Source organism: Artemia franciscana, chromosome 2, assembly GCF_032884065.1.
Source record: "Artemia franciscana chromosome 2, ASM3288406v1, whole genome shotgun sequence".
NCBI classification, from domain to species: Eukaryota; Metazoa; Arthropoda; class Branchiopoda; order Anostraca; family Artemiidae; genus Artemia; species Artemia franciscana.
This window is the reverse complement of record NC_088864.1, coordinates 4,895,328-4,967,416: the sequence shown is the minus strand read 5'-3', so window position 1 is coordinate 4,967,416 and position 72,089 is coordinate 4,895,328. Positions and strand designations below refer to the sequence as shown.

At 34.7% G+C, this 72,089-nt stretch overlaps 2 protein-coding genes across 2 annotated transcripts in view; one reads left to right on the top strand and one right to left on the bottom strand.

Annotated features, from left to right (window-relative positions):
• The window catches only part of LOC136036317 (uncharacterized), a 69,963-nt gene extending 54,752 nt beyond the window's left edge, over positions 1-15,211 (bottom strand). The window contains exons 1-2 of the mRNA XM_065718473.1: positions 15,058-15,211; positions 3,283-3,500 (exon numbers count right to left, since the gene is read on the bottom strand). Of these exons, the coding sequence (XP_065574545.1) occupies positions 3,283-3,500; positions 15,058-15,145 (306 nt within the window). The 5' untranslated portion in view covers positions 15,146-15,211. The remainder of the gene's footprint in view (positions 1-3,282; positions 3,501-15,057) is intronic.
• Positions 15,212-17,507: 2,296 nt separating this feature from the next.
• LOC136036307 (phosphatidylinositol glycan anchor biosynthesis class U protein-like) lies at positions 17,508-56,103 on the top strand. Its single transcript, XM_065718462.1, has 7 exons — positions 17,508-17,658; positions 29,050-29,243; positions 33,275-33,476; positions 34,943-35,198; positions 38,855-39,123; positions 45,678-45,820; positions 49,577-56,103. The coding sequence occupies exons 1-7, from the start codon at positions 17,550-17,552 to the stop codon at positions 49,685-49,687; spliced, it is 1,284 nt and encodes a 427-aa protein (XP_065574534.1). The 5' UTR covers positions 17,508-17,549; the 3' UTR covers positions 49,688-56,103.
• The last annotated feature ends 15,986 nt before the right edge of the window (positions 56,104-72,089 follow it).

Below are 72,089 nucleotides of genomic sequence, written 5' to 3'. Positions count from 1 at the left end.
TGTTTATCAAATATATTAGTTCATTCAACTTATTTTCTGAAAGTAATTTTACAATCCACCGAATTATTGAGATGTGCTATTATGTTGCTTCAGTTTGCATTTGACTGTATGTCAATATTTAGCTTCGTTAGGAGTAAAGGGAAATCCTTTTTTGCTTGGATAAGGTTGTGATTGGGTACGTACATGTTTGCCAATTCATTTATGGTTGTTGCTTTCTGCGGCTGTAGTAGGCTCATAGACTGAACTACATTCCAGATTAATATGAAGAGGCATATATTAGGTGTTAGCTCGTTTAGTTGTTGATCAGATTTGACACAAATTAGGGGACTAATTCCTGGTACTGCTCCTAATTCAGTACTGCTTGGGTGGGGTGACCAGGAAGGACTCTACTCACTGGATCAGGAGGCTAGTTGGCTCAACCATGGTGTTTCTCTTCAACAGGATTGTGAGCTGGGGTGTTTTGAGGCTTGAGTCTTATGGGGGGTGCTAGTTGCTTTGGATAGAACGGGGTCGTGTATATGGTGGATTCATACAGGGTTTAGTTTCTGACGATTTGGCTGCATTTGCTTCCAGAGCTGCAAATGGGTAAGGTATAGCTTTCTCTGTAGCTATTTAGAGCGTTACTGCTCGTTTTTTATATGTAGGGCATAATGTTTTATTGGAAGAATCATTGGGGCCTTTGCAGTTTATGCATGATGGCTGATCATTTTTGCAATCTAGTATTCCTTTGGAGAGTGAACTCTTACGTTTACTGCATGTTTGTAAGATTTCACTGCATTTGTTTGTTGGATGTCCCAGCATTAGACATTTTAGGCATTGGATTGGTTTTGGCTCGCAGAGCTTGTGTGGTTTCATTTGTCCAAAGAGGGAAATCTGGCCTGGGATTTTGCTATTTTTCCCTAAGTGAGAATCGGAAAGACTTGCTTGACTTTTGGCCAATAGCATCTGGTTTTCCCAGTTGGATGACTTCTGCAACCGAGATTGGGTTGCAAGTTATGTCAGGGGCCCCTCCCATTAGCTTCTGATTTGTTATTCCTAGAGAAATGTTATACACAACTATTTTAGCTTGGTAGGGGTTTGGGGTCCAGAGAGCAGACTTTATTGGGACGTTAAGAGGGATTTTTAAGTTAAGTAGTATCTCTGCTGATTTGGAATCTTGGAGAGCTATTAGCAAAGATGCATAATGGTTGATGTTTCATGAAAACATTGATTTTAACAATTTGAAAATTGCAACCCTTATTAGAGATATCTTTTTTATCTCAAGGGGGTTTCATGATATTTTTATGCATACTCCAAGGTTTGGGGAGGACGTGGTTGGTGCAAGGGGAAGGGAGTTGTTTTTGATTGGGGAGATCTTAGTTCCTTTTTTTAGAACTCCTTGAAAGGACCTCTTGAAAGTCATTTTAGTTTTCACCATGGATAGCCATGGACAGAGACATTTCTCCATTATTGTCTTATCCATTGAATTTGACTCATCATGTGAGCTTTGAGAGAGACTTGACCAGCCAAGATTGGGTGATTGTGGGACTTTTTTGGGAGTATTTGGGGTAGGGTCTGGGGGACTTTTTTGGGGGGATGTTCAATGCATTGCCAATTTGAACAAGCTTTAATGCTAAAAAAAGGAAATTATAATACCAGACCGTCAGCACTCTTGTGAAGGGATGTCTTCACCATCCACAAAAATCCACCACAGCGTGATCCAGAGAGTGGTTTGGTGCACGATTAGTTGGTTTTCCCTCTGACAACTCGAGATAAATATACACAAGAAATTTTTTTTTATAAATTTCTTGAGATATTGCTGTTGTGTATAATTTCACAAAAAAGAAACCATAAAAAGACAAGCCAGTTTTCTCCCCTGCGGTATAATATCTTCTCCTGCTTCTCATGTTCACGAAGTTGATAGATACCATGGGGAATCCATTTACCTATTATTCTTCCCTTAATTTTTTACAATGACTATAGGTGTCCCTATTTGAATTCAATTGCAAGCACGAAGAGTGAGATGCTAGCAATAACAAATTTTCTTCAGGATGTTTATTATTAAGTAATATAGTGTTCCTTCCACGTTACGGGATAAGAAACACTAGATTTTGAAGCATCTTTTTCTAAGGTTATTTATCATGAGAATCTGATCTTGTTTCTATTTTTGTACAATATTTCTATTTAAAAAATTTAATAGCAGCAAATTTTCCCCATCCCCCAAATTACGTGAAATCCCCCCTTTTTTTAAAATTAGCCCCACTGTATGCCATGATGATACTTTTTTTTCATTAGTGGTTTAAATAGGAAGATTACAGAAAAGGGCAGTGACTCCTCTTAAGGGCTGCATTTTTGCTATGAATTCTTTTTGACAAACCCAAACACAAAATGAGCATATCAACATTGGTAAAATAGAAAGTATGAAAATGAACAAAAAGAAGATTACCAAGCTTTTTTTATACACAAAAAAGCAGATTTCCTGTAATACTTGCTTACTCTCTTTTATAACTGGCTTATTAATATAACAATCTTTCCAATTTGCTTATTAATAGTTAATCAGGAACATACAAAGGCAAACAGAAAATTCGGTCCTTAGTCTCCAGAATATCATGACTTCTGTAACATTCCATGAAATATCTTATATTGTCCATGGGATTAATGTACTTTCTCTATTTGACTTTCTCTATTTTTTCCTACTTTTGTACTTTCGTACCTCTTTTGTACTTTCTCTATTTTTTCCTACTAAATGTTTGCCACTCTTCCAGATACTGTCTTTTGTACCTCATAGCTAAAGAAGTTTTTACACACATCAACTCTATGGTGTGGCCAAGAGTGATTAGGTATATGACAGTGGCGGTTTACCTTGGGCACAAAAATTTTCTGCATGCAAAATTTCAAATAAATAATCTAACGGTTAAAATCATTAAGTCATTTTTGAAATTTATTCTTATTAAAACACAGTAGAGGGTGCACTTAATTAATGAAAGTAATTATTAAATTATTAATAGTAGTAAAATAATAATAAATCAGAAAATAACTAAATAATAGTAATAACTGAATTAAATTAAGATAATGATGATTAAAATTATTAACGAAATAAAATTTTAAAAATTTATCATTACTTAGTATATCTGCTGATGACATGTATGTCATGACTGTATATGATGATTGCATTTGTGATCAAGATATCAAGTTGTTTTTTGTTTTTGTTTTTTTCACTGTCTAAAAAAAAGTATTTGTTCCTGTTTGAACTGTTATTTGTCGTCATAGAAAGGCAGTACGGTCTTCAAAAAAAGTGCTTACCTTCAATGCAAGTTTCTGCCTTTCTAACATTGCAATCATTTCTCTGATTCTTTTTGCCTCATCAGCAAGGATGTCCAATGGCTTTAACTTTCTAAGTCGGGTTCTCTTTTGCCTAACACGTTTGGGCTGTTGAATTTCTTCATCGACTACGATCTGTTGTCTTTTTTGTTTACTTGGTTTGAGTGGCTCTTGAGCCTGTTTATCACCTACATCCTTACCTAAACCAATGAAATAAACTTAACCCACACAGCAAACAAACAAATTACTAAATATTCGTTACAATAATGCGTAGAGTTTAAATAAAGTGTTAAGCAGCACACAACACAAAAAACAGATACAAACAAAGACAATGAACACAACAAATGCACTTTTAGTAGACAATGGCAAAAAACCACTGCATTCTTTTTTGTTTAATTTTTATATTGCTAATATAATAATATAACATTACTAATATAAACTACTCATTGAAGCATCAAACCCCATAAGACCGGCAAAGCTACGCACGCTCCTCCTTCGCCCCACTCTATTAAAAACTTTATTCTTTACTCCCTCTTGTTAAGTTTTAAATTACCTTGTATTGAAATTTATGGCATCTTAGTGTTCTCGCAAATTTTTCTGGGTATCATAATTGCTTTGAAACCATTGAAAAAAATACACTAAAGTAACGAAAAATTTAAAAATAGTCAGCACTAATAGTTCCATGGTAATGGTCTCATGAATTAACCAAGATAAAATCAAAATAAATTTTTACAGAGTTTGTTTCTTATCACCAAATTCGATATTTGGATAAGAGATCTAAGGGTAGACTAAAGTTGATGGCCATTCTGCCTAAAGGAGAGAAGAACAAAAGAAATAGAAAATAAAGTTTTGCTCAAGTCATTAGATCTTCTATCTCTTCCATCATAATGTGAAGTGTTCCAAGGCATGTGCAAACGTTGTTAAGTAGCAATATGAATAATAATTGTTAATTCCCTGAACATCAATATTGAATTTAACTTCCCTTGCAAATACCTCAACACAGAAGAACTAGGTATAAATATTCAGAGTAGTGGGAGGGTTTGGGATCTCCTCTCTGCTCTGAGCTCCTTCTTCTGTCCATATTCCCTGAACAGAAACCCTACCTGTCAAACCTTGTAATGGTATCAGGGCTAAATTTCCAGAAGTTTAGCTGATTACAACCATGACTGTCAACAGTGCTGCAAAATGATCTTCAGGAACGGTGTCCCTTGAGGATTTTTTTTTTTTTTTTTTTTGCTAAACAGCCTCATTCTAGCGAATCTGTTTATTACAAGTTGCCTCCCCATCGTAGAGCAATGTCTGTAGGCATTAATATACAATCAGTTGGAGGTAATTTCTCTAAGAATAATTAAAAGGACATTGATTCAGGTCAATAGGAGAAGCTTGGTTAGTATCAAAAATCACATTGTGGCCAAGACGGGCGCAGGCTTGCAGAATACCTTAAATTAACTTGAGGTCCCTAGGGACTTTTTCATGTCTGGTTGTGATTCAGCTTAAGCACTTTGTGTAAACTTGATAAGAAGTTATTAGTCCTTAACCTGCACTGATGGGACCCATTGCTTTTCTTGGGGTTATAAAAACTTCTATGATTAAAATGATACAAAAGTTGCAGGAAGAAAATTCATGAAGTTTCTTACCCTCCATTGGAAGACAATTGTTATTGCTATTCTGAGAAGGCCAAGCCCATCATATCCTTCTCTTTAAGCTTGTCTCTAAACCTCTAATGAAGCCCTCTTACTGCATCGTTTTAATATTCTTGACGAGAAGTGGTATACTCATTTTCAATCTGAGTTTTCATCTCCAGATTCCAATCTTCAAGGCCTATAAGACATTGTATGCTGATCATTGGATACCATTGTAGCTTGTTCAACAAAAATGCATTACACCATGTCAACTCAAGCAACGAATTCAAAAATTAGCACAGAAGTCGTCCATCACCACTGATTGCATTGAAGCCATGCATACAAAGAATAATTATTTTCTTAGGATTCCTCTATTGATGCAGATGAAGAAGAGAAAGATGCTTTTCTTGCAGTTGGAAGAAGAAGGTAATATTCTTCCAGTCCAATGTGCCTTCAACATTTTTTGTTGGAGACCTTACTCCAATTCCTAAAATTATAAAAGCTGAGCCTCCATGCACCTTTCTTGGAACTCATCGCAATTGCAACCTCTGTATATGCAATTTTTGCTTCTTTTTGGGGGGTTGAGCATAGGTAATTTGCCACACAACTCCACAACAATTTGGATTCTAAAAACGAACTGGCTGTTCTGACACACTTACTATGGAAGCAAATGCTATTGCTGAGTCAGGATAATCACGTGAAAACTAGTACTTGCTGGTCATGATGAAAGACATGCATTTGATTCACTTATTCACTCTGCAATTCTTCTTAGAACTGGCAAACAATGGCTTGAACCCAGATATCACTTACCATTCAAGGATATGTAATCAATCATCAACTTGAAGCTCTTTCCAGGCAAAGATATGCCTCTCATTCCTTGGAAAAAGCTAATTGTATATAAAATAAGATGTTCACCTAAGCAACATGGGTCTAAAGTAATAAGCAAAATATATAAATCAAACCCAAGGAAGTTCCATGATTTAGTTCAGAACATTATTGGCAAAAAAGTAACCAGAGTTGAAGTGAGAGATGTCAATGGTAAACCCCTGTTACCTAGTGAAATTAATGACTTTTTTGCATCAATTTTTTAAAATTCATCCGCAACTAAGAAAATTACCAACAAATGATTCAGTTTCAAGTATCCCTATACTAGAGATTTGTTCAGTTGCTAAAAAGTTGAAGGCACTTGATTCTCGTAAATCTAGTTATCCTAGTGAGATACCGATTAAATTGATTATTGAGTGTGCTGATCTTTTATCTACTCCTTTAACGGTAATTTTTAACCAATGATTTATTGATGGTGTTTTCCCATGTATTTTTAAACAGGCGTATGTTTTGCCTATCCCCAAATGCAAGACACCTAAAGAAATTAATGATATAAGGCCAATTTCAAAAACACCAGCTCTCTCAAAAGTATTTGAAGTTTTTTTTTTATTGTTTATCTGAGGACATAAATGATAACATTGATTCCCAACAATTTGGATTTAGATCCGTGCATAGTACTGTTCATTATTTGGTTGCATTGTTGGATAGTATCCTTAAGCACTTAGAAAATAATGGGGCCTATGTTGATGAATTATTTGCAGACATAGTTAAGGCTTTTGATAGTCTTGATCATAATGTAGTTGTGGAAGAAGCAAAGGCTATGGGTGCCTGTCCATTTGTTGTACGAATTCTCGCTAGTTTTCTTTTTGAAAGATCTCAGTGTGTCCAAATCCCTGATCGTGAGCCATCTGAATTTGTAAATATTTTTTGTGGTTCGCCACAAGGGACTAAATTAGGCCCGCTTTCTTTTCTTATTGTTTTTAACCGTATTTTAACAACAATTCGTGAGTGTTTTAAATTTGCTGATGATTCAACTGTTTTATCACTGCGACTAAGCCCTCCGACTACTGAACAGTCTGACTTGATCGAAATCTATCATGATCTAAAAATTGAATTAGGAAAGGTAAAACTGACGGTCAGTGAAACTAAGAGCTCTTATGTGACGTTTTCCTTCCTAAAGGGTAACAACCACTCTTCCCATAATTCCATACTGCCAACAAAGAAAACTTTTAAAATACTTGGGATACTTTTAGACGATGATTTAAGAGAGAAATCGCATGTTGACTATCTGACTAAAAATGGCGCCTCGCTTTTACATTTATTTTCCAACCTAAAAAGATTTGGTACACCAACTGAGGTTTTAAAGTCTGTATACTGCAGCTATGTTAGACCTTCTCTTGAGTATGCATGCCCTGCTTGGCATCCAAGATTGACAAAAGATCAAACAGATAGACTTGAGACGATACAGAAAAGAGCTATAAAAAATTATACTTGGACAAAACTACTCAAATTACGAGGATGCACTGAAACAACTCAGTTTGGACTCACTTGATAGTTGTAGACACGGCTTAACATATAGATTTGGACTAAATTGTTTGAATTCCCCAACTCATTGTCGTCTACTACCCAACCTTGAGAGCCCCCCAGCTGAAGGACCAGTTACTAGACTCCAACAAATAAAAAGAATTGTCCAAAGTTACTGACTTGCTCAGCCTATAGTACTGAGAGACATCATAAGTCATTTGTACCATATTTTACCTGTCATTTTAACAATATTGACATGACTAATATTTAATGTTTGATTAATATGTGTTTGATTAATATAATGTCTGTTTAAATTTTCCTGTGAGTGTTTTTGAAGGTATGAATTATTTTTGTCATAACATGCTAATGCTCTGGCTATTGTAGTGAATAAATATATTCTATTCTATTCTATACCTAATTTAAAGGGTAGCAAGGAAGATACAGCTTGGTTACCTGATATCTTTAACAGCCATGGCCTGGGGATTCATGATTAAAACCCTTCTTCCATCATATTGAACCCCATCAGTTTATTCTTAGCTTGTTGCACATCATATATTGAATCCCAGTCACACCTACAGATGAACGCTACTGTAGCCTAGTGCTCGTCTGATGAAAACCTTAGTCTCCTTCAAGATGAACACCACAAGGTTGTACTTCAGCTTAACTCAGAGAACATGTTCTATTCAACTGGGAATGCTTATCTCCCCAGCTAATAGAACTTGAAAGCTCAGTAGTTTAGCCTGCTGACCATATAGCACGTCTATATTAGGGGTTCCCATTAGGTCTTCTCTGACCATCTTACCTCCCTAACCTGAATACTCATTGACTTAACTGCCATCTACCAGCTAGCCCTTACAGAGCAGGAACATTGAGAAGGAATGCCTCACAAAATCAGGCCAATTAGAAATATGTCGTCTTGTCGTCTTCATGTTTGCAAGATATTTTACTATATCTACCAGTTTGATAAAGAAATAAACGAATAATTAAAAAAAAAAAATTGCAGACCCTTTGCTTCCGCTCTCTCAGGTTATGGAAAAATATACAATAAATAAATCACAGTCACAAAAAAGGCCCAGTTAAAGTCCAGTGATTTACAGATATTAATAGTTGATCCAGTAATTTATTTTCTTTGAAGTGATGGCTACCTTTTTAATGCTCTGTTTTGTTTGTATTAGTATTTACTATGATGGTTGATTAAAGAACTGTTTACTACAGGCCTACTATAGAAGTGTTCATTTGGTTACCACTTTACTGACATCATTTGACATTAGTATTACCATCGGGGCTGTCATGTGTGTGAAGGGCCCCCCCATGCCTTTGGGCACTCGGTAAAAAAAAATTCGTCAGTAAATTGTGGCATGAAGCACCACAATTTTTCCGACTCTGCAAACATTTTTTTTCAGTTAAATAAAGACCACGAAAATACTAGCATGTCAAATAGAAATCTTGAAGTTGGTTGGTTAACACAGCAGTGTTACTGACTCCTGCTGTGATTTTACATGTGGTTTTATCAAAATTTAATGTACTGTATTCAAAACAGACATTATGCGAATTATTGACAAAAGCAGTTGAAAAAATGACCAGCCAGTTGGTAAAATTCCTTGCTCCCTCCCCTCCCACAAACACTTTGGCTAGCAACAACTCTGATTATCATCTCTGGTTGAATTGAGTTGTGCATTTTTTCCCCTTATTATTTTGTCAGTGCTCCACATTTTTCTGTTTACAATGGATTTTCAGACTAATAAATAAGCCAATAAATATACAAACAGAAGATAGAATATCCAGAAAAAAATTGTTTGATTTGATAGGCAGAATTTCTCTATAGGTGCTATTAATGTCTGTGTGGGTGAGTTAATTCTAAGTTTTAGAAGAAAAACCAAGTTTTAGCAGGGGTAGATAATAAGGTAGGTAATTTCTTGTTAATTTTGCTTATAAAAAAAAGGTAAAGGATACAGCATTAGACTTTACAGTCCCTACCGGCGGTGCTAAACTGAAAAGAAAAAGATATATGCCATTTGACTCCTATTCAATGATTTTCCCAAATATAATATCTACCCACATTGTTATTACATCCCCTCCAATGAGGGCACATATAACCCTTGGCTATATTTTGTATGAATTACAAGGCTAATTTCCCTTTTTGAGGGGGAGGAAATAAATAGAAACAGTTTTCAAACTTTATTCTCGAAGTTTTTCTTTTAGAATTTTCATTCATACCTTGCTTTCACATAGAATGAAAGCATGTATGTTTACAGGTATACAAATTTTGGCTATAGGTTTTGTTGTTGAGAACTTGGAATACTCTGAAGAAGCCAAGAGAGGCATATATAAGCAACAGATGGAACATCGAAAAGGAAGCACTTGATTTAACCAGATGTGATACTTGTATCAATGTGGGTGTTTCAGATTAAAAAAAAATAGCATTCAATTATCTAGTATGAGTAAATAACAAGACGGGCAACTACTCTAAAAAAACACACCAAGCTAAAGTGCAATCATTTTTAAACTTGTATTGTTATTTCTAGTGGTTGCTGTTTTGGATGCATAAACACTCATGATAAGGTTCCCACCTCCTTTTAACAACCAACCCTCTCGAAATCTCAGTCCTATTCTATCTTATCTAACTCCACCTCCCTCTTAAGAAGTTTGCCTATCCTATACTCTTCCCCCTCCTTCAAATCATTGTTATGTGCAGCTAATTCAGCCATCATCAAACTCAACCCCACTTCATTCAATGCTCCTTCAAAACGGCCTATGAATAAACTTGAACCTAGCTAAAGCTTGAACCTGAATGGGAATTGTGCTGCATGGGGGTAGAATAAAATGAGGGTTGAATTTGAGAGGAGTTGAGTTACATGGGGATTCAGTTGCATGGGAACCCGAATCGTTAGTTTTCTTGTAGACCTTAACCATCATTTGCATCATTGCAGTCACTGCAAAGCAAATGGTTAACAGGTTATCCTTATAACCCTCATGTTCCATGTCACATTTACTTCATTCCCAGAATACTACCCATTGTCCTCTTTTCCTCTCAGGCGCAATCCAAGCTATTAATTCCAAGATTAGAGATTGCTTTGCAAGTCCAATTTGAAATGTGTAGATTTTAAACACTTTAGCTACTTGTAAATGGGTACTGAATAATATATTCTTTTTCTTGGCTGCCTTATCTTTCTCTTGGCTAAGATAGATTGTTAGCTAAGGTTAATTTTGATGAAGAATGGCAAGTGATGCCAACAGTAGTTCTTATTTTATATACTAGTTTTAGAGGTTAGCATTCATTTCATTTACACTCTATGGGCCCTTAAGCTTAATACATGTACTTTTTTAGTTAGTTTTTGCTGAAAAGCTAACATCAAACTGAACTTTTCTAGTCACAAGACTAAATTGCACCCTTTTTTATCATTTAGTTTATTTCCTTCTAACTCTGTGAGTCTTAATTTCTTTTAACTTTTTTTTTACAGCATTTTGACAATTTTTTTCTTGTTTCTTTTGTGAATGCTTTTTTACTCTAAAGTGTGAATTTGGCACACATGGCCTTATAACAGTCGTTTTTCAGAAATAAATCTTCTCTTAAACCCTGATTTTGTACTAATTGGCAGTTTGCTAGCCAGTTGCTTCTAACTTTTAGTTGCTACAGAGAGCTAAGAATCCTATAAAACTACATGGTGTGTTTTCAATGGGCAACAATGTTGTAAATATTGGACAAAATCATGATAGCAGTAGATATTTTATAAATGTTCTTATCCATTTTTATTCATCCTATAATACTTTTAATTTTTTTGCCAAATTTAGAAACTAAATCAGTAAAATTATTGTATTTACCAATTGTGACAGGTGTTTGGCAGGTAGAAATTTCAATGGTTGGCATGTTAGCATTTTCTAATATAATAATATTCTAATTCGAAACTTAAAATAAAATTTTCTAAAATAAATTCTAATCTTCTACCTTATTATTCAAAACTTAAATAGCAACACTTTTTTTCTAAATTTACAAACAACAAGGGGGGATATTCCCCTAACCTTATGCATAATGCATCTACCTAGAACTATATTGGGGCATTATGGGGGGATGGGATGCAATTAAACTATAATTGGCCCCAGAAAAATAATAAAAGAAGTTATCTGAGCATAATGAAATAAGGATTTTGCTCAATACAATATTTAATTTGGTATTGTTTTAGTATTCCCATTCTTTATAAAGACTACTGTGATTACTACTACTAACTGCTCACTGCAGCACCAAGCCCCTTGAGGCAAACACAGCTAGGCATGCTCCTCTATTCAAAGCCTTGCTTTTTACACCCTCCCAGGAAGTTCCCATTTCTTTTAAATCTTTCTTTATGACATCCTCCCACCCCAACTGCAGACAACCTACTAATTCCATTTAGCCCTAGATGGTGGGCTGATAAGAATATTCTTTGGCAATCTGACATCTTTCATCTGCATAATGTGCCCCAGCTATTTCAACCTATTTTCATTATAGTCTTAGAAAGTTAGATTAAACCACTTTTTATACAGCCTGCTGTTTGAAAAATGGTTGGTCAGGCAGGTACCCAGATAATCTGCAGGCAATTTGGCTGGAAAACAATCTAGCAAATCTTCATCCATTTTTAGAGCACTCATGCTACCAAACCATATTTGACCACTGTTATCACTGTAGCTTACAATATTCTAATCTTGGATTGTAATTGTGGAAGAACACCCTGAGCCATGGCTACTCAACTTCTAATATTTTTGCTGCTCCAGCTCTCTTTACTAATAATCCTGCCAAGGTAAGTGAGGCTATTTGCCTGATCAATCATTTTGTTAACCAACATCACCTTGCATTGTTAACATTGTAAATAGTTGACAAATAAACTAAAATCTGAGCTGGAATTGCTGAAACCTAGTCACTTGTATACACAGGGTAAGCCCAACCCCTATATTGGATTTTACCCCATATGAAGTAAGTCCAGTGTGTATTATTTACCCCAAATGGGGGTTTTTCAGGCATAAGTCTGATGCTCCTTGTATTTCTTGAGTGGTTTGAGAATAAAATACTAATAAATAATGGTAATTACTTAAACTAACCCAATAATTTATCAGCTATTAAGAATAGGATAATTTTATCTTCTCTCCATTTTTCTGTACTATCTCTTGAAATTTGATACCTACCTTATGGCCAACAAAAATACCCTCCTCAAGATTTGAAATTGTTACAAAAGGAATTGAAAAGGGTGGGAATATTGAACACTGTTGTCAAGTACCCAAGCTAAAGGGAGAGGATGGCATACAGAACCAAAGACATCTGTGACTACTGATCCAAATAAGGTGGGGTGTCAGAGTTACTCCTATGTTAGATTTACCCAAGTTCACCCTAAACCTATTGGAATTTTCACAAAACAACATAAAACTTTAATTTTCAGTTTATATTTCTCTGGTTTTAGTTTTTAAATGTAATTGCTGCTAACTGACTAAAATTTTAAGCCATATCAATGGATTTTTCCAAAATTTAGGAAATGTACTTGCAGATCTTTGAAATCCCATTAATTAGGATGGAGCAAAGTTTTGAAGCTGAAAATAGTTTTCTTGTACTTCATTTAAGCAGAAAATATATCTTGCAAGGTTTCACTTTTACAACACAAAGATTATAAAGGTCATCAGAGGTCAGTGCCTTCTAGAGGGAGAAGAAGTGGAGGTAACCTAGGTGGCCTACTTCAAAATATTTTCTCATGACATACTTTAGTCTGTAAATTAATCCCTGAAAGTTTCGTTTTCTTAACTTAACCCCTTTTCAAGATAGCCAAAGATAGTTAAATAGAATTTGACAAAATTTCCTAGGTCTTAAAAATAGCAATAGACCTAGGCCTAAGCTACCATCTTGAAGTATGTTCTTATTTCTGGATTCATTTCTGAGATTAATTAAACAGCCTAAATCAAATAATTTCCACAATAGAAAATCTGGTAGATCTGTATTTTAGCTACTTTTTGCTATCTTGGAAAGGGGTTATGTTAGGACAAAATTTTCATTGACTAATAAATCCAGGGCCAAAAACAGGCTAATCCAGGAAGGTATTACCAAGCTTCCCTGTTAACCCTTTTCAGGTTTCTAAGTCCCAGAAACTAGCCTACATATTGAAACATTGACAAAACAACATTTTATCTTAATCATTTTGGGCACAAGAATATCAATACAGCTTACTCTCTTGACAGTCAGTCCCTTTCTCCAGTGTTGGAAGAATGTGGCCTAGGAGTAATTGTTGACAATCATGTTAAATTTAGCGCTCATGCAAAGAAGTCAGCAGCATCAGCTAGCTCATCACTAGGGCTCCTAAAAAGAACAATTTCCTCTCATTCTCCTAAAATTCTGAGCCTTTTGTATAAAGGACTTGTTTGGCCAGGGATTGAGACAGGCATGGTCCTTGCATCCCCCTTTTCAAAAAAGATGCTAAGATTCTTAAAGATGTCCAGAGAAGAGCCACTAAGATGGTGAGTGGACTGCATGAGCTCCCTTACCCTACAAGGCTATGCAAGCTGAAACTCCCAATTCTGGTTTATAGAAGAAGATGGGTGATACCATTCTGGTTCATAAACTTATTAATTCAAAGGCACTTCCTGATTTTCTTCCTCTGGCATCTCAGGACTCTAATACAAGGGGACATAACTTGCAGTTATCCAGGCATTTCTCCTCAAAGTGGCAATATGCCCATTTCTTACCAACCTCTGGAACAAATTACTGCCAGATACCATTGCTGCCCAAACCACAGACAGCTTTGAGGACCATCTTGACAACAAATAGTCAGCATAAGAATGGAAGTATAACTAGGAAGCACTCAAATCAGCAACATCAAACCACTAGTCAAGTGTATGTATTCAACTATGTGTCATGTATTATCAACTTTGGAGTTTCTACAAGGAAAAATCCTTAGATTGCTCCAAGCTGCAATTTAAGGTAATCAGTTTCTTCTTCCCTGGCTTTAGTTTTGTAAATGAAATTCCTATTGTTTGAGCAGAATGTTAAGCCATATCAACAGTTTTTTTTTTTTAATTTAGAGAATTTATTTGTGAATCTTTGAAACCTCATAAATTGGGATTGAGCAAAGTTGTGAAACTAAAGTTTTGTTTTAGTTTGTTTGGTAAAATTCTAGTTTAGTGACTTTTGGCTATCTTGGAATGGGGTTAGGTTAGGAGAATGAAACTTCCAGAGATGGGTATACAGGCTAAAGTATATCCTGGGAAGGTATTTTAAAGTACCCACCTCTATTCCTTCTCTTTCTAGAGGGCCCTGAAATTCGCCTACATGACAGGTCTATACTTATTGAAATTTTACATTTTTCTTTAATTTTCAGTTACTAGTTGCTTTTTCTCTGCCTTTAGTTCTCAAAATGCAATTCCTGTTACTTGAGTAAAATTCTGAGCCAAATTGATATTTTTTTTCAAATTAGGAAATGTATTTACATATATTTAAAACCTCATAAATTAGGATTGAGCAAAATTGTGAAGCTGAAAACAATTCATGGACCTCCAGATGGAAAAAAGTGGAGGTAGTTACTTCAAAATATGTTCCCAGGACATAGGCTACTTTAGTCTATAGACCCATCCCTGGAAGTTTCATTTCCATCACCTAGCCCCTTTCTAAGGTAGTCGAAAGCAGCTAAACTAGAATTTTACAGAAATCTCCCTCACTGCTCAATCTTCTATCTTTAATGACAACAAACAAAAGACATAGCCTATCTTTTCAGACTAGATAGGCTATCCCCCTTATTAATACAAGCTATCTTTGTTTCAAAATAATGTTTTACCTTACCTTTCCTGGACTTTTCTGCAACTTTTTTATCCTTCTTTTCAACATTTCTTGATTTTACAGGTCCTTTTTCGGATGATGATTTTTCCATTTGCCCTATTCTTTAGTTTTGAATCAGATCTGTTCAATAAATTTCACGAGGAACATTGCCAATTAAAGGATAGCCGTGCAAACGGAAAGGATGCAGCTGCCTAAGGTTCCTTGACTGGGGACGCCCCGGCTGGGGGACTGCCCGCTTTTTCGTGAAATGTTCATGATTTTCTAAAGGGGACACCCCAAAACTCAGCGTGCTCAATGAAAATCACACCATCTGCCTCAGCATAACCCTACTATAAAAATTTCCAAGCTTCCAATTGCAAAATCTGAAATTTTGTATTATTGTGGGAAGAAGGATCAGAGGATGAAGTCTCGTTCGATCAGATATTGTGGGGACCAATCCCCATTAGAGATATTTACCACTGGGAACTCGCAGTGGTGCTGATAAATAAAAAGAGTCCAACCCTATCGCCTTTCCCCAGTAAGCACCTTTTCAAGATTTATCATAAAATTCGGTCAGGTTCAAATAGGCTAAATTTTCAGGCGTTTTTATATCAGATCCCTAATTCAAGTGGTTAAGTTCCCTCTTCCCCCCCCCTTTGCAAGGCTTGTAATCTTAAAAATGAAACAATAGATCATTGCCCATTTGAATATAATATGCTGACGTCTGCACAGTATACCCTGCAATGTAAAATGTTAGAATGCTTCAAACGCCACAAAATTTCACTAACAGCCAAGAGTCTTGCTGACTCTTGCACACAGAGCTTAATATATATTCTCTTATAATTCAACTGCTAGTATCTAAAGATATACTGCAAGAAATCTGAGCACATACAAAACAAATAACACAAACTAGCTCCATAGCTTTGTCCATCTCACAGAGTGAGTCAAAAGGAAAAGGGCTGAATAGTCTTGACTGAAAAGCCCCTGCCTGCTGAGAAAGAAGAAGATATTGAAAGCTCAAGTGTCCTTTTTAAGTTAACAGCAAAAAAGGAAGACAAGTAGTCCCCTCACGCACTCCTTTTTCCCGAAAGTCATTTGATCAAAATCTACGATATCCATTTTTTTTTGGCATAGTTGAAAGATCCAATAACTATGCCTTCGGGTATTTCTCGACCCCTCGCCTCTGGGAACACGGCTGTAAGCTATGGCATACGCCCATTGTTTGCCCATATTATGTGTTATTGGATTTCTAAAGACGTTGTTGAAGAAGAGGTGGAATTTTCTGCATGGGAGGGGGGATTTTCCGAGTGGTGAGTGATTCATGGGGCGGGCAGTTGGCAGTTTTGGGTTTGAATCTTTCAAGAGCCAGTTTGACTTTTTTACGGCAATACGTTTTATGTGATTAGGACAAGGTACAGGCACAAAGATTATATCTGTTTTTGCCCTGGATTTGAACAAATACGATTTTTCCGAGCCGAGATATTGATATTAAAACTTACATTTTAATTTAATATCAATTTACAAATATTTATTTTAAATCACCCATTAGAGAATTTACGAGGTCGTATCCCCTCTCATATTTTGAATAGGCCTGGGCAAAATATTTAAAACGATCAGAAACTTAATAAACGTAAGGGGAAATGTAAAAACTTAAAGCAACAGGATTATTCCATATATTTGGAGGGTCCCTTCTTTCGAACTCTCCGCTCTTATACTAAATTCTTATAGTGGTTTAAGAACAATTTTTATTCCTATTCAGCTACCATTGTGTTTTAGCATTTGTTATTAAGGAATTGGGACAAAATTCAAAAAAATAGCCCCGCCCACATATATAAAATTGAAGATGTTTTTGAAGAATATGGATATAAGTCTGTTAACAAACATTAGAATACTAGCAACTACAGTAATAATAATGGTTGAGTTAGTTCTCAAGTGTGGGTGCTTCGAAGGGCAGAGGAATATTTTTTGTATGTTCTCCATAGGAATTGGGGATGGTCAGTTTTACGTTAAAATCTCTACGAAAAATTTGGTTCAATTCTACTTTCTAGGGATATAAAGAAGGAAAAGTTTGAATTACATAGGAACGATTTACAGATGAAAAACAAAATACTGTCAAGACTAATTTCCTGCCATTTATATGAGGGATGACGAAAATCAGGCTGTTTCTGAGTGGGGTGAAAAGAGTTCATATAGAAAATTTTTAATGATATTAGAACTTAACAGGAAGTCGTAAAATATAAAGCTTTGAAAAAAGTTGGGTTGAAGGAGGAGCTGGAGGCGCTATGTTGACCTCGGGAGGCTCGGAGCTGCGGTGCATGCATCTTTAAAACGTTTTAGAAGACAGACAAGCACAAATATTGTACTTATTGGTCACCAAAGAATTGTGCAGCTGGACACCTATATCATTTGCCTTTTGTCTCTGGTGCAAAATGTTCTTCAACGGAATTCGAAATGGCGAATTATTTGTAATCATTTTGAATTTGACATTTTTTTTACATCCTTCAAAATCCTAAAAAATGATTGCCGTTTTTGCTGGATTACTTCATTTAGTTTGGAAAGAAATAGCCAGTTTTAACCTGAGATTTAGGCCCGAGATTTTTGTCCGGACAAACTACATTGAAGGAGGTTATTGTTTGTATTCAGTTCCCTCAACTACCCTATAAATCTGTAGCCTAGGCCAGTTATTCCACCCTCTTATGTTCTGCCCCATTAAAATAGGCCTAGCCTATTTTCAGAGCATAGATGAATTTATCATTAATTAGATGATATTGTTAGCTGGAAGATCAAAATATTGCTCAGTACACCTTTAAATGCTGATCCTAATCATAGGGTTAAATACCCAGTGGTCTTCCAGCTGATCCATATTTTAACATTTCAGTTATTATAAAATCTCCATCTAGAAAGTGGATTGTTTCACCATTAGATGTGTCAAGATCTTCTTAACAAGTAAAAGATCAGCTTCAATATTTCAACTGTATAGCCTACAATGCTCACAATTTCAATATAGGCTACTGATAGACAACAATGGAGCCTAATCTTGTGACACATCTAAAGCTTGACCCTAATCTAAAAAAATGCTGTCTAATCTTTGACACAGGATCTTAAAGTTAGAACAACATATCCTGATCACAGACACAGTCAACCCTAGATAGATTTAATCTAAGACAAGTGTTTTGAAACAGAATAATTACATTTAATAGGCCTTGGTGTAGAGATAACTTTTGTTTAATTCAAATGTTGAAAAACTATATGTTTTCCAACATTGTATTTGCATTTAGCCAATCCTAAATAATTTAGTCTTAACTATCAGCCAATTCACAACTAGTCAACATAAACCAATATTGAAAAAAAAGAAATCACCAGTGCAACAACACAAACACAGAAACAAATCCACACCATGAAAAATAAGACAGAAGGAGAAAAAAAAGACTTTTCCTACTTTAGTAATTTAAATAGATCAGTACTTGAATGAGGCCTTAACCTTACTTATCCATCCAATTACATAGGTCAAACAGCATAGCCATACACAATCAACCAAAAAGAATAATCCATGGATAGGCAGGCATGTCATAAGTAAGTATAAATCATCATATATGAATATTAAAAAAAATAAAAAGACAAATAATTCAAAGGGAACCACAAGCAGTAGGGATCATCAAGAGAATACACACTTGCCTATAGGGTTTCAACACTTTAAATTCCCTGCCCAGGCAAGTGGCATGCCTACCATAAATTTCCTATGGTATCCCTGTGCTAGGTATCACCCCTGAAATATATGCCTATGAAAAAACAAATGTAAAACAACCAAGTAACTCCAGAACTAGCTTATCATACCTTGGTTTTTGTCCTCATGTACTTATGTTAATCTGAATGATCATACCTATGCATATTCTACATTATTACTAAATGTGTAGAAAAAATTCTTTTCAGTGAGAATATCTATCCAAGAATTATCTAGCCAATTTTAGTGAGAATATCTAGCCAAGATTAGGGACTGACCAGGTACTTGGGGTCTTACCCTATTAATTCATAGCCTAGGCTACCCTTACAAATGTATTGGTAGATGTTTACTTTCATCACTTATAAATGTAAAACTTAGAATAGTTTCATAACTTAGAGCACTTATAAATGCTAATTCTAGCTGTGCATCCATTTTTGGTTAACCCTTCTCCTCCATGGGGCAAACTAAAAATACATAAAGTAGGCTGGGTTTTGAAGCCATGGGAAAAGTTGGGGTTGTACAATATGAATGAAATTATATTTGAAATAGTAATTCCAGTCATTACTGGTAATTTCTATGTAGTAGGAAGTCAAAAGATAATTAAAAAAACTCATAGATCCATTGATGTTAATATCCACTTTCACTTTCAAGTTTAAACTTGCCAGCTGTTTGAAGAAAACAAATGTCTGATTTTGCTTATATGTAGCAGAACCTATAGAGCAAAGAGAATTAGTTCATGAGATCTGTATTCAGATTGGTTGACTTTTTAGTAGATGTTTATGACCTACTTTTTTTTTACTCTTTCAGGCTTCAAGGTGAATAATTATTCAATAAATATAAAATACAGACCTCCTCCCACTGCCTGCAGGGCTCATGGACTAATTTGCTTCACTCCATAGGTAATGTTACCTCAGTATTCAACCAAATTTGTTTCACCAAGGCCTTCCCATAGCCAAAGCATCTTTTCAAACAAATTGAATCTCAAACTGAAAAACTGTATAACCTCCATTCCCTCAGAAGATATTTCTTCAAATCAACAGAACATAAACCTAATGTTTAACTAATTGCTCTGATTCAACAGTTCACTGGCTAGTTTAAACTCAAAAGCGAAAGTGGATAATTAGCATTAATGGGTGTATAAGTTTTTGAATTATCTTTTGACTTACTTCTATACAGATCTTACTAGTGATGACTAGAAATAGTATTTAAAATATAATTTCATTCATATTGTACAGCCCCAACATTTCCCTTGGCTTCAAAATCTTTTGAATGGCTTCAAAATACTTTGATTAGTTTCAAAATTTCTGTCTTACCTCTAAGTTTATCCTACCAGATATCAAAAGGGATCATTAGCATATTTACTGATGTTTAGAAAGGTCTAAATTCAAAAGCCAAAAGATGAACATTTTATTGATGAGCTTTTAATGTTTGTTCTAGATATACTACTTAATTGGGTAAATGTTTAGTTTCCAATTTAGAGCCCTTAGAAATGCTAATTCTAAAAGTGCTTGCATTTTTTAGCTTTCTCAAATCCATTTTTTTAGCTTTCTAAATAAAGCTCATCAATAAAATGTTCATCTTTCAGGTTTTGAAGAAATTGTCATAGAAACTTTGGAGCAACTGCTTCAATAAAATTAAAAGTTCTAGTTCCCTTCTTAAGAGTCAAAAGTGATTGGAGAACAAGGACCCACCCTCTCATGCCCCTTTTGTTCTGAAATATTCCTCAGAATGTAATGTAAATTATGTATGGTTCTTTATAAGACACAGTGGGTGTTAGCCCAACACCTCTTAGTGCTTGTTTCTTCTTGTTTTTATGGCACTTGGTATTAACCAAGTGACATATAGCAATTGCCAATTCTGCCAGTCTATCGGTCCCAGTTTTGCTACTTTATGCACTTCCAGGTAAGCTAGGACAATGAAATTTGGCAGGCGTATCAGGGACATGACCAGCTTAAATTAGAAATAGTCTTTTTCCCAATTTGACCATCTGGGGGGGAGTGGGGGCCCAGTTAATTTGTAAAAAAATGAAGTATTTTTAACTTATGAGTGGGTGATGGGATCTTAATGAAATTTGATGTTTGGAATGATATTGTGTCTCAGAGCTCTTATTTTAAATTCTGACCGGATCTGATGACATCGGGGGGAGTTGGAGGGGGGAAACCTAAAATCTTGGAAAACACTTAGAGTGGAGGGATCAGGATGAAACTTGATGGGAAAAATAAGCACAAGTCCCAGATACATGATTGACATAATCGGAACGGATCCGCTCTCTTTGGGGTAGTTGGGGGGGGGGGGGTTATTTCTGAAAAATTAGAAAAAATGAGGTATTTTTAACTTACAAACAGGTGATTGGATCTCAATGAAATTTGATGTTCAGAAGGATATCGTGTCTTAGAGCTCTTATTTTAAAGCTTGACCGGATCTGGGTAATATGGGGGGGGAGTTGGGAGGGGGAATCCTAAAACTTGGAAAACACTTAGAGTGGAGGGATCAGGATGAAACTTGGTGGGAAAAATAAACACAAGTCCTAGATACATGATTGACATAAACAGAACGGATCCGCTCTATTTGGGGTAGTTGGGGGGGGGGGTATTTCTGAAAAATTAGAAAAAATGAGGTATTTTTAACTTATGAACGAGTGATCAGATCTCAATGAAATGTGATATTTAGAAGGATATCGTGGCTCAGAGCTCTTATTTTAAACCCGACCGGATCTGGTGACATTGGGGGGAGTTGGGAGGGGGAATCCTAAAACTTGGAAAACACTTAGAGTGGAGGGATTGGGATGAAACTTGGTGGGAAAAATAAGCACAAGTCCTGGATACATGATTGACATAAACGGAACGGATCCGCTCTCTTTGGGGTAGTTGGGGGAGGGGTTAATTCTGAAAAATTAGAAAAAAATGAGGTATTTTTAACTTACGAATGTGTGATCGGATTTCAATGAAATTTGATATTTAGAAGGATATCGTGTCTCAAAGCAATTATTTTAAATCCTGGCCGGATCTGGTGACATTGGGGAAAGTTTGGGGTGGGGGAAACTAAAATCATGGAAAACGCTTGGATTGGAGGGATTTGGGATGAAACTTGGTGGGGAAAATAATCAGAAGTCTTACATACGTGGTTTACATAATTGGAACGGATCCGCTCTATTGGGGGGGGGGGTGTTAATTCTGAAAAATAGGAAAAAATGACGTATTTTGAACTTATGAAGGAGTGATCGGATCTTCATGAAATTTCATATTTAGAAGGACCTCGTAACTCAGATCTCTTATTTTAAATCTTAACCTGATCAAGTGTAATTGGGGTGGCAGTTGGGGGGGACCAGAAATCTTAGAAAATACTTAAAGTGGTGAGATCAGGATGAAACTGGATGGGAAGAATAGAAACCTGTCTAAGATACGTGACTGACATAACCGGACCGGATATGCTCTCTTTGGTGGAATTGGGGGGGGGTGGGGTAATTTTGAAAATTGAGGTATTTGTAACTTACAAAAGGGTGACCAGATCTGAATAAAATTTGATATTTAGAAGGATCTTGTGCTTTAAAGTTGTAACTTTAAATTCCGACCAGATCCTGTGACATTGGGGGGAGTTGGAGGGGGAAACCGGAATTTTTGGAAAATGTGAAAATTGGGGTATTTTTATCTTATGAATAGATGATCGGATCTTAATGAAATTTGATTTTTAGAAGGAATTCATGTCTCAGAGCTCTTATTTCAAATCCCGACCAGATCTTTTGACATTGGGGGGAGTTGGAGGGGGAAATCTTGGAAAAACACTTGGAGTGGAGGAATCAGGATGAAGCTTGGTGGAGAGAATAAACAAATGTCCTTGATACGTGATTGACAGAATCGTACTGGATTCGCTCTCTTTGGGGGAGTTGGGGGAGGGGTTCAGTGATTTGGCGAGTTTGGTGCTTCTGGACGTGCTAGGATGATGAAAATTGGTAGGTGTGTCAGGGAGCTGCACAATTTGACTTGATAAAGTCGTTTTTCCAGATTCGACCATCTGGGGGGCTAAAGGGAGAGGAAAAATTAGAAAAAATTAGGTATTTATAACTTACGAGTGGGTGATCGGATCTTAATGAATTTTGATATTTAGAAGGACATCGTGACTCAGAGCTCTTATTTTAAATCCTGACCGGCATTAAGCCTCTTATTTTCCTTTTTAAATCAATCCATTGATTCATAGAATTTTGTTAGAGCTCATACCATATGATCTCTTGGCTTTTAGCTCTTCTCGCCTCATCACAAGTGCCATATGAGCTCTTAGCTCTTGATATTTTCACTTGGTTATTTATAGAAATTTCTGTTTGTTCTGGGTTTCATTGATTTATCAAAAATGATTTATGATTGTTTATTTCTAAAAAAAATATTTGATTTATTTTTGATCATCTTTGGTTTAATGTAGCTCCTTACTTTTGTTTTTAATCTTCTTTTGTAGAAAAGTTTTTTTTTTTGAGTTAACATTCATGAAATCAAAGGAAAGGAATCAAATAGTGTGTTCACATTGTCCCTATGTAAATAGTATCATCTGTAAATTTATTTAATCTTTCTGTGTTTCATTTATTTTACTTAATTTTCTATGGTTCACTATATTTCTCTAACTAAATTTTTTTAACTATATTTTTTCTAACTTAATTTGTTTAACTATATTATGTAACTTAATTTTTCTATGTTTAATTTAATTTACTAATTAAAAGATGAACATGCCACTTGATATGCCTTTTAATACCCTTTCCAAATTTATTGACTATTACTATTACTAATCCTATTTGGGCCCTTAAAGTAGCACCTCAATTGTCCTATTTCACCCTTCTGTTCAGTCTAGTGTCTGTAAGAAAGGTCTGCTTGTCAGATACAATATAAGACACTTGGTTATAGTGACCATGAGGAAGGTGTGACCCATGGAGATTGCTCTCTTGGGACACTACTCCACAATAGCAACTAAGATAAAGTATTAACTTGACCTTTTGAAAACTTTTGTTGATAGCTACTTCTATGGTGCTAACTTGAATGTTAAAAACCTAGAATAGGGTTATTTGGTTTTGTGTTTGACTTGTAGGTCAGCAAAATGTCACTATAGAGGTGTTTGAAGAAAAGCATTGGCAGCATTTAGGGACCCAGTCTCTTGTTATATATGATAACTGGTTGGCCAAGCCATATAATTTTTAGCTTGTAGCTCATCCTTGAACTACTTCAATTAGACTAGTAGCATTTTTTTTAGAAAGAGTAGAAGAGACATTGACTTTCCTCTTGAAGTTATTTGTTGCTGATGGCTATGAAACCTCAGTTGTTCATCTATCAGCACTTCTGGATCTCTTTATTTTGTCATTTGTCTTTAGTACTGAATTTGACAGTGATTTAGGGCTGGAAATGATGTACTACTGATAAGGATTGTTGTTACCATAATATAGGACACAATACTGTGGCATATTGAATTCAAAACACTAGTCTTGTGTCCATGTTTGGATATTATATAGTTCAACTGCAGATTTTGTTAACATTTCAAGCTTAAACAGCTTGGTGTCATCAGCATAGAGAGTAATGTTGCTTTCTCTTCAATTTACTAGGTCATTGGTAGGGACCAAAACACTGCCTTGGGGGACTGTACTTGGATCATCACATGGTTCAAAGACTTGTCACCACCAGGTGAGTCCATCATCAAACCTGTTGAGTCCATCCAGTCAGATAGGCCATGATCCTATTGACTACGTCTGCATAGATATATGCTGCCAGAAGCTTCAATCTGAAATGGTTGTATGGTACCTTTTCAAAACCTGGGTCCAATGATACTAGATTCATATTTGGTGTCAGACTCCTGGGTCTGTAGTTTTTAGATCTAGTACAGACACCTTTCTTGAATATTGGGGAGACATTGGCAAGTTTCCAGTCAATGGGTTTTGTGTTTAAATCAAGCAACAGATGGAACATATTACACAGTGTTAGTGCAATTTCTTAGGCAAGCTTCTTCAGCAGTCTTGGATGCAAATTATCAGGGCTAGTGACCTTGTTTGTTTTTATGGCATTTGGTATTTACCAAAGAACATATAGTGATTGCAAATTCTGTCAGTCTCTCTGTTGGTCCTAGTTTTGCTAGTTTAGGCACTTCCAGATAATCTAGGACAACGAAATTTGGCAGGCATATCAGGGACCAGACCAGATTACATTAGAAATAGTCGTTTCCTCGATTTGACCATCTGGGGGGAGTGGGGGGGATGGTTAATCTGGAAAAATTAGAAAAAATGAGGTGTTTTTAACTTACGAATGGGTGATTGGATCTTAATGGAATCTGATATTTAGAAGGATATCATGTATCAGAGCTCTGATGCATCTTGGAAAACGCTTAGAGTGGAGGGATCACGATGAAACTTGGTGGGAAAAATAAGCACAAATCCTAGATACATGATTGACATAACTGGAACGGATCTGCTTTCTTTGGGGGAGTTGAGGGGAGGGTATATTCTGAAAAATTAGAAAAAATGAGGTATTTTGAACTTACAAAGCAGTGATCGGATCTTAATGGAATTTTATATTTAGAAGGATCTCGTACCTCAGATCTCTTATTCCAAATCCAGACCAGATCCAGTGTCATTAGGGAGAGTTGGGGGGGGGCAGAAATATTGGAAGAGGTTTATAGTGGAGAGGTCAGGATGAAACTTGGTGGGAAGAATAAGCACAAGTCCAACATACATGACCAAAATAGCAGGACTGGATCTGCTCTTTTTGGGGGAGTTGAGGGGAGGGGTAATTTGGAAAAATTAGAAAAAATGAGGTCAATCTTAATGAAAGTTGATATCTAGATGGATCTTATGCTTCAGAGCTCTTATGTAAAATCCCAACCAAATCCCTTGGCATTTGGACAGTTGGAGGGGGAAACCGGAAATCTTGGAAAATGAGAAAATTGAGGTATCTTTATCTTATGAATGGGGGTTTGGATCTTAATGAAACTTTATATATAGAAAAATCTTATGTCTCAGATGCTGGGGACATAAGGACCTGGATCTGGGGACATAAGGAGTTGGAGGGGGGAAACAGAAATCTTGGAAACCAGATATCTTGGAAAACGCTTAGAGTGGAGAGATAGGGATGAAGCTTGATGGGAAGAATAAGCACAAGTTCTAGATACATGATTGACATAATTAGAATGGATCCGCTCTCTTTGGGGGAGTGGGGGGGGTATTAATTCGGAAAAAATTGAAAAAATGAGGTATTTTTAACTTATGATTGGATCTTAATGAATTTTTATATTTAGCAGGACCTTGTGTCTCAGAGCTCTTGTTTTAAATCCCGACCGGCGTTAAGCCTCTGATTTTCCTTTTAAATCAGTCTATTGATTCTTTGAATTTTGCTAGAGCTCATGTCATATGAGCTCTTGGCTCTTCTGATCTTGTCACAAGTGCCATATGAGCTCTTAGCTCTTCTTTTTGATGGCAGAAGTAAAATGTCAGCAGAAGAAATGTATCATTTGATTCCCCACTCAATGCTCTTTCTAAATATAATAGTCACTGCTGTTGCAACTGTGCCCCAAAATTCTGAATGTAGCTTGAGTCTTATCTGACCCTTTTAGGTGGACTAGGATGTAACTGCAACAGTTGTCATTGTTATATTTGGAAAAGAGTATTGAATGGTGTATTTTTTTTTTACATTTTACTCAAAATAAAACTTAGTGAACCCTGTTTCATAATTGGCCTTTTTGAGCTCAAATTGGAATTTATTACAGTAGGAATTAGTTTATTTATAAAGAGTGCTAAAAGGCTACTAGATTGGTATGCTCCTTTATTAGCAAGGAAATTTCATCTAAACATAAAAAATTGACCTCTGGTAGTTCTCAAAGTGCTTGTATTAAGCTCCATATTTTCCAAGAATAAAATATATATGCACATTTGCTATCTTAGGCTTTTTTCTTATTTTAAGATTAGTCATTGAGTCAATGGTGTTTGTGACCTGAGCCCTAACTTTTTTTTATGAGTCTGCTCATAATAATAATAACAATAATCCTACAAAGTAATTGAGTCTGGTGGATAAAAATTTGAGAAATGTATCTAGGCATGCTGTCCAGAATAGGTTGTATCCGAGAAGGGGTCTGCAAAGTTTTTTCTCTGCTCATTCCTTAGCTGATTTTTCTAAGGCTTGTTTATTCCTTATTTCTATGAGTGAGGATAGATTTATTCTGAACTTGGAAGTTTAGGTTGTGAGACAGAAATCAGATTTATCTCATTTTAGTTGCCTCAGTTGGAAGCTGAGAAATACAGTTTTTGATTCCCTGTTCAGTGCTTTTTCTGAATATAATAATTCTTGCTGTTATAATTGTGTTCTAGCCACATTCCTCTAATGGGGGTGTGAATAATCCTATGCTATATGGTAAAGTTAGCTGATTTTGTAGGTTTGTATTGCTCTTTGTGCTTATTTCTCATCAACAGTTGATTGATAATGCCAAATAGAGATGACTTGAAACAACACAAAATATCAGCAAACATTTGTATATAGCCTAAGAATGTATTCAGTCCCATTAGAGGGGGCTGTGACAGACTTGTAATGGCAGCAATTATTACATTTGGTATGTAGTGAAGAGAGTTGAATAGGGAATCAATTGGTAAATTTCTCCTTTTTTTTCTGTCTTTTTTCTGCATTGTAACAAGAGTTTGCCCTGATCCCCGGAAAAAATTACTTTCGTTAATTCTGATTGAGTCTTCTTATCCTTGACTCTAGGTCATGAAAACACATTTCAAAATATGCTTAATATTGTGTGTGATATCCCTGTTGGTGTGCTAAAATTAGAGCTTATTAGTATGATTCCCAGTCTTGTTGATGCAACTAAAATTGGAAGCTCTAGATCCTTCTGCCTTAAATTTCTTGACAATGCTGCCTTAAATAAAGCTATAAATGATAGTTTGTGTTTGGGATACAAGCTTTTTAAAATTAGACCTTTCGAGAAATATCCTCCTAGAGGCTACTAGAGTGATGTCTATTGAGTTGCGATGCTCAATAAATCTTTCAGTAAATTGTTGGTGAGTTCTACCAATATAAAACTTTCCACAAGAACAAGGAATTTTATACACCCCACTAACTAAATCTCCCCGGGTTAAATCCTTCCCAGAATTAAGAAAACTACCTAACGGTCTCACTGATTGGAAATAAGTATCAATGTTATGTTTACCTAAAATTCGTTTAAGTATCTCCCCCAAAGTAGGTATATAAGACAAAGAAATGAACCTTTTCGGCATGTTTAATTCTGTACACTGTGAAACCTCAATAACCCTATTGTTGTGTTTAATGCGTCTATTTTTTATTATTTTATCAATGAATTTAATTGGGTAACTATTACAAAATAAAATATCCCTCAAATAAAACAATTCAGAATCTAAAACTCCTGAGAACAAATTCTGAAAGCTCTATCCACCAGTGCAATCACAACCCCTCGTTTCACTGAAATAGGGTGGCACGAGTGAAGGTTTAGATGCCTATCACTGTGTGTAGGCTTTCTATATACTGAAAAAAGTAAGTGGAAATCTTTTTTAATCAATAGGATATCAAGAAAAGGTAGTCTGTCATTTTCTTCAAACTCCACTGTAAGTTTTACATTTTTGTCAAAACTATTTAAATGTTTATGGAAAAGGTCTAAGGACTCTAAACCGTGTTTCCAATTGATTAAAAAAAGGTTTCCACTTACTTTTTTAGTATATAGAAAGCCTACACGCAGTGATAGGTATTTGAACTTTCACTCCTGCCACCCTATTTCAGTGAAACGAGGGGTTGTGATTGCACTGGTGGATAAAGCTTTCAGAATTGTATTTTTTATTATTGGTGGTGGTTTTATTTGTTTTTAGCTTAGTGTTTTTTCTAATCAGTAGCGACAATTGTATTTATTATTATTGGTGGTGGTTTTATTTGTTTTTAGTTTAGTGCTTTTTCTTTTTATCTTGTGCTGAGGACGCCTAGTTTGGATACAGGCGAAATATCCGCGTTATTTTAGTCTTTCCTCTCTTCTGGCCGCAGTCTCTTTTTTTTTTTTTTTTTTTTTTTTTTTTTTTTTTTTTTTTTTTTTTTTTTTTTTTTGTGGAGTTTTATCTCTCTTTGTTGTTTAACAACAATACAAAAGCCTTACAAACGAAAACCCAAAATTTGAAGCTTAGTAAATATCGTTGTTAGAAGTTGGACTTGCTTTAATAATCAAAATCTTCGAGTATGAGTACAATATATACATATATATATATATATATATATATATATATATATATATATATATATATATATATATATATATTCATTTTAGAATTTTATTAATTGCAGTTAAAGAGGGAATCTTTCTCAAAAATCTCTCTGGAAATGCCTACTCTGGGGATTTAGTCCATGAGCAGCCTTTGGTTTTGCTGGCATTGGAAATTCTACAGAGACATGGCTTTGACTCCCTTGTAGCAACAATATGTCATTTAATGTGTGGTCTACTGCTGTCATGGGCTGGAAAAGACATTGCTATGGACATTGTAAGCTAGCTATAAAATTATTTTTACGATTGTCGTCTGCAATTGCAATTAACAGGACAAAATTGCCTATCTTAATTTCAATAAAAATAATATCAATATTATTGGATTGCTATTAATATATAATTTCTTTTAATATTATCAAGTAGGCCTAATTGAGTAATATATAGCAATTAATATTAGTTTATAAGAACTTGTATGCTATATGCAAACTTTAGCTGTAAGAAAAGCTATACTGCAAGAAAAGACAATTTATATAAGTAAAACTACAAATATAGCATTTAGAGTGCTACTAAAATTTCTTAAAAGTAATCAAATTACGAAAAATTTAATGTTCCCGAAAGAGTAACACACAAATTTAGAACCTTGAATCTAAGTGGGCAATAACTAAATGAACAATAACTATGAATGACCAAATGAAACCCGATTTAGCAAAACACTAAATTAACACCAATAAGGGAATGAATAATCATCAAGAGTCATCGTAAGAGATTGAATCATCATCAAGAGCCACAAGTTTTAAAAACACAGCTTTGTAGTCACTATGCAACTCATGTTGAACTAGATATGTATTATCTAGTTATGTGATATGTCTAGATATATGAAAATTATCTAGTTAATAAAATTATCTAGATATGTAATATGTAGATATATGTAACTTATTGAATTAGATATGAATCAGTGTAGTAATTTAAATCAAGATTCGTAAAAAAAAATATGCTGCGCAATATTTTAAAATGGTTCAAGCATCTCAGGCTAAGATGCACTACCTTAGAATAACAGGTCAGGCGAGGGTTCTTGTGCACTTTTTCTTTAGCTGTGTTTTTTCACATTTGTTTACTTAGATAGAACATTGTTATAAAACCAAACCCAATGTACCTTGACCTTTATCAGTCATGCTAATGACTTCAAATGCCGATGATTTGTTTGGGATTTATTTTAGAATAACTTGGGCAGCTAGAACATCTAGACAGTACATATTGCATTGGCTCTAATTTGTATTCACAAAAAGTAAACTGCAATTTTTCTTTCTTATTATCATTCAGAACTTCAATATAAAGTCATTTGTAATCATCTTATAAAATATCAACAAATTTAATCAATTTGAAATATTATTTTTTCTGTTAATGATTACAAATATATGTTTTTTTCTGCACCCCTGTTTGTTCTAGTCCTACTAAAAAATTTGAGATCTATGGTAAATAGATTTTCAACTTTGCATTGGCAACAAATATAATTTTCATTGTATATTGTACATTAATACTTTTCACCTAATGTAGAAATCTCTTTAAGAGGTCACGATTTTTTTAAATTGAACGTTGGAATGAAATGTGGGTGATAAATGCTAAGAAGACCAAAATAATGAAATATGCAATACTATGCTATGGTATGGCTTCACGGCAAAGAAAAAATGGCAGAGAAATAAATATAAAAAGAAAATATAAATGTAAATGAAAGTATATATATATATATATATATATATATATATATATATATATATATATATATATATATATATATATATATATATATATATATATATATATATATATATTTCAATTTTACAAATATTTGCTCGAATTTTTGCTTTAATCTAACTGTGGCATCAGCTTGTATTTTTACCTTATTAACCAATTAACAACTAGTAATAAAATATCCTTCAACGCTCTTTTTTTTTCAGCGGTTTCAATTTAAAAGCTTGAGATTTAATTGTGTCTGAACGTCTTGTGGGCTTGAGACATTTGCAGAAACACTATTCAGATTGGAAATAAAACTATTCCAGGTAGAGCTGGCACCTATGGTACCAATTAATTATGAAAGGATTAATTGGAATCAGGAAAATCGGAGAGTATTTTGGAATAATTGCATTTGAGTTTAGAAAATTCTTCTATCTTCATCATCAAAATTTACTCGTAAATGTTTCAACTAAAATAAAATTTAATCCCACAACATTTAACATGTGAATATACTCTTTACTTACAGTTTTTGCAGGTCTGTGATTGAATGTCTACTATATTTTTTAATGTTAATATTTAATTGCGTCTTTTGAATAATCACAATAGTCACGTCCTGTTTAAATAATCATACTCTTATACTTTCTGGGATTTTTCTAAAAAAAAAGAAAAAAAGAGAAAGGTATTCATGGGATATCTATGTCATTTAATGTAGCAAGCAGAACGAAAATGAAATCTGACTATTTTAGGTCAAATGGAAACTTAAATAAGCATATTTATTTAAAATATTAGGAGCAAATGAGAAGTCCATTTTCAGTGAAAATGAACTCCATTCGTAGTTGTGTAGTTATCGGTAGTAGTGGCTTCGAAAAAAAAAGAAGAGAATCATGGGTGAAAACCAGTAAAAAATAAGCTAAATCTATGTGGCACCATACAGCTTAAAGAGCTAAATCTATTTGGCACCATACAGCTTAAAAAGCTAAATCTATTTGGCACCATACAGCTTAAAAAAGTGTAGCTTACGTTTGAAGGTGTGGCTGTCTTTGGGAATTCATAGGCTATTAGTGTTTGAGTTTTTGTGGCCAAAACTGTGGTAAATTCAACTAATTAATTTTGCTTATTTATTTCTTGGCTTAACTGAGCAACATTGACAAAAATGTGAAATTGCCCAAAAATCTTTAGAATTTTGAAACAGTCAAAAGAAAAATTTTGTAAAACAGTACATCATGAGTGTGAGGTGTAGTCGGAATACAAAGTTGGATTCTTCTTATCACTTGTCTACTAATATAAAAGCTGTGGTATGCTTTCTTTTGTGTCACTTTTGACCAAACTGTGGTTTCTTTGTATATGGTACCTTTGGGTGGCTGACGTAAATCTCAAGTAGGTGTTGCAGACAGCCACTTGAAAATGCCTAATATACGAAAAATGAAAACGTGAACGCGAAACATGAAACGTGAAACGTGTAAGTTTTGATTTATTAAAGTAGTTTTTTCAGATTTTGAAGGAAACTGAAAATCCAATTGAATTTTTTACAATCTAGATTCTTCAATCTATTTGATTAAATGGGCAACCTGACAACATGACATGATTAAATGGGCAAACCTGACAAGTTGGTTCTTTTGAATGCTCTTTTTGGTACCTAAAGTTGTAGATGGTCATTTTGGAAATGATTTATGACAGGATATCTTCTGCGGGAGAAGGGGAGGAGATTTAAGTTCCTAGAACTATCCTTGAAACGAGCTCTAAAATTGGCCTTTCAAGAACAATACAGTGTTTAGGTTGTTTTGTGTGTGTATTTTGGACTTCTAATTTATATGTTGTGTCTGTGCTATTTTCCTGTTGTAGGTAAGCGCCAATGACTTCAGTTCTCGTTTATAAAGAGTTCGAAGTCCCGCTTATGTTCCTGTCAACTATCACCATATGCTATACATTTTTAAATATGTTTGTGTTTTGTCTCTACTTACTTTGTGTTTGAATGCTTTATCTCTATCCGTGTGCTTTATTTTACTTATGAAGATTTTTTTTTCATTTTCTTTGCTTGTAAGTGATTTTGTTTCATGATGGTCTCAAGCTTAATTACAAAATCTAATATAGTGATTTTCCTATTTTTTTTCTCAAAATTTTCTCGCAAGAACGTGCGCATGCTTTAGTTTTCTTATTCTTTTTTGAGATGGGGAGAGGATAGAAAACAAACAAACCTAAAAACAAGGAGAATTATTGGGAAGGCATTGGAAATTGCAGAAGAAATTTCAAAAAATACAATTTCAGGCAAAATTCTCCTCCCCTATGTGTGTGCCCCCTACCACCATTCTCTTTCAAGGTGTTTTATTTCTGTTTTCGTTTAAGTCATGACCTTTGGCAAAAATGAAAAGAAGCAGTTTTTATTGGAACGGTGGATGGATTTTTGTGGGTGTTAGTTTGTCCCGTCATGCATACTTAAAAAGGAATGCCCTGCATCAGCCATCAGCGAAGTTGTGCTACAAGAAATATTACAAGCATATTATGAAATACAAATAATATTAGATACTTTGTTTGATTTTCCGTTATGAAGCTGAGTTCACTGAATATTTGATTTTTCAGTGGCGAGGATTAAAAAGAAACAATATCCATGAGTCTTCATTGGGTTTGATGCCTCAGGTTGATGACTATGTGAAGAATATGAGTGACCGGATTCTTAAGGCTTATTTTCTAAATCCGCTTGTGTTGCTAACTTACATCAGTGGATCAACTTCGATATTTCAGAACTTCTTTCTGGCTGGCAGTCTTTATGGTACTGTTAAAGGTAAGACAGCTTTTAATTGGAAAAAAAGTTCAAACAAGGTTTTTCACATAGCTTCTCCTAGAAAGAGTATAGTAAATAGATTCCCATGTATTTGAACCTTCTTGACACCAGCAGTGCCTTCACTGGTAATATTAATGCCAAGCATATTTTGACAATGAACTGCTTACAATACTAATGATTCCAAGGGACCATGTATTATTGTCAACATTTTAATTTTCATTTGGTACTCCTGCACTCAATATATTTGAAAATCTACTATCAACAAGACTGATGTAGAGTTATTGTATCTCTGGTCTAGTTGGCTAGATATTTTTGGCAAAGGTGGTTGGTGTTGGAGTGAGTAATATCACCCTCTCCCTCTGGCTTAAATTCCTTATTCAAATTCTTGCAGACTAATTTTGTAACCTAGATTAGGATTTATATAAAGTCCCCAAAAAATAGAATCACTGAGAAATAAACTGAAAAATTGACTTAGGATGACTTCATACAATCGCTATGGACCAGAGTATCGCTTGAAAGAATCGAAGTTTGAAGTCCCAAGCTGCCGACTCTAGCCAGTAAATACACACATGGAAGTAACAAAATGAATGGTCATGCTAGGTCTTAAGACTCCTATACCACCTGAGGAGATTGTGAGCAATATTTCGGTTGGTTGAAGGTGGACAGAACGAGGGCATATTTACAAGGATCGAGGATCTGAACACTGTCAAAGTGAAAGGAGACGGTTAAGAATCCTTGGAACTTGCTTCATGCTAATAGAAGAGGTTGCGAATTTGTGTCTTTGTTAGTTTATTTATAAATTAAGTAGAATGTGTGTATTCTAAGAGTGTTTCCATTAAGTATATCCTGAAAATGCTCCAATTCGAGTCTTCCTGGCAGTTTTGTGCTTGCCCATACCAAAAAAACCTAATTTATCTCAGTTTTCTGAATATAAGTCATCGACATTGAAGTCTAATAATATAACTTATGTAGGACAAACTTACAAAGAAGTCTTTAATAATATTGCAACATGCTATTTGTTCTGTTCTTTTTCTGTCTTGAATTGTTGTTTTCCTTTCTTTTCAGGTTCGACGATATTGTAATCAACTTTCTTGGTATTAATAGTCTATCCAATCGTGTATGCAGTTCCCATTTTAATCCCTTTTACTCTATATATTTTATCAAAGAAGCATCACCAGCAAACAGAAATTAAGCAGAATATGTGTACTCTAAGAGTCTTTGCAATATGTGTATCCTGAAAATGCTCCAGTTCAAGCATGTCTTTCTGATAGTTTTGTGCTGGCCCATACCAAATAGACCTAATTTTTCTCAGCTTTCTGAATAGAAGTCATCGACATTAAAGTCTAATAATATAACTTATTTAGGACAAACCAACAAAAGAAGTCTTTAATAATATTGCAACATGCTATTTGTTCGTATAAAATGTTCTTTTCTGTCTTGAATTGTTATTTCCATTTTTTTTTCAGGTTCTATGATATTGTCATCAACTTTCTTGGCATTAATAGCCTATCAAAACCTATATGCAGTTCCCATTTTGATCCCTTCTACTCTGTATATTATAACAAAGAAGCATCATCAACAAACAGAAATTAAGCAATCAATCATCTGGCTTGAGGTTCTTTCCAACTTTGCTGTCTTTATTGCTGTACTTGGATCTCTTATATTCTATTCTTTTAAGATGACAGGAACATGGGAATTTTTGGATGCTACATACGGTTTTGTGTAAGAATTTTTATTTTTTTGTGTGAATTTTTTTTTGTGGAATTCTTTTCGACAAACAGATTATAGTTGAAAGTTAAAGTATGAATTATCAATAGTAAAAGAGCCAAGAATAATTGCTTTCTATCTCGCTATGGTAGAAATATAATTCCAAAAAATTCTAAAATTTTGTTTCAAAGAAAGTAGAAATAAAATTTGTTGTTTTTTTTCGTATACGACAAAAATTATCTTATCTGAATTCCCTTCGGGTATTAATCATTTTGATGAATTTGATGACTAAAGTTCAGTTCTTTGCCAATTTCTGCTTGCTGCTTACGTAGTATTGAAATATTTGTTTCAAAATTTAACGCTGGAATTATTTATATCATCAAGTTTCCAGAGGTTTATATTAACAAAGAAAAAAAAATCATTTTTATAACTCGAATAATAAGTGTCTAGAAATTTTAAAAATATAGGATTGGGGGGGGGGGTCAGAAATATAACAAAAGAATAATAGTAATAAATAAGAAGAAGGCAACACAACAAAAATGTATAGAAATACAAAAAGCAGATGACAGACAATATAAGACCTGGAATATAAAAGAAATATTAAAACTCCTCCATTACAAAAGATTGCTAGCACAAACTTAGTATTCACTATTAAACCTTTGCTCTCTCCCCACAAATATTACAAAACAATGTCGGCAGCCGGAGACTGTATTTTAAGAAGAGCTTTAACGTAACAATTCTTCAAACACGTTGAAGTCTCTGTCGTAAGCACGCATAATCATATCTAATTGTTTTCCATATCTGATATCAGGTTAGGTTATTAAAAATTTTCATAATTAGGTTACTAAATTGCAACTAAAATATGTTACTAAAATTTTTAAATTAGATTATTAAATCATGTCTGATTGGGTTAGGTTATATTTGGCTATAAATATCAGAAATGGGTTAAAAGCCTAATTCAACCACATCTAACCTAACCTGTTATCATTAAACCTCGCATCAAATTGTGCAAGCTGACTGGCAACGCTGACCAAATCCAAGGAGAAAAAAGGTATTTCGGACATTCACCGCTGAATGTCGACATTCACAAATATCGAACTTTCAGGGTCAATATATACAAAATTCTAGATTTATTTGAACCTTATAAGTTTAAACTTTTTATTTTTTTTTTCACAAGTCATGTATTGAGTTTGATACCTCTGACTTAAATCGTAATCATAGCTGTCTTCTATCGCGAAAAACATCTGAATCTATTTGATAGTCAGGGAAGTGTTTCTACCTATATTATTCGCAAAGTTGTATTTCGTAGTCTATAACTTTTAGGCTCCGTAAATTGCTTCAAAATTCTTCCAAAATAGGTTATGTACACCATATAAATAGTGCATAGAGACGTACGAAGGGGAAAATACTTAGACCTCAAGATCTTAATTTTCAAATTTTTGGGCGTCACTGATTTAAATTATCAAATAATTGTTTTGCTATTGCTCCCTCCTCCTCAAAAAGTACACATACGTATGTGCCTGACATAATCCATCAAAGGTTTCAAAGTGAAAAAGTGATCTGTTTGAAAAGCAGCTGAATAGAATTATTAAATAGTATATATTTTCAGTTATCTAATCTTAGGGTCTTTATTTTCCTAATTAAGGTATGAAAACTTAGAACTGAGGGTTCCCAAGTATTTATTTCCCCTTGATATTAGATCACTTTTTTAATAATCCTTATGTGTAAATATAAAATCACTGCTTTGTGTTTTTTTTTATTATATAACTTGACCAAACCCTTTACTTGTGAATAGTCTTGAATTCCACAGAAAAGTGATAAGTATCCTGTGATGACTAGTGAGCTGTAATACACTTGAATAATAGTTATCATACCGTTTAATGGTGTTCCCATCAAAATATCACTGTCATCAAAATAAAGCTTGATTGATTGAATTAATTGAATTGAAGTGCATATTTATAATACCGTATATTTCTTAAAATCTTTGAAAGGAGGTATTTCAGTTTGTAATGAAAAAAATCTTAAAAAACATCTCAAAGAATAGTATGAATACAAAGTAGGATTCTAACAAAAATGTGTAGGCCGTTTTAAAGGGTTTGGGAGGTCGTATCATAAGATTTAGGGAGATTCGCATGGGGTATTAAGTAAGTTAGATGCCAAGTTAATTAAGTAAGTAAAGTAAGAGCTAGAGAAAAATTTACAAACTAGTTTCGTTGTTATTTTGCACATTTGGATGGCCAAAAAATTTCTTGGATTTTTTTATGCATATCAATTAGTAGACATGCGTATAAGCTCAATTGAGCTTAATTGCTAATTAGATTGGCTTCTCAAATAAAATTTGCATTTTATTGCCAAAGTGTTGTTTTTTCTTTCTTTTCTTTTTGTCAATTTAAAGTATTAACTCGTATTTTAACGGAGTTTCCTTGCGAAGATATAAGGTAGCTTAATTTTAGTTTGAACCTAACATCTGAAAAAAAGATGGCATTAGTTGATCAGGCTTCTAAAAGGCCAAAAAGTTATAAATAATTCATTTCAGAAATCTTATTCCGTATTATTTACATGAAATAAACAATAAAAAGAATATTTTTTTAGGTTCTTTTTACTGACTTTACATAAGACTCGTTTTTGGTTTTACTGCTTATTATAAGGAATATCTTATGAACAGAGGCAAAGCGCTTTATTCGAATAAAAGAGATTTTAATTCTATTCCAGAGTAAAATTCGGCTGCACTCTCCCCCCAACTCGAGTCATTCCCGAGATTTAGCATTGACATATATTGCTTTCGGTTTAGTTCCAACCTATCAACCCATGTCATGGTTTTCTTAGCTACACTTTTAATCTATATTTGAATATAGAGCGTATCTGTTTCTTTTTTAAAGCCTACCTCCTCATCTTATCGACAACTTAAGTGACATCTCTGGTTATAGTCTCCTTGAAAAACCTTGGGAACTGAGAATTAAATTCTGCTCTATGTAATGGGGGCGGAATAGTTTTCAATCAATCAATGAATCAATGGGGTTTAGTATCAGTTCAAAAAATATATTATACGTAACAACAATACTCAGTTCATTCCTGGACGCCAAGATCCTCAATCGTTACCTTGTAAACATAATACGTAGCGTGGTCACTGCTCCTACTCTCAGAAACAACCGTACCCCTCATTTATTCAACAAAACTACCAATTACCCTCCTGCTCTTTGCCCCAGGGAAGACAGCCTCATCATTATACTAAGAAAAAAAAACAATTTAGTTTATTTCTCTCTATTTATATTTAATACTTTATATAAAAATTATTTTATTCATCATTTTTTAACGAGTCTTTTCCAATGCTAATAAATAATTTTTTTATTATTTTCTTTTAAATGACGCGAGGGAACTCCCACCTCTCAGCTCTTCTGGGAACAGGCTCCATAACCTTGCACAAGTTATTTTCGGAGCAAAATCCGATCGTACATTATGTAAGTAAAATATGATATAAATTACATGACGTAAGTTAATAATATAAGGCTTTACTGATTACTAATATAATTAAATAATAATTTTTTATTAATAATTTACTAATTTACTAATATAAGCATTTACTAATTATTAGAAGAGTACGTTTGGTAGAAACAGTGGCAAACCGTTTGAAACAATTCTTTTTCTTATGTGGTTTTTGCTTTCTTTTTTAGGTTGAAAGTCCCTGATCTTCGTCCAAATATTGGTCTCTTTTGGTATTTCTTCATTGAAATGTTTGAGCATTTCGAAAGCTTTTTCCTCTGTGTCTTTCAAATCAACGCCATTGTTTACGTTCTACCACTCACAATGAGATTCTATAGGGATCCTCCACTTCTCATCTACATTGTTATAAGTTTATTGGCCATCTACAAATCATACCCTTCTATCGCAGACGTTGGGTTTTATATGTCCTTATTACCTCTTTGGCGATTTACCTTTAAGCGTAAGTAACACACCAGTGTCAAATTAATAATTTCGTCAAAAACAATAATGCTATGAATAATGTGATATTCAAGCCCAGTTTTGCCAGGTGTTTGGTTTAAAGTTGCGCTACCATAAAAAATGAAAATGCGCCGAAATTATATATATATATATATATACTAGCTGTTGGGGTGGCGCTTCGCGCCACCCCAACACCTAGTTGGTGGGTGCGCTTCGCGCCCCCCCCAAGCCCCCCCGCGCGCGTAAGTCGTTACGCGCCATAATAGTTACGCGCCATTGTAGTTGTGTCCCTATGTCCCACCTGTGAATATAGATATATATATATATATATATATATATATATATATATATATATATATATATATATATATATATATATATATATATATATATATATATATATATATGGTTTTAACTACGTAAAACTTGCGAATATACAACATTCTTTGCTGTCCCATTGTCTTTGCATATAAATAGATTGTCAGGTTTACCGACTCTTGAACATGCAACATATAATGGTCCATGGGAAAACAATCTGTATTCAGATCTATACCTCATGATTCTAATGATTGCCCTTGAGCTTTGTTGATGGTGATTGCTAATCGACCATTCCCTGCCCCGGTGTCCCGGTCGTCATTTATATCCCCCTGTTTCCCCCGGTGTCCCCGTTGTAGTTGTGTCCCTGTGTCCCGGTCGTCATTTATATTCCCTGTGTCCCGGTCGTCATTTGTATCCCGGTGTCCGGTCTGTATATACATTCGTTTTTTAGTTTTGTTTTTCTCCTTTAGTTTTTTCCTTTTTTTTTTCTTTTTTAGTTTATTTAGATTTTTAGATTTTTTAGTTTTTTTTATTAGTTTTTAGTTTTTTTTTTCTTTTTAGTTTTTTTGTCCCGGTCGTCATTTGTATCCCGGTGTCCCGGTCTGTATATACATTCGTTTTTTAGTTTTGTTTTTCTCCTTTATTTTTTTCCTTTTTTTTTCTTTTTTAGCTTATTTAGATTTTTAGATTTTTTAGTTTTTTTATTAGTTTTTAGTTTTTTTTTCTTTTTAGTTTTTTTGTCCCGGTCGTCATTTATATCCCCCTGTTTCCCCCGGTGTCCCCGTTGTAGTTGTGTCCCTGTGTCCCGGTCGTCATTTATATTCCCTGTGTCCCGGTCGTCATTTGTATCCCGGTGTACCGGTCTGTATATACATTCGTTTTTTAGTTTTGTTTTTCTCCTTTTTTTTTTTCCTTTTTTTTTCTTTTTTAGTTTATTTAGATTTTTAGATTTTTTAGTTTTTTTATTAGTTTTTAGTTTTTTTTTTCTTTTTAGTTTTTTTGTAGTTTTTACCTTCTTTTTAGTTTTGTTAATTTTTTTTTTTTACTTATGTCCTGGTCGTCATTTATACTCCCTGTGTCCCGGTGCTTTGTTGATTGCTAATCGAACATTCCTTTTGTCCTGGTCGCTTTCTCTTTGAGTGTCGTCATTTATTTTTTCTTTTTTAGTTCTTTTAGTTTTTACCTTTTTTAGTTTTTTAGATGAAATTTTTTTTTAGTTTTTTCCTTTTTTTCTTTTTAGTTTTTTATTGGTTTTTACCTTTATGTTAGCTTATTTTTCAGTTTTTTCCTTTTTTTTTAGTTTTTTTTTTATTTTTTATTTTTTTAGTTTTTTACCTTTTTTTAGTTTTTTTAGTTTTTTTTAGTTTTTTTAGTTTTTTAGCTTTTTTACTTTTTTTATTAGTTTTTAGTTTTTTTGTAGTTTTTGCCTTTTTTTAGTTTTTTCAGTTTTTTTTTTAGTTTTTTATTGGTTTTTACCTTTATTTTAGCTTATTTTTCAGTTTTTTCCTTTTTTTTAGTTTTTTTTTAGTTTTTAGTTTTTTTAGTTTTTTACCTTTTTTTAGTTTTTTTAGTTTTTTTAGTTTTTTAGCTTTTTTATTTTTTTTATTAGTTTTTAGTTTTTTTTGTAGTTTTTGCCTTTTTTTAGTTTTTTTAGTTTTTTTATTTTTTTTATTAGTTTTTAGTTTTTTTTGTAGTTTTTGCCTTTTTTAGTTTTTTCAGTTTTGACGTCACCTGATCCAGTTTTTTCAGGTGACGTCACCTGATCCATCCACAGACAGACAACTTATTTTTATATATATAGATAGATATATATATATATATATATATATATATATATATATATATATATATATATATATATATATATATATATATGTTTTTAACTACGTAAAACTTGCGAATATACAACATTTTTCGACGTCCCATTGTCTGTGCATATAAATAGATTGTCAGGTTTACCGACTCTTGAACATGCAACATATAATTGTCCATGGGAAAAATAATCCGTATTCAGATCCATACCTCATGATTCTAATGATTGCCCTTGAGCTTTGTTGATGGTGATTGCTAATCCAACATTCCCTGTGTCGCCGTCGTCATTTATATATCCCCCTGTGCCCCCCCGGCGTCCCCGTTGTAGTTGTGTCCCTATGTCCCGGTCGTCATTTGTGTCCCGGTGTCCCAGTCTGTAATTTCTCTTTGAGTGTCCCGGTCATCATTTATATTCCCTGTATCCCGGTGTCCCGGTCATCATTTGTGTCCCGATGTCCCGGTCTGTATATACATTCGTTTTTGAATTGGTCTTTTTTTTAGTTTTTTATCCTTTTTTTTAGTTTTTTTAGTTTTTTTAGTTTTTTAGCTTTTTTATTTTTTTTATTAGTTTTTAGTTTTTTTTGTAGTTTTTGCCTTTTTTTAGTTTTTTTAGTTTTTTTATTTTTTTTATTAGTTTTTAGTTTTTTTTGTAGTTTTTGCCTTTTTTAGTTTTTTCAGTTTTGACGTCACCTGATCCAGTTTTTTCAGGTGACGTCACCTGATCCATCCACAGACAGACAACTTATTTTTATATATATAGATAGATAGATATATATATATATATATATATATATATATATATATATATATATATATATATATATATATATATATATGTTTTTAACTACGTAAAACTTGCGAATATACAACATTTTTCGACGTCCCATTGTCTGTGCATATAAATAGATTGTCAGGTTTACCGACTCTTGAACATGCAACATATAATTGTCCATGGGAAAAATAATCCGTATTCAGATCCATACCTCATGATTCTAATGATTGCCCTTGAGCTTTGTTGATGGTGATTGCTAATCCAACATTCCCTGTGTCGCCGTCGTCATTTATATATCCCCCTGTGCCCCCCCGGCGTCCCCGTTGTAGTTGTGTCCCTATGTCCCGGTCGTCATTTGTGTCCCGGTGTCCCAGTCTGTAATTTCTCTTTGAGTGTCCCGGTCATCATTTATATTCCCTGTATCCCGGTGTCCCGGTCATCATTTGTGTCCCGATGTCCCGGTCTGTATATACATTCGTTTTTGAATTGGTCTTTTTTTTAGTTTTTTATCCTTTTTTTTAGTTTTTTTTAGTTATACCTCATGATTGTAATGATTGCCCTTGAGCTTTGTTGGTGGTGGTTGCTAATCGAACATTCCATGTGTCCCCATCGTCATTTACCCCCCTGTGCCCCCCGGCGACCCCGTTGTAGTTGTGTCTCTGTGTCCCGGTCGTCATTTGTGTCCCGGTGTCCCGGTCTGTATATACATTCGTTTTAGAATTGGTATATGATGAAATAAATTTTTGTGTTTTTCCCCTTTTTTTCTTTTTAGTTTTTTTAGTTTTTTTCTTTTTCTTTTTAGTTTTTTTTTGTAGTTTTTACCTTTTTAGTTTTTTTATTTTTATTTTTTTTAGTTTTGTTTTTCTCCTTCATTTTTCAGTTTTTTCCTTTTTTTTCTTTTTTTTCTTTTTCAGTTTTTTTAGTTTTTTAGCTTTTTTAGTTTTTTTTATTAGTTTTTAGTTTTTTCTTTTTATTTTTTTTTGTAGTTTTTACCTTTTTTCATCATATATCAATTCAAAAACGAATGTATTCAAGCCGAAGTAGCTGAGTTGGTAAAGCGTTATGTTCCAGGTTCCAGGTCCGAGAGGTTCCAGGCTCGAACCTTGGCTTCAGCATTAATACAAAAGAAGAAAAAAAACTAAAAAAAGGTAAAAACTACAAAAAAAAACTAAAAAGAAAATTCTAAAAAAACTGAAAAAGCTAAAAAAATAAAAAAAATAAAAAAGGTAAAAAACTAAAAAAGAAAAAAAACTAAAAAACTAAAAAAAAAGGTAAAAAATACAAAAAACTAAAAAAAAAGGTAAAAAATACAAAAAAAAAAACTAAAAACTGAAAAAGAAAAAAACTAAAAAAAAAAGGAAAAAAACTGAAAAATAAAGGAGAAAAAGAAAACTAAAACTGGGACAAAGGGAATATAAATGACGACCGGGACACTCAAAGAGAAATTACAGACTGGGAAATTGGGACACAAATAACGACCGGGAGTTATAAGTGACGACCGGGACACTCAAAGATAAATTACAGACCGGGACACCGAGACACAAATGACGACCGGGAAACAGGGAATATAAATGACGACCGGAACACAGGGACACAACTACAAGGAGGATGCCGGGGGCACAGGGGGATATATAAATGACGACGGGGACACAGGGAATGTTCGATTAACAATCCCCATCAACAAAGCTCAAGGGCAATCATTAGAATAATCAGGTATAGACCTGAATACGGATTGTTTTTCCCATGGACAATTTTATGTTGCATGTTTAAGAGTCGGTAAACCTGACAATCTATTTATATGCACAGACAATGGGACATCGAAGAATGTTGTATATTCGCAAGTTTTACGTAGTTAAAAACATATATATATATATCTTTCTATATTCACAGGTGGGACACAGGGACACAAATACAATGGCACGTAACACAGGGACACTTGTATCCTAAACTTGAAGAGAATATTTGTCCTAAAATACAAATAAAACAGTTTTGAAGTCAGTTTCCCTACCAAAGCCTATTTCAACAAATTTTCTTTATTCAAAAGCTTGGCCCAAGAACAACAAATCCTAAAATTGTTTTTTCCACCAGTGCCAGCTAAAAATAACACACCTCAAAAACAAGCTTGCACTCTTGCTGATCTTGAGTAAATAAGCGTAAAAAAGGCTATTTAGCCAATCTGAAACAATTGTAATAGCAACTGACAATGTATAGTCTTTGTCAATTGTATCTATTTTTTTTTTTTTTTTTAGAGAGTCAACATCAGAGACCCTCTTTTAATACAAATTCATGTTAAACCTATATTCAATAAACTATCTTTTTGATGAGCCAATTCAACTATTATGAAATCAAAGATACCAAACTATGGTGTGTACCACTATGTAACTCACATCACTGAAAATAATTCTAATGAATCTCTTTGATGCTTTCCATGCTTTTCATACCAAGTTTAGGAAACAAAATCAACTAAATAAACATTTCCTGAAATAAGTAACACAGTCTTATGTTATGGACTGTCCAAATTGTCTAAAATCAAAAGATACCTATTCAGCTGTAACTGGTGCAAAAGGCATAGCTGCCTAGAAAACAAGATCAACTAAGCAAACATTTCGTGCAATAGGTAGCACAATCTTTTGTTATGGACTGTCCAAATTGTCCAAAATCAAAAGATACCTATTCATCTGTAACTGGTGCAAAATGTATAGATGCCTTTTTCTTTTTGAAAATAATGCTTTTTCCTTGTGAACCTCTAAAAATTATTTTGTGTTTTATCTTGTGTGTTTAAACCTAGCACATTTTTGTGTTTTGACTGTTAATGTATATCTAGTCATTGGGATGCACAAAATAAAAAGGTAACAAATCGGCTGCCGTCAATCAAAAAGGGGTATCTGCCTTTCATCTGAAAATAAGCGTTTAATTATCTACTGAAAAAGCTGATGTTATGTCTTCATAAATGACTGAGGTGTGCATGAGTCCATTGAATGGTGTCTAGAAAAACTCAAAATCCCAGAAATGAAAAGGGCGGCATATGCATTTCATTCTCTTGGAATATCAATTTCTACGTTTTGGCTGAAGGAAACTTTGTTCCTTAGTTCTATCCTCTTTTAAAATTTGATTTTAACCTATACTTTTTTTTTATTAACTGTACACAAGCCAGGCCCTTTTTCTGCTATTTATCAGAAAACATTCGGCTTTGTTATCTCATCTGAATAATTTGTCTGTTCAGTTTTAACGTTTTAAAAGTCTCAAATAAATACTGATTAGTTTATCCTTATGTGTGTAGTGTCCTAAGCTATATGACTATGTCGATACACTTCTATATGAGTTGAATTCTGAATTCAATGATTAAGAATTGGTCATGTGTGTTTTTTGGTATAGGGAAAAATCTGCTTTTATTCGATTTTTTTTCTTTTTTTGGGGGAATTTTTCCTTGGGAATCGAAAATGCGACAAAATAAATTTTTGAGCACGACTCATTATGTGCTAGGAAATAGAGATCCTTTGGATAAATGTGGAGGTTCTTCCTGATGCTACTCCCTCCTCCTTCTGTACATGTGTGTTGTGGTAACATATCCACAAAAGTACGTATTTTGTGTGTGCATATTATCGTCCCATAATTGTACGTTTCATCTTAGGTTTCTACTTTTTGTCTTTTAGATACTCGTTATAGTTTCACAGTAGTGTGCATGTTTGTTGCATCATGTGTTTTGGGACCTATTTTATGGCACTTGTGGATTTACTCTGGTTCTGCAAATGCAAATTTCTTTTTTGCAATGACGCTAGTCTTCAATGCTGCACAGGTAATTGTGAATACTTCATGTTGAGTTATATTTAATGTTGCTTATGATACAAATGGGTGGTGTCAAAAATGACGAGTTAAGATTAAAGTTAGGCCTAAGAGGGCGAAGGGGATCTCTGGCTGGTTTCTTTGGCACTGGCTGACTGTTTTGGCCTATCCGAGTAGAACTGTATGAGTGTGGTTGACCATGAGGCTTATAGAGGCAGGAGGTGTAGTTGAAGACCTGACTCCAACATAGAAACACGGACTTAAGAAAAGAAATATTTGCTTAACAACTTACATGTGCGGCGGTAAAATAGATATTCTATTAGATATCTAATCAGAGTATATACTATATACTAAGTTAATTTTTGCATCCAACTGATGAATTTTTACTCGTGTCCCACTGTTTCATAACTTTGTGCCTGAGTTGGCAGTATTACTTGTTGCGAAAAAGCTGTTCACTTTTAAAACAGAGTGTCTTGGCATCACGTTGAGGCTTGACGTTTCACCCGACGTATTTTGTTTGTCACGTCGCATTTTTGTTATTTTGCAGTATCAAAATAAGTATTATTTTTAAGTAAGGTAATTTCAATTTTCAATAGTTTCTTGCTAGTTTTTAAAAAGTCTTACGTCCAATTTTTAAAAACTCATCCTGTTACAAAGACATAGTGCATTTTTTTTCTCGTACTGTTCCAGAGAAAATTCCTATTGAATTCCAAAGCCCCTTTCTATTCCCCACCTTATGAATCCCAGGGTTTTCAGGCATGTTTAACAGAGTAATTTTCATCAAAAACGCGCCCATTTTTTGAAAAGTGTTCCCCTATCTTCTAAAATTATGCAAATCTTGTTATATTCACAACTTTTGCCCATTTTTGATGGATAAAAAAAGTAAATTTGATGTCTATGTTGTTTTCGTACTTTCATTCTTTATAGTTTCGGTTACTATTGGCAAAGTTCACTGCTTCTTAAGTTCATTCTCACGAACGGTTTGATCCAGAGAAATAGGAATTAATTTAGATTTGCTCTCTTTTAATTTAAAGCCGCCTCAGGCTCAGCAATTAGGGGGGGGGGAACTTCCCACCATAGATTTTGAGGAACACATTTTTGGTATATTTACTAAACAAAAACCTTGCCCGCTCTTCGTCCTACATATACGTCAATTATGCCACTAAGTCTCTTAATGAGACTTGGCAATGTAGGTTATTTGTGTTCGAATGATTTTTTTTTCTCCTTTATTGACACCGAATATGGAATGAAACGCTTCAGGATAAAATGTAAATACCTTGTAAATATAAAATATATTGTTGATACTAATGCGAAGGCTTGCTTCATACAACAGATGCCCAGTTGGTAAATCGGTTTCTAGATTAAAAAAAGAAAAGAAATATTTTGATAACCCCAATAAATTTATTCGAAATAAATTGTTTTTGTAAAGCGCGTGCAATTACCTCAGCACTACTAGGGTAAGAGGGAAAGAGCAATATCCTTCTTACACAGGGCAATTTTCTGCTCGATTCAGGTTTAAAGTTTAGATTTATCTATTAATCGATTTAAGGAAAAAATAAGTATTTAAGTTTTTAACGAAACTATTCAAAATGTATGGTTTTATAAACCCCGTGCAATCACTTAAACGTCACAAGGGTAAAGAGGGGAGATGATATTCATTTGTCACCATTTGTATTAAAGAAAGCGCGTTTTCTTTTATTTTCCATGAAAAAGTCAATGCCTATGCGATAATCTGTTGAAGAAAGTATTTCAGCCCGTTTGACTTATATAAGAATGCAATATATTATTTTATTTTTTTTCTACGGGCTTGATCAAGGGAGGTTTCCTGTAACTTCTTCCTAAAGTTAACAGACTTTGTCAGAATTCAGTTCATTAATGCCTCTAACTACTGATAGATTTTCGTAGAGGAAACGAGGAAAATATTCATAATATTAATAATATTGATAAATATTGATTATATTGATAACCCATAGTCACAAATTCCCTTTGCTTGTTTTGGAAGTGAAACCTGAGCTTAATCATAGAAATGTTCGCTCTAAAACTGTACCTGGTGGTAGTCTGGTGGTAAAACCTCTATAGCCTAAATTTTCATTTTCAGCTCGCTTCCGGTTGTGGCTGTATTAGTATAAAAGCTGTTCGCCCAAAGCTATTTTTTTACGAAAAATCGGTTGAGTTTCCAGCATATTATCTATTTCTTGAGATTCTGTGGTTTTTTGTTGTTTAAAAAAAATAGGTAATGTATCCTTCTATTATTTGCGGAAATACTTCGAAATGAACATTTTGAGACCAAATTGTTTTCTCTGGGTCTTGAAAGCAGTTGAATAAAAATGCAGAAATAAAGCTTTTTTTAGTAAAGCGCAAAGTTAAAACTAAATATGAACAAAAATTATCCTACGTATGAAGGGAGCGATCTCCCTTCTCACGAATTCAGACTTTAACCTAGTGACTAGTTAGTGCTTTCTGGAAAGCAGTGTGGTGCACTCAATATTGATTGTTGGTAATTGCAAGTGATTTATTTGTTGATTGCTTTCAAAAACCTTTTTATTATCCAGCGCTTGTTTAAAAAAAAGTTACGCTTTTTATCACATTACTATTTGGCTAGAACAATCTATACTGAAGTATCAAGATTAGAAGTCGAACTTTAACATAGAGGGTGGGAATGAGGTGGGGAAGATGAGATAGGTGGCAGTCCTTCCAAGTATTGTATATCTTGTATTTGGCATGAGTTGTAGCGTTACTCTGTGTTTTTTTTTATCACCGGTTTTCGCTAGTCAAAGCGACTTTGTCTGCTTAAAGTTAATTTTCGATCCTATTCTTGTACTGTGAATAATCAAGATTTAAGTCTCCGTATAATCTAAGGTATCCGTGAGGTGTCGTAAGGTTTTCCTTTTGTGAGGAAAGGGTTCGAGTCCTAGTGTCATTTGCTGTCTGATTTAGAATGGGTGTCAGCGGTGTGACTCTGTAAGCTGAGCCAGAGTCGACCCAGCTCTAAATGGGCACCTGAGGAAATCTGGGAGTAAAACACAGGAAGCGTCGGATGATTTACCTCCAACCACGCATTGCACTCCTCACCGAAGACAGAGAATCAGGAGATCGGTTGGTACGCAGACCATTGGCCAGCATGCAAAAAGGAAAAAAAATGTATAATCTAAGGTGACAACCTTCCTCATATATATTACCATGTAAATTAGGCATTGTATTATCGGTAACCTCCCTCATATATCACCATATTTTTAACCAGTTTAAATCTGATTTACGTGTGGAGTTGTTCGGTAGGTGGGTTTTCGAAACAGATTAACTATATTTTCAGTGGGTTATTTTTCTGTTTTTTTTTGTGTTGTTTTGGGGCTTCATATTTATATTGTAGTGTTTTGTTGTTTATTTTATGTTGGTTTCGGTAAACGGTCTCATGTTCCATACTCTTTTTTTTCCTTTTTTTTTATTTTAGCACATCCTCGCAAGCTCCACTTTTTGTGCTATTATATAAATAATGGTTATTTTCAATAAAATTGTTCTACTACTGCTACTACTACTACTACACCGAATACCATAAACACTTTTTGAAACTAATATTTTTCTGATTTGAAAAGGAATTTAAAATATCTATGAGCCTCAACTGAGACAGTCTGTTGCTTTTTGTAAATTATCAGTTGAAAAGTATATTCTGCATCTGTTATGAAATCCTTCCGTCGATCTTATATTCTGAAAACATTTGTGTTAAGTTTTTTTTTTATTCAGAAGTGTTTTTCACTACTTATGCCTCTTTTAGATATTCCTGTTAACTGATATTGTTTTTGGAAAGATGAAGCACGATTTCTTGTTGGAAAACGGAATCGACTTGAAAATTGATGGAAAAGACGCTACTTTAGATATGGAATAAAGACATGGTAAACGGGGCATTTGGGATTTGTTCCTAGAAGATTTTTTGAATTATTTATTGGTGTTCTTTGCTGAAGGTGAGGTTTTTCCTCGAGGTTTTATCACCTGCGTTTTTTTTTCTGGTGCAAATCGACTCACGCACCAATACAGAGAAACTTAGAAGTATTCTTATCAAAGTGGTGCAACAGAAATTGTGAAATCAGAATAATTGGATTCAGTGCAATGGATTTTTTCAGTTGAAATACGTAGGTACGTTGTTGCTGCGTAACACACGTGCCCTTAAACCGGCATGGCGTAGAACTGATCTTATGCAAAAACGTATGAAATCTAAAACGTCAAAATGGACGTTATTGTGTGAAAGCGCAATGGTGTGAACCAGTGGTCAGATAGAGATTTTCTAAAATATAAACAAAGTTTTTTATTTTATGTGGCTTCAGTCATTTTTAGGATTGTTTTCAACTTGTTTCTCATGTAATTTTATCTTATGTTATTTATGTCATTATCGTTTCTTATGCCATTCTTAAAACAGAAGGGTATGTCTAGCACCTTTTTCAAGAAATGAGTTCCACATTGATAGAAGTAGGACAAGATATATTTTTTAAAAAATTACTATCACAAGCTCTAAAGAGCCAAATTCGAAATTTGGAGTAATGCCAAAACAGCAATTACAGAATTAAAAATTTGTGTTTAGTCAAAGTAATTGAAATGCAGTGTCAGATTAAGTTAAAAAGGTAAAAAACTTGTAAAGCTAAAAAAGAATTAGATATTATGCAAACTGAAAAAACGGGGAGGGGGGCATATAAAAAGGGGGTGTCGATGGCAAAACAAGCGAACAAAATACAAAGCTTGGGCAACAGCAGTATCAAATAATAAAAGAGGAAAATTTGCGGGAAATCTTGTTTATTAAATGAGTAATGAAGGGGACAAAACTTTTCATATCTGGAGGTAAATCTGCCAATGAGAAACAGATAGTCCGGGTATAGAAATAGTCTGAGATGAGTAGAATCTGGGCGGGGAGGGTTTTTTGGGGAAAACATCTTCTGCCCGGGGGCATATTGTATTGCGGAAAGGTTTCTCTATGGGATCTTATAACATTGGCCGAATTTAAAGAGTTTCTTTTCCTTAATAGAAGGTAAGGGAGACGAAGCAAGGTAAGGGGTAAAGAACAAGCTAAGGAAGACCTGGTAAAACTGAGATAAGCCTCTTGACATGACTCTTGGCACAATATTGAGGCATACTTCAAACAAACAAATTAGTTATTTTTATTATTTATTTAATTAGTTATTTTTTATTTTTATTTCATTTTATTTATTTATTTTTATACAAATTAGTTATTTATTATTTATTAGTCAAACAAACAGTTATTTCTTTGAATAATTCCATGGTGAGAATACGCAACTTTATTCAAATATACAATTAAAAGTAGTCCTGTGGTGGCGCAGTGGGTTTGACCTTAGCTTGGTAATACGGGACCCAGAGATCGAATCACGCTGCAGGAATGCACTGCAGGGCCGACGCAGGGACCTTAGTAGTCAAGAAGCGTCGTTAATTCTTAAATAATAAAAACAATCTTATTTAACAAGTAACAATCCTACTAATATGGGGGTTAATACCAGGTTTGCCTCTCACTCAATCGGACTATCTGTCTTGGCTTTTTCTACATTAGCCATGGCTTGATGCCCACAACTATTAGATTTTAATTCAAACAAGATACTGTATCAATGGTGAACGGGAAAATGCTTCATTACCTCTTTCTTAAAGCCTGTGTATCATAAATGTTATGTAACATATACCAAAATACAGTCGTACTATTTACCTATAAAACATTATTATTATTGATATTTTGGTTAAATTCCTTGATAAAGAAATTTGAAAAGTGTAAAAAATTTTTTTTTTTTTGTTCTCTAAAATTCTGGAAATGCTTGTTACGTCTTGTCATTTTGACGCCATTTTTAAAACTGAGTGGATACTGGAGGCTTTAAAACTGGATTGAGAACTATCATATCAATGTAAAAAGCGCGACTAAATAAATAAATAAATAATTAGTATTTTAATCAAGCCCTCGTCTGTACTTGCTTTGGAGGCTTGTTTTTCTGTAGGTATTCTAATTAGTAATTCTAATAGAACTATCCTAATTAGTGATGATGTTCCATTGGTAATTATGTTCCATTTTTAAAATATTTTGAAGTGGGATATGATTTTTTATAATAGAATGATGTCCATAAACAGCTTTTATAATAAATTTTCCAGCTAAAAAAATGTAGATATTTAGGGATTGGAGTAAAATGAAGAGTGAATTGTTACTCGTTTGAGTGTGAAATATCTGCTGTCTTAGCTTAAAGCTACTTCTCTTTTAAAATTTGATATTATTAATTGTTTTTTTTATATTCTTAGTGAGGATTCCTTACTAATTTTTCAAGAAAATAAAAAAAGGTAAAAAAATACAGAATTGGACTTGACAGTCCTTACCGCCAGTGCTTATCTCCGTTTCGACCCTTTAGTCAGGAAGAGCAATGGGGGCTGGGGGCCAGCCATCCTGTGGTTTTGCACACCCTTCCTTTTTACCCACCTCCAATTATATATTTAGAGCTGGGTCGACTCTGGGTGAGCTTACAGAATCACACCACTGATCCCCGTTCCAAACCAAATAACTAGCGTCACCAGGCATCGAACCCTCGTCCTCGCGGACTAATAAACATAAGTGTATCCTGCAGTATTTTTAGAAAGCTTAATCAGTAAACCTAATCAGGATATAGTATACCTAATCAAGAAAATAGACTTATGAAATAGCAAAAAGATCTAAATAATTTTGCATAACTATAATAATAAATACTTCAACTATTTTAATTGTAATTTGTAGTTATTTCATGATTGTAAATAAAAGGAAATGTAGAAATTTTTTGGTTGTTTCTTAAAAGATGGCATTAACAGTATTCTGTCATTATGATTTCAAATGGTAACGTACCTGATTGAAAGTATTGTGGGTAACCTCCGATTTCAGTGCATGGTTGTACACTATAGTGTAGAATTTTTTTTAAGGGAAGGGGGTGGGGTCTGAAAATTTCTAGTTTTGTGCCAAACTTGTTTGTGTATTAGCGAAAAATTTGATTGTACTATTTTAATTAAATAAATCTGCACTCATCACTAATTTAATTAAAATCTGTAATTTAATTAAAATGAAATCTGCAGCCAAAGCTCCGAGGATTTTTTGAGAATTACGGTGACAATGCTTTATCAGATAGGCATACAGGGACTGGTTTCGACGCTTCAAAATAAAATTTTCCACATATGGGTAAATAGCGTTCTGACCCACCTGAAAAGTTTGAAGACAAAAAATTGGAAGAACTGTATGGCCGACCTGTGTCTGATGTTAGCAGAACTTTTTAAAACATTGCAGATAGTCAAATTATAGAGTCAACAGTCTTGAAACATTTCAGTAGGAATAATCTTGAAACAAGGGCATTAGGTTCTTTCATTTATTTATTTTTATTTTTACAAAATAGTAAGACCTTACTCAAGTTCATTTTAATTTCAGTGTTTTAAAGGAGTGGGGCTCAGAATAGATGGCATTTATAACAGAATAAATTATTTTGGTGGTTGTTCCGATTATCTTCGGTGTTAAAAAAAAGTCCAGATACCTTAAACGTGTATTTTCAATGGAAAATTTTATGGGGACAGGGGATCAGGACAATCTTTTGGTGAAATTCAACCCGCTCTTTGCTTAAGATTTAGGTCAAGCAAATTATATGCTAGTCGGTATTGGTGGCTATTTGATTTCTTTCTGCGTTTGCATTTTAGGCTAGAAAAACACAGGAAAATAATCATTATCAAGAATTCATTTTTTTTTTTGGCAGTTTTTTGGTATGAGACAGTTTTTCCTTACGGGACATTTTTTCTTACGAGCCATTTTTATGGCACTTGTGTTTACCAAGTGAAATATAGCGATCGCAAATTCTGTCGGTCTGTCTGTCTGTCTGTCCCGGTTTTCTAGTTTAGGCACATCCAGATAAACTAGGACGATACAATTTGGGCAGACGTATCAGGTACCAGACCATATTAAATTAGAAATGCTCGTTTCCCCGATTTACCATCTGGGGGGGGGAGTGTGGGGGACGGTTAATTCGAAAAAATTAGAAAAAATTAAGTATTTGTAACTTATGAACGGGTGATAAGATCTTAATGAAGTTTGATATTTAGAATGATATCGTGTTTCTGAGCTCTTCTTAAAAATCCCGACCGGGCTCGGTTACATTGGGGGGAGTTGGAGGGGGAAACTTTAAAGTTTTGGAAAACGCTTAGAGTGGAGGAATCGCTATAAAACTTGGTGGTAAAAATAACCACAAGTCTTAGATACGTGATTGACATAACCAGAACGGATCTGCTCTCTTTGGTGGAGTTGGGGGGAGGGTTAGTTCTAAAAAAAATAGAAAAATGAGATATTTTTAATTTGTGAAGGAGTGATCGGATCTTAACGAAATTTCATATTTTAAAGGATCTTGCAACTCAGATCTCTTATTTTAAATCCCGACCGGATCCAGTGTCATTAGGGGGAGTTGGGGGGGGAATCAGAAATCTTGGAAAACGCTTAAAGAGGAGAGATCGGGATGAAACTTGGTAGGAAGAATAAGCACAAGTCCAAGTTACGTGACTGACATAACCGGACTGGATCCGCCCTCTTTGGGGGGGGGGGGGGGGTAATTCCGAAAAAATGAGGTATTTGCAATTTACGAACAGGTTATCAGATCTTAATGAAATTCATATTTAGAAGGATCTTGTGCTTTAGAGCTCTTATTTTAAATCCCGAACAGATCCGAAAACATTGGGGGAGGGGAGTCGGAGGGGAAACCGGAAATCGTGGAAAACGTGAAAATTGAGGTATCTTTATCTTACGAATGGGTGATCAAATCTTAATGAAACTTGATATATAGAAAGATCTTATGTCTCAGATGCGCCATTTTCAATTCGAATCGGACCTGGGAATGTAGGGGGCTGGAGGGGGGAAACAGAAATCTTGGAAAACGCTTAGAGTGGAGAGATTGGGACGAAACTTAATGGGAAGAATAAGCACAAGTTCTAGATGCGTAGTTGACATAATTGGAAGGGATTCGCTCTCTCTGGGGGAGTTAGGGGGAATTCCAGTGCTTTGGCGAATTCGATACTTCTGGACGAGCTAGGACGACGAAAATTGGTAGGTGTGTCAGGGATCTACACAAATTGACTTGATAACAGTTGTTTCCCTGATTCGATCATCTGGGGGGCTGGAGGGAGAGAAAAAATTGAAAAAATGAGGTATTTTTAACTTACGAATGGGTTATCGGATCTTAATAAAATTTGATATTTAGAAGGACCTCGTGTCTCAGATCTCTTATTTTAAATCTCGATAATACCCGGTGATATTGGGGGAGTTGGAGGGGGAAATGGGAAATCTTGGAGAAACCTTAGAGTGGAGAGATCGGGATGAAATTTGGTGGGAAGAATAAGTGCAAGTCCTAGATACGTGATTGACATAACCGGACTTAATCCGCTCTCTTTGGGGGGTTGTGGGGGATGAAAAGTTGAGGTATTTTTAACGTAAGAACGGGTGACCGTATCTTAATGGAATATGATATTGAGAAGGAAATCATGTCTCAGAGCTCTTACTTTAAATACCGGTTCTGGTGACATTTGGGGGAGTTGGAGGGGGAAACTGGAAATCTTCGAAAACACAGAGTGGAGAGATCGGGATGAAACTTGGTGGGTAGAATAAGCAAATATCGTAGATATGTCATTGATGTATCCGGAATCGATCCGCTCTTCTTGGGGGAGTTAGGGGGGTCCAGTGCTTTGGTGAGTTAGGTGCTTCTGGACGTGCTAGGACGATGAAAATAGGTAGGCATGTCAGGGACCTGTACAATTTGACTTGAAAAAGTCGTTTTCCCCGATTCGACCATCTGGGGGGCTGAAGGGAGAGGAAAAATTAGAAAAAATGATGTATTTTTAACTTACGAGTGGGTGATCGGATCTTAATGAATTTCGATATTTAGAAGGACCTCGTGTCTGACAGCTCTTATTTTAAATCCCGACCGGCATTAAGCCTCTAATTTTGCTTTTAAATCAATCTACTGATTCTTAAAATTTTGCTAGAGCTCATTTGCTAGTGCTTGTTTAATCCTTTTTCTGTATTTTCTTGAACAAAAGGATATTTAGGAATTTTTTAGTATCATTTCTAATGCTGTGTATGGCTGAATGTTGTTTTGTTTTGTAGTTCAAGAGTCAGTATATCTGATTTATTGCTATAACTTCATTAGGAAGGACATAATATTGTAGGTTTCTGCGTAAATTGAATATTCCGACTTATGCTTCCAGCATCATATCTTATTTATGTCTTTTCTTTTTTATGTTGCTAGAATCTTTAAGAAATACACATTGATCATTAAACCGTTTCAGTGGTACCTTTATAGGTCAAAGATCCTGCTGGTGGGCTACACGCAGCCTCAAGGGCACTTACGAGAATGAACAATACTTGAAATTGTATTTTCTACCAACAACAAATTCTACAAAAATACTTTTTATTTTTGAAACAGCATATATTCTATATATTTTATTATATATATTTTATTTTTTATAGAAACAGCATAATTCTACCGATATTTTATTGATATCATATTAGCGCTAGCACTGTTATCCAACGTGGCAAAATTAATATGTGCAGTAGGTATAATATTTAAGGTAAGCGAGACAATTTTAGAGGCAATGAGCCTTAGGGACCTGAGCCTCGACTCAATTTGTGGGGTCAACTAATAATAAAGATAATATTTTTCAAGATTTATTGATGATTGTCTTCACCTGAATCTTAAAAGCATTATATCAAGAACAGTAAGATCAATGGTTCTGTCAAGAAATTATGTATTACAACTAAAGAGTTGGTAAGTACAACGCCGTTTCCAGTTGGAGAGGGGGGGAGTAAGAGGCTTGAAACCTCCACGACCTTGAAATTTTTGACTTGTAAATACGTAAAAAAGTGCCTATGAACAAATTTTTTAACGCATTTTTTGTACCCCTAACCGAAAAAAATAACCCCCTCCCGGAACGAAAATCGTGGATACGGCCTTGGTCAAGCATCACTGTTTTTTGTTTTGTTTTTTTACCCTAATCACAAAAACCTATCCGAAAAACAAGTTTTACAAAGAAAAGTATAGGACCATATTAAATTTTAGGCTAGCAGAAATAAGCTTCTATAATAATAATGATTCAAAACGACTAGAAATCATTATTAAAGAATAAATGAAACCTGAAATAAAAGAAACGATAATAACAAACATAGAGATAACAGCTACTGACGTAGATGAATAAATAAATCTTAAAAAGAGTAAAATCAAGTTGAATATTCAAGTCAAAATTAAAACGAACAAAATTACTACAAATAGAATTTTAGCTGCTGCCCTTTCCCCCTTCCCTAACCGTAAAGTCTAAAGCATGTTGTGTCATTTGCGTTTTATTGAAAACTATATATATTTTGAACACTATGATTTTGTTTTTCAAAACACCGACGACAAACAAATAGAAGTTCACCATAATAATCAATATGATTGGAAAGAACTAATGAAGATAAAGTTAATAGTTGATGCATAAAGACATCAATTCCTGGAAACTCGACAATTTAAGATTCTTTCTCAATGTAGTTTCTGTTTTTATAATTAAAATCAACTTGGTGAAAGTGATTAAAAAGTTGAGAGCCATGGCTAATTGGAGTAAAGCCAAGACAGTCTCAATGAGAGCAAAGGCTAGCATAGTTGTTGATAAATAGATTGATGGATTTCACTTGTTGATCCATCTATCCTAATGCATAACAAAGGTAGATAGTTTTGGAATAAGATTAATTCAAATAGTCTCGTTATCAGTAAAGTGTTTTTTGTAGTTAACTATGTCGTTTACTATTTTTTCTGTGTCATAGTTTTCCCTTTTTTTCAGCCAGTCGCATTATCCCTTTAGTGTATGTCAGAAACGGAAGCCAAATACACCCACTTTTTAACCCATTGCTATAGCTTCGTTCGATTTACTTCGTTAGTTAACTAATAAGTAGATTTTACGATTTTTTTTTATTCTTAGTGAACGTTTTTTTTACGAATGGATTCATGTCACTCAGCGGCTGTATTTTTAATGCTGGAGTTTACTTTTCTTCTTGTAAAAGGAAACAAGAGGTGTAAAATTTTCGCATAAAAGTTCATTTCTTGTTAGCCATGACGATTTCGGCCTATTTCATTATTTTGACTGTTTCAGGCCTCGCCCTCCTAAGCCTGATGGTCTGTTCCTAATGTCTTGTACGGCTCACGTTATAACAAACTTCGAATTTTCTGCCAAACTATCCGTTCTATTAGCAAAAGCCTGATAACCTTTCTTAGTTTCCTTTCTGGTGAATAAAACCCTAAAAACGAAAAAAGTAGACTTGTTAGTTAACTAAGTTCTGTTAAATCAAACGCACCTCATGTTTACCGGTTGTTTATATGTCAAATTTTAAGCAAAAAAAAAAGAGGTTATTCGAACAGTATGCTCTTTCTATCATATTTTAGACTGTCAAGACTGATGTCAGCTTAAAATAATCGCTTTCTATGTAAAATGAGCATTTGAGTCAGCTTTTGCCTATAGATAAATTTTAAATGAATTCGACGCCCCTTGTATAAATGAGTCTGTTAAAAAATTTTAGGCAAAAAATAGTAGTACAGCTTTTTCATGGGTACTTGCTATTCCCATTTTCCCAATCTGGCAATCGGAGAGCTATAAGAAGCCACAATTGGGCGTAGAGGAACTCCATCTTTGTGGATTTTCGGGAGATGGTAAAATTTAGGAGTGGAACAACCTTTAGGATAAAATATTTTATACATCTGTGGAGTAATAAGCCTTTCAGTTTGCAAAACTCCTAGTTCCTTTCGTACTATACGGGTGAACTTATCGGTGGGGTCTGAATCTAAAGGCTTGTAAGTAAGGATGTCCGCAGCCGTTTTCATATACAGTGAGATGCTTTCAGATACTGAGTTACGACCGACGGAAGGTTATTAGCTGTAGTTTTAGCTATAATGCACTGTCTTTCAAATAGAATCTATAGGGGAGGAAGGGTTAGCTGGGATAGGGTCGGGGGAATTGAGTGTAGGTTAGTGATGGAGATTAAATTTGTCATTCTTATCCTTCTTCCATGTTTTAAAAAGGGTGTTCTTAAATAATTGTGATAAATTCAGTCTTTAGCGTTAAGGGCGATGTGAAGAGGAGGAAACCCTCTTCACATACGTTACAATTTCTGTTTGTTTCAAGTTTTAATGTTGCTCCGTACTTTCAGTTGAAAAAAGCCTGTTTTCTTATTTAATTTTTGATCGTTTTTAAATAATTCCAGGAAAATTTGGCGCCACCTCCAAGGAGAAATACCCTCCTCATGAATATATCCTTTAGAAATTCAATCCTGGTGAAAATTACCCTGGCAATTACCCTTAACATCTCCACGCGTAAAATTGAGACGTTAAAGAGAAAGCAAAAAATACAAAAATAATTTTATGTAGAAATTCTGGAAAGTTTCCCCAGTGTATAATTTCCCCTGGAAAATTCAATCCGTATAAACTTCCCTCTCCATAGAAAAGTATCCCCCCCCATGGAAAATTATCCCCATGGAAATCCCAACAGCAGAAATTTGCCCTCCCCTCCCACAAATGTATGTGTACTTTCCAATAATGAATACTATACGTAAACAATGGACAAATTTGTAACTTAAAGACCTTTCCCCAGGGGCTGTTAGACGGTCATGACATCTTCAGAAGCATAGTTATTCGCTATTTCAACTATGCTGAACGAAATGGCTATCTATCAGTTTTCGAGGGACGATTTTGAGAAAAAGGGTGTGGTCTATTTGCCCTCCATTTTTTGTAACTTAAAAGGGGTACTAGAACATTCAATTTACTTTCAAATGAGTCCTTTCCCGATATTCTAGGACCACTGGGTCGATACGATCACCCCTGGGGAAAAAAACGACAAACAAAAAATAAATAAACACGCATCTTTTGGCAAAAAAAAAATTCCACATTTTGGCAGATAGAAGCTTGAAACTCTAATACACTGAATTTGGTGGGGTGATTTTCATTAAAATTCTATGATTTTTAGGCGGTGTTTCCCCTTTTTTTCGAAAATAAAGCAATTTTTCTCAGGCTCGTAGCCTTTGATGGGTAAGACGAAACTTATATATTTTAAATCAGCATAAAAAGCCAATTCTTTTGATGTATCTATTGGTATCATATTTCCGTTTTATAGAGTTTCGGTTACTATGGAGTAGGATCGTTCCATATCAAACAGTTTGATATAAAATCTGTTTGATTATAAACTGTTGACCATATCAAACTGTTTGATATAAGGTTTTTCCTTGAAAACCACAAAAACCGTTCCAAAAAGAAAATAATGTTACTTTTTGATGCTGCACAATTAAGTTGGACTTGTGATCATTTTCTCGTTCATGTTTGTTTATTACTTTTTATCCTTTTGCATCATTTCTCATTAACATTATTTTTCCTCGGTTGCACATGTGTTTAAGTGTAAAAACCAAATACGTAATGCATATATTTTATAGGATTGCTTGACAGTTTAGGAGAATAAATTATTAGTGAGGTTTCATGGTCATTTACGTTATAATTTCTAATATCGATGTAATGCACAATAATAGATTTCACATGCTGTTGGGAAGTTATGTGTTGTCAAATTAAGATGAAATAGTTTATTTTTGGTATTTTTATAGACATAAAAAAGCCATCTTGAGATTGCTCAAGTCGCACCTGGTTTACACTCAAGTTGAACTTCTATCATATTTGGCATATTCATAACCATACCTACAAACAGGGCGAGGGGCACCAAGGGCCCTAGGATAAGAAGAAAAATGTGGGCAAAGTAGGCACCTTTTGGGTGGTTTTTAACTACTTTCGCCTTGGAATATAGTTCTTATACTCTCTTATAAAATTTAGCATTTTCTCTATGGGAAAAATGAAAATAGTGGCCTAAATATGATTGTAGTGTTTTGAGGGTTGCGAACGGTAACATTTTCCTTCTTTTTTGTACTTTTTCTTATTTTCAGTCGAGTTACTTGGGGAATCACTCTTTTCGCCAATTTTTGGCAAAAATCTCTCTTTTTTCACCGATCCACGAAATAATTATGGAAAAATCTATAAAGAAATAAAAAGCTTCAAATAAAATTGTTGATGGTTGAAATGCTCGTTGTTACTTTTCTCTGAAACCTCTACCTTGCACCAGCCGTTTATTTACTTTTCCAGCGTTTCCATATAAGAAGAAGAAGATAGAATTTCATTCACTCGGGCTTGACTGAGCCTCTCCCGCCTTTTCCACATATCGTGCCATTTTGCATATGGTTCCAGGCATCGAAGACCTCAGGATACCAGAAAGCAGCACCAACCGCTGGTCACCCCAAATTTCATCCCTAAGACTTTCAAGCTCTTGGCACTCCATGAGGAAATGGGCTAAATTATTATCCTCTTTTCCGCAGTACCCACACTTACCATTTGTACCCTTATTGGAACGGTCTTATTTATATTATATAAGTGCCCTTTATATCTATATATATAAAAATAAGTTGTCTGTCTGTGTGTCTGTCTGTGGATCAGGTGACGTCATGTTTCTGTGTTGACTGACGTCATGAAATTAGTTATCGTCATTTTTGCTTTGACGGTGACGTCATTCAAGATATTTAAGACATATGTTCACGTAGAAATCTATTAATGTTTAAGTTTACAATGACTGATGAACTTACCATGGCAAAAGCCGATGAAGATGCTCAAAGAGTCTATGCCAAAAAACTTGCTGCTGATAGAGAAAGTCAGAAAAGAAAGCGTGCCGAGGAATCAAAAGAACAGCAAGGAAACAGGCTTGAGGCTGATAGAGAAAGAAAGAACAGAAAGCGTGCCGAGGAATCAAAAGAACAGCAAGGAAACAGGCTTGAGGCTGATAGAGAAAGAAAGAACAGAAAGCGTGCCGAGGAATCAAAAGAACAGCAAGGAAACAGGCTTGAGGCTGATAGAGAAAAAAAGAACAGAAAGCGTGCCGAGGAACTACCAGAGCAACGCGGAAGCAGACTTGCTGCTAAAAGAGAAAGTGAAAAAAGAAGGCGTGCCGAGGAATTACAAGAACAGCAAGAAATCAGGCTTGCTGCTGATAGAGAAAGTAAGAAAAGAAAGCGTGCCGAGGAATCACAAGAACAGCAAGGAATCAGGCTTGCTGCTGATAGAGAAAGTAAGAAAAGAAAGCGTGCCGAGGAATCAGAGCAACCTGAAAGTTATCGCCTGGCATTCAGGTACAACCCAGTCGATGATTATAGCTTGAGTAGATGTGTTCAAATCGGGACAATGTCTAAAATTTGTCCCTATTGCAAGGCCTTGAAATTCAATGGTGAAACAATGGGAATGTGTTGCGCCTCAGGAAAAGTTAAACTTCCTCTATTGGCTGCACCACCAGAGCCATTGAAGACGAATGAATGCTTGCCTGAAAAATTCTAATTTATGGGCACACGTAAAAATATTAAAATTAACTACAAATATGCGTGTCCGATTGCAAAACGATGAATCTGGTCAAACATTTTCAGATCAATTGCTGACAATTGGAAACGGAAAGCTCCCAGTAGACTCAATTTCAGGACGTATACAACTACCTGCTGATTTCTGTAATTTAGTGACGTCCAAAAATGAATTGATTGAAAAAGTATTTCCGAATATTATAAAAAATTATAAAAATAATAAATGGCTAAGTGAAAGAGCGATTCTCGCACCCAAAAATATAGACGTCCACGAAATCAACAATATTGTTTTGACCAAGATTCGAGACCAGGCAGTCCTTTACAAGTCAGTCGACACAGTTTTGGAACCAAATGAAGCGGTTAATTATCCATCTGAATTTTTAAATTCCATAGATCCTTCAGGATTTCCACCACACGTGCTACAACTAAAAATAGGCGTACCAATAATACTTTTAAGAAATATCAACCCACCAAAGCTTTGCAATGGCACGCGACTTGCCGTAAAAAAAACAATGGAAAACCTAATAGAGGCCACAATCTTGACAGGGCCTTATGAGGGTGAGGCTGTTCTTATTCCTCGCATTCCCATGATTCCAACGGATCTGCTTTTTCAATTTAAAAGATTGCAATTCCCAATTCGATTAGTATTTGCAATCACCATTAACAAAGCTCAAGGTCAATCATTAGAAAAATGTGGTATAGATCTTAATACTGATTGTTTTTCCCATGGACAATTGTACGTTGCATGTTCGAGGGTCGGTAAACCTGACAATGTATTTATATGCAGCGACAATTGGACAGCGAAGAATGTTGTATATTCGCAAGTTTTACGCAGTTAATTTGTATTGTATCTATCTATCTATCTATCTATATAAAAACGAGTTGTGTGGATGCATGTTTGTTTGTTTGTAAAAAGAGCGTTTGCATATGACGTCATTATTAGTACATACGGCTTTGTATATGCACAGACAATGGGAAAGCCAAGAATGTTGTTTATTCGCAATTTTTACGTAGTTTGAAACACATATATAAATCTATCTATATTCACAGGTGGGACACAGGGACACAACTACAATGGCGCATAACTAATATGGCGCGGAACGACTTACGCGCGCGGGGGGGCTTGGGGGGCGCGAAGCGCCCCACCAACTAGGTGTTGGGGTGGCGCGAAGCGCCACCCCAACAGCTAGTATATTATATAAAGTGGATAATTGGAACGTAGAACCAATTCGGCACACTTATTTTAAGCAGCCTATATAAAGTAAAACTAACCATTTTTCGTTGAAATGTAAAATTGAGTGCTCCACCTTACTGAGAAAAGCTTACTGAGAAAAGCAAAGCAATCACAATAATATAGCCTTTGCAATGTTTGTCTTGCTACTCTTAAGTGGGTTAAATTCTATAAACCTTATGCACCAGCGAAGCGCGTACATAAGAAGTCGTCATATGACAGAAAAGCTAAATCGCGAGAATATGGCTTTAGAAGTTGGCTTCTAAGAAGTAACATGATGAAAGTTTTATTAGGGATTTCATTAGAGGACAAGTCAATTTTTTTTAGGGATTTTAGGAGACCGCAAAGGTCCTACTATGCATAAGTGTCTGGCAATGGACCATAGATGAACCTCTCCTTCATTCATTGATATGACTTGGGTGTTTGGTATAGGAAGGTGTTTTAGAAGCTAGCACCGAGATACAAAATTCGCAATGGCTGTTAAACAGTTCGTGGTAACGAACTGTAGTAAGTGCTCAATAGTAACCGAAACTCTAAAAAACGGAATTTTGATATCAATAGTTACATCAAAAGAATCAAATTTTAATGCTGATTTTAAATATATAAGTTTTGTGAAGTAAGTCTTACCCATCAAAAGTTATGAGCCTGAGGAAATTTGCCTTATTTTAGAAAATACGGGGGAAAACCCCCTAAAAGTCATAGAATCTTAGGTTTTTACTGTTTTAAAAAGTAGGGTTAAGAGAAAGAGTCAAACTTTAGCGTAAAGAGTGGGGCGTTGAGGAGGGAACAGCCCCTTTCATATACGGAGTAATTTATGTTCGTTTTAAGTTTTAATGTCGCTCCTTACTTTCAGTTTTAAGAGCTGGTCAAACTACTATAGATAGCACAAATAATTTGTACATTACATTGGTCTATGGGTTGCTGCTGCCTCCTAAAAAGCGTGAAAGAAAAGGGGAAAAAATAGTAATATCAAAAAACGGAATGAACTGTTGTGCTCCGACGCGTAGATCCTACTGCAACACCATTGCGGGAACGCAATTTTGTTTTGTTGCATACGTCGTATAATTCTCACATAGCAATGAATCACAGCTTTATGATTCCATTCATGACGTCAGTTCAATTGCTCAGACTTTTAGATTCAGCCTGCCAGTTTCCTGTCTCCAGCCGCTAGTATCGCTACCGCGCACTGTGTCCCAAAAATGAATCGAGTTTTCATAACTGTATTGGTATCTAAACTGTGGCTAGACTATACTACCCATTCTCTTGCTCTCTTTTTGTGTCCGCATCTATAAAGTTTCAAGAAGTAATCGACATTTTTATATGTGATGTAGTAGTATATGTGGGAAACACTCAAAGAAGAAGGATGTCTTAAAAGAATATAAGGTTTTATGTTAGGTGGAAAATTGAAGTTGCTGCACACCACAATTACGTGACGGCTTTTCCTAGAAGCATATATGGCTTTAGGTCCCTAAAACTGGAGAAACAGTCCCTAAAGCAGCCAAGAAGTTGTTCTCGCGTGTTAGTGCCCTGAAGACTGCAGAATACTTTCAAGACTACAGCGTCTAATTCTTCTTGATAATGTCGGACGAAAAGGTTTGACGTCCTTTATCTCTGGAGTCGCTTAAGCTGCCGGTCTTTTTAGTTGTTTTAGATATGTATTACCAGAGATTCGGCATTGTTCTCAACTTGATCTTAAGGGACTAGTAACTCCAAAAAAGTAACCATTGATGTCAACCTTTTATCTGTATTTCATTGCTGTATCGGTAACTGCAGCCGAGTAAAGAACAATTCTCGGCCTATAGTAATTGAAAATTAAAAACGGTTAAAAACTTAATGCTAAACAATACTACAATAAGAGAAATCCAAGAGTGGTAACTACTATTCATTATTAATTCAACAATATTTTTTAGTATCGAAAGTTTTCTTTCGAAAATTCGAAAAAACACCTGAAACTCATCGGAAATGGCGTCAGATCTAAGGTACACCATTGGAATAGTCATGTCTGAGAAACCTCCATTAGAGGTTTATATCCCCCCTTCCAAAACCAAAACCCAAGAGCACTGGTTTGTCTTTTGAGACGCATCTGTTAAATAAATACAGGAACAGCATACCCCTCTCCTAATTTGAGCAACAGAGAAGGTGATTCATCCGGAGGTCGAAGAGCAAAAGAAAAGGGTTCAAAAATTCTTGGCTTTGTGCATGCCCATCAGTGAGTCGTGCCTTGTACTTTCTTTCGTTTGTCCTAAACACGGGCTATATATTGAGCAAAGAATGTTAGTTGAAACATGAATCTATAGATTTTTGATACTTCAGGGCTAGGGATTGGCACCGTTTCTGTTTCTGTTTTTTTTTTATACCGTTTTTCTGTTCTGTTTTTTTTTTTTTTTTTTTTTTAGAAAACGGAAAGAACAGAAAACTGGTAGCCGTTTTTTCATTGCCGTTTTAATAATAATAGGAATAATAATTTATTTATCACCCCCTTTACAAAACAGAGGTTAAGTAGAGCAAAATACAAAAGAAAACAACAAAAGAAAAACAAGAAACAAAGTTAATCACATACAGAAAAAAGACGGATAAGGCGATAAAACACCCTAGCGTATAAGGCGCTTCAATAGCTAGCTTGGCACATTATAGTTTCTGTTCCGTTTTATTTCTTATCGTTTTTGCCGGTTCTCTTTTTCTTAAACCCATTTTTCGTCATTTTCCGTATTTCGCTTTCAAATGGAATCATATCACAATATTGCCACTTTTATTGGATTTGGACACTTGCCATGTATTGAGTCTGGATTCTTGATAATCTCGAATCCAAACAAAATCCAAGCATCCAGGGTGAGTTCTGTCAGTTCAGAAAATGTCTGAATGAAAAGGAGCTTGTAATCAGAGAAATTTAAGTAAATAAAAATCTAAGGTAGGCTAATGTAGCTACATAGATTTATTGCATAGAAAAAAACAACGTTTTTCAACTGAACGTAAGGAGCAGCAATAAAACTGAAAACGAACATAAATTATTACTTATACGGGGGGGGGGGCTCGCCTCCTCGTCAATAGCTTGCTCTTTACTCTAAAGTTTTTTCAGTACTTTCAAATTTATTCTAATTAAAAGGTCTTTGTGATTCAGGGGTCATTCTTAAAGGATTGGAACAAAATTAAAACTTTAACATAAAGAGCCAGGTATTGACGAGGGGGCGAAGCCTCTAACATACGTAGTAATTTCTGTTTTTATGTTGCTTCTTACCTTCAGTTGAAAAAACTTGTTTTTTTTTAATTTAATTTCTGATTGTTTTTAAATAATGCTGGGAAATCAAGCACCCCCTTCATGGAAATTCTCTTTCCCCATGAAAAATTCCTTCGAGGAAAGATCCTCCCACGTAAATGTCTCCCCGACCCCCACCAGACGTCTATATACTTCCAAATAACCAATACTATATGTAAACAATGGGCAAAGTTCATAACTTGCAGCCCTTCCCCTGGGGACGGTGGGGTATTAGACTAAGTTGTCCTCAAAGACACAGTTAAATATTTTTTGACTATGCTGAACAAAATGGTTATCTCAAAATTTTTACCCGGTGACTTTGGAGAAAAAATGAGCGTTAGAGGGGGCTTAATTGCCCTCCAATTTTTTAGTCCCTTAAAGATGGTGCTAGAAATTTTATTTTTCGTGTGAATGAGCCCTCTCATGATATTCTAGGACCACTGGGTCGATCTGATCACCCTTGGGGATAAAAGAAGAAAAAAACACGCATCCATGATCTTTCTTCTGGTTGCCTTCCAATTTTTTTAGTCACTTAAAAATGGTGCTTGAACTTTCATTTTCCATGCGAATGAGCCCTCTCGCGATATTCTAGGACCACTGGGACGATCCGATCACCCTTGGGGGAAAAAACAAATAAACACGTATCCATGATCTTTCTTCTGGGAAAAAATACGAAATTCTACATTTTGCAGATAGGAGCTTGAAGCCTCCACAGTAGGGTTCTCTGATACGCTGAATCTGATCCCCTTTTTTTGGAAAAAAGGCAAATTTTCTCATGCTCGTAACTTTTGATGGGTAGGACTAAACGTAATGAAACCTATATATTTAAACTCAGCATAAAAATTCAATTCTTTCGATGTATCTATTGGTATAAAATTCTGTTTTTTAGAGTTTCGGTTACTAATGAGCCGGGTCGCTCCTTACTTACAGGTCGTTTCCACGAACTGTTTTATATAGTTATATATATATATACCCTATCCCCACCCTCTAATGTGCAAATATATAGCTCAAATTATGTTTTCAAAGCATTTTGCAATGCGTCACTATTGTTTCAACTCGTGTTCTTGAAAAATTAAATTAATCATGACATAACACATGGGATGTAAACAATTTGTGCTATATAGGTACTTATCTCTTATACTCACCTCACTCAAGATGTGAAATTAGGTTAATCCTAATGAAATATACCTAAGTATTATGAAAGTATAACAGCTAAGAAGCAAATTTCGTCTATGTATTTGCACGTTAGGGGCTGTGGTGGGGGGAGGTGTGTGATACAGAGTAGCGTAATTTCGTCAAAATTCTGGGGGAGGGGCCAAAGTTGGAGCCAATTTTCTAATTGTTTTTAAACCATTTTACCATACGTCACTATTGTTTCAACTCGTGTTTCTGAAAAAATAAATTTATCATGACAAAACACACGGGATGTATACAGTTTGTCCAATATAGGTACTTATCTCTTATACCTACCTCAATCAAGAAGTGAAATTAGGTTAATCCTAATAAAATATATCTAAGTATTGTGAAACTATAACACTTCAGAAGCAAATTTCGGCTATCCATTTGCACGTTAGGGATGGGGGGATAAACAGCGGCGTAATTTCATCAAAATCCTGCGGGGGGGGGGGGGGTTAAAGTTGGAGCCAAGTTTCCCAAGTCAAGTTAAAATGACAGTAACAACTAAAAAATAAGCCATTTGGTAGCATAAAGGCATTATTTAGTACTATAAAAGTACTATAAAGATAAATATAAATAATAAAAAAACTGATCTGTTTCTGCTGATTCTTGAATTATGCAGATTTATCTTAGGTTTGACAAGATTTTGGAAGAAACTAAATTTCAGTTGGGAGGGGCAAACTGGGGTCTGTTTGGCCTTTTATGGGGGAATGCTTGTTTATTTTTTTAAATTTGATCTATTCTATTAATCAGTGCTTATCAATTTTCATTTTACTTTCAAAAGCCTAAAAAAATGCCGTTTCTGTTTTTCAATAAAAAAAAAGGAGAAAAAGAAACGCAATTTCAGTTTTTGTTCTCTGTTCCCCTTTTTAACTGCCCCTTTTTACCGTTTCTGTTTTTGCCAAAAACAGAAACGGTGCCAACCCCTATTCGGGGCTGACATACCAGTCGCTTCTAAGTCTTTTACTAAAGAAAAAGAAATGGCTCGCGTACTAGATCGATTCGAAATTCGGTTAGCTTCAGTCCATTTTCTCACATGTGATTGTATAAGGCAGGGGCAAAATGTACTTTGCCAGACGAGAAGCCTGCATGACCCTAGACTATTGGGTGCTAAACAGGGTCTCGGTACCCAAGTTATCTACCCTAGCCATTTCCTTGAGTTGTTCCCGCAAATGACCAAGCAGGTAGACCAGAATGACCCAACGTTGAAAAATCTTAAATGCTTAACCCCAAATATTACCTTATCTGAAGACACGGACACTGCTCTGCCTCTGCTCCAAAGGTTTCCCAATTTGCTTGGCGAAACTGTGGTGGGACACAGCAAAATACGCAATTCCATCGAAAACCAGTGGTTTCACGCTTCCAGAAAAGAAACAAGATATTGTAATGATGGTAGAGAAGAATATTTAGAGCCATCTCTTTCTTGGTCGTCTTTAAAAAAAAACTTTATGCTTAGATTATATGCTTACCGCGCTCAAGTGCCAGTACCGAGCGGAAATATTTGAAACTCAACAGCCTGAAAGCCAAAGTGAGAAACAGACTGACAATCAAATACAAAGTTAAAACAATAGGGAAAATCGTCGCTATTTTTTGAAACAGACTGCTAACCGAAACAGCATAAGATTTACTATACCCCAAGCAGTACATTTGCGGTAAAAGCAGCTATCAACTGTCTTGGAATGTGTCCAGAAAGCTACTCTTAACCTATGAAAATTGGGAAGAAATATCCGTGAAAAAGAAAAAACAGAGAAAATCTTGTAGAGGGAGACCAAAAATTTACCCTTGCGGCTAACGTTCCGTTTCAGGCCAGCTGAAAAGTAAACAAAAAGCTACTTTTTTTTACTTTTTTTTTCTTTTGCAAAGATCTATTGCAAAAGATAAGTTAGACTTCAGCCAAAAGATAAATGAAGAAGTTACCTTTGCTCCCCTTTTTTGTTCCAGGACGTCAAAAAATAACTTTGGGAAAAATGTGGGAATCGGTTTTGACCTTGAACTATGGTAATTGAAATGACTACAGTGAAGTCGACAAAGTTACCACTGTCGCTCAGTTGAACGTCCAAACAACAAAAATTAACGCATGCATTCTTCTAAAAGAGTATCGCCTTTTAACTGCAAAAAGATTGAAATTTATTATCTAACTCAGTACCTAGAGGTTCATTTGAGTAGAACTTTTCTGTCTTAACTTTTCATTTTAAGTACGTTTAAAAAAAAGCAGGGTCATATTTTAGCGAGTACACCACGCTTTATTATTTTTACATGCCGTTATAGTAATGAGAAAAGTCGGAGGGGCAGATTATTTGAATTTACTCTTTTCGACCGAAAATCGTTCTTTTTGAACACCAATTTCCTCTTGCTCGAATTGTTGACAGTTGGTAACCCTGGTTTTTGGCTAAAATTCAAAAACAGATCGAGCATCTATAGAGTTATTCTCTCTAGGCTCGAGACAAATTGAATTTTTTAAGCTCTCTTTTTTTGTGACTTTTTTCTTTATATTATTAATGTTTGGGTGGGAAGGTGTTAATTATACACTTACAGTTTCAAATTTAATAACCAAAGAGTGCAAAGTATTAGTTATAGTCGAATATGCAAATTTTAGAACCGACTGATCCAGACAAATTTTACATATGAGAACAAATATATAAGATCGAACAGTTCGTGGTAACGAACTGTAGTAAGGAGCGACCCGGCTCAATAGAAACCAAAACTCTAAAAAACAGAATTTTAATACCAATAGCTACATCAAAAGAATCGCATTTTAATGCTGATTTTAAATATATAAGTTTCATCAAGTTTAGTCTTACGCACCAAAAGTTACGAGCCTGAGAAAATGTGTGTTATTTTAGAAAATAGGGGGAAACACCCCCTAAAAGTCATAGAATCTTAACAAAAATTACACCATCAGATTCAGCGTATCAGAGAACCCTACTGTAGACATTTCAAGCTCCTATCTACAAAAATGTGGAATTTTGTATTTTTGCCAGAAGGCAGATCACGGATGCGTGTTTATTTGTTTTTTTTTCTTTTTTCTTTTTCCCAGGGGTGATCGTATCCACCCAGTTGTCCTAGAATGTTGCGAGAGGGCTCATTCTAACGTAAATGAAAAGTTCTAGTGCCCTTTTTAAGTGACCAAAAAATTGGAGGGCACCTAGGCCCCCTCCCACGCTAATTATTTTCCCAAAGTCAACGGATCAAAATTCTGAGATAGCCATTTTATTCAACGTAGTCGAAAAACCTTATAACTATGTCTTTGGGAACGACTTACTCCTCCACAGTCCCCGTGGGAGGGGCTACAAGTTACAAACTTTGACCAGTGCTTACATATAGTAATGGTTATTGGGAAGTGTACAGGTGTTTTCAGTCGGATTTTTTGGTTGGGGCGAGGGGTTGAAAAGAGGGGGATATACTGGGGAACTTTCCATCGAGGAGTTTGTCATGGGGGAAGAAAATTTCCATGAAGGGAGCGCAGGATTTACTAGCATTATTTAAAAAAAAAACAAATGAAAAAATAAATATGAAAAAGTTTTTTCAGCTGGAAGTAAGGAGCAGCATTAAAACTTATAACGAACAGAAATTATTACCCATATGATGGGCTCACCTCCTCCTAATACCTCGCTCTTTACGCTAAAGTATTTTAGTAATGTCAACTATTTATTCTACGGCTTTTGTGATTCAGGGGTCATTCTTAATGAATTGGGCCAAAATTTAAGATTTAGTGTAAAGAGAGAGGTACTGACGAGGGGGCAAACCCTCTCATATGTGTAATAAAAACATGAGAATAAAAAATTCTTTACGTAAGCTAGTTTATAGGTTACGTATATCTTTTACTAATAAAAAGATTCGTAAAAAATTAAAAGTTCTAGTTGCCTTTTTTATTAACCAAAAAATTGGAGGGCAACTAGGCTTCCTCCCCCGCTCTTTTTTCTCAAAATCATTCGATCAAAATTATGAGAAAGCCATTTAGCCAAAAAAAAAAAAATATGCGAATTTCGTTTTAATTATTTCTCTTCGGAGAGACAAAATCAAAACATGCATTGATTCAAAAACGTTCAGAAATTAAATAAAAAAAACACGTTTTTTCAACTGAAAGTAAGGAGTGACATTAAAACTTAAAACGAACAGAAATTACTTCGTATATGAAAGGGGCTGCTTCCTCATCAACGCCCCGCTATTTACGCTAAAGTTTTTTACTGTTTTAAAAAGAAGAGTTGAGAGAA

Bases quoted from the DNA above. Each gene is read 5' to 3' on its own strand.
- LOC136036307 (XM_065718462.1), top strand. From the start codon at position 17,550: ATGATTGCCGTTTTTGCTGGATTACTTCATTTAGTTTGGAAAGAAATA. The intron at 33,477-34,942 runs GTAAGACAGCTT...TTTTTTTTTCAG, and splicing joins TCTTTATGGTACTGTTAAAG to GTTCTATGATATTGTCATCA. The intron at 39,124-45,677 runs GTAAGTAACACA...TTTGTCTTTTAG, and splicing joins TTGGCGATTTACCTTTAAGC to ATACTCGTTATAGTTTCACA.